This window comes from Phalacrocorax aristotelis, chromosome 6, assembly GCF_949628215.1.
Source record: "Phalacrocorax aristotelis chromosome 6, bGulAri2.1, whole genome shotgun sequence".
Lineage (NCBI taxonomy): Eukaryota > Metazoa > Chordata > Aves > Suliformes > Phalacrocoracidae > Phalacrocorax > Phalacrocorax aristotelis.
In genome coordinates, this window is record NC_134281.1 from 1316390 (window position 1) to 1387667 (window position 71278).

Below are 71278 nucleotides of genomic sequence, written 5' to 3' on the forward strand. Positions count from 1 at the left end.
GTTTATGTTTTTCTCACCTGAAGCCACTGAATTTTGAGTTGTATTAGTTATAGGTATCTGAAATCCCATTCCTTTAAGAACTGACTGCACTAATAAAACTCCTGAAAAGTTTCAGTTTGAGGCAATTGCCTTCTGCTCAGGTATCTGAATCTTACTGAGTTGTAGTAGAGATGAACAAGCTTTCTATGGCTGTTTGTTGCCACCGAGGGAAATAACAAGAATCTCATCAATTACAAGAAGTCAGGACCAAGTCAATTCATTGGAGAAATACCCAAGCAAACAGGTGTGGGGTTTTTTTGTTGTTGTTGTTGTTGAAATACATTGTAAAGGAGAATGCTGCTTAGCTTTTCTTGCAGAGAATAAAGTGAAATCCAGCTTGATGACCACCAAGCCAAACCTCCACCTCCTGGGCTGGAGCAAAACAGCCTCTCCCAGATCAAGAGGAAGGATCCCGCAGCACAGGAAAAGGTCAGGAGAGCATATTTCTCCCTCCCCCTTTAAGGATTTCCCTACCTTTTCTGCAGTCCCAGCAGTGCAGGGGGTGCAGAGGAGCCCCCAGCCCACACATCACCCATGCCCTACAGCAACCAGCTCTCACCCTGTCACCACCCATTTACTCCTGATGACAGGGCTCCTTCTTCATGGTTTCAGGGCCCATAAATAAATCACAGTGCCCAGGTGTTTTCCATGGACCTCTGAGGGAAACCCATTAAATGGCTCCAGATCTGCCTTCCCTCTGGCCCTGCCTAGAGAAACCTGTGTGCAGCAGGGGTGGGAGCAAGCCTTGCTGCGAGACGCCAACCAGCTTCCTAGTCCCTCTTCGTCACTGATGGGTTAATTGACACCTGTCATTGAAGGTGTAGCCCGTTAGCAGTAAGACACTCTTCCTGTCACAGGGTTAGCTAGTTTTCTCCTATCCATATGAGCTGAGACATTTTCTTTCAAGTTTTATTGTTTGTCTTAGACTAGATATTGCATTCACTAAGGCAAAAGGCTCCCTTCCTTCAAGCCCACCTTCCCGCTGACACGTACAAAGGCATCGCTGCACCCACTGCTCATTTCTTAATTGTTTCCCTCCCCACGCCAGCAGTGGAGGGTCCCCGTGCTCATGTGCAGGGCAGTGCACGGGACCCCCCCAGCCAGGGCCAATCCCTCCTCCGGCGGGGACAACCCTGGTGGCGAGGGGGGGTGCTGTCGGAAACCGGGGAGGATGAAGATGACCCGAATAGAGCCGCTGTCCTTGAACAGCCTCTGCCTTTCCACTGGCAAAATCCTCCCAAATCACAAACAGACGGTCCCTTTTTCTTCCTCCAGTATTTCTTAAAAAAAATAAAAAAGGGACCACAAATAAGACAGCACTGCAAATATTTGTAGATTCAGATCAGCTAAGCTCTGAAAAGCTTCAGCTCACAAAACTTCAGCTGAAATGTGGTTTTTCCCCAGTCAATGGTTATTTTCTCTGTGCCGATGGGCTCTGCCCTCCCTAGCAGCCACCCTGTGCTCCCGGCTGGGTCTGCAGTTGGGGAGTGAGTGAAGGACCCCCCGCCCCATGCCCGGCACAGCCCTTCGTGCCCCGGCCGGGTCTGGAGGCTCTCAGCTGCTGGCATGTGCCAGACCGCGGGCACCAGCCCAGGGCCAGGGCTCAGGCACGGCCACCCCTCCCTGCCAGAGCCGCCACACTCCAATATTCATTTCTCCTCCAATAGAGTTTATTTTCAAAGTGCTTCCTCTCCTAGACCTTCTCGAGGAAATACAGGGGGTAACTGCACTCACTAAGCCTGCTAAATAATTAACCTCAAGCAAGAAATGGCACTGGGCCATGAGTTAATTTTATCCCAACATTTAAGCATCCATAGATTTTCGCGGAGTCGATCAGGGAGGCTTCCCCAGGAGCCCCGCTGCCGCCCGCTCCTCGCCTCGCAGGGCCCCCTCCCAGGAGTGCCATTTCACGTGAACTGCGTCCCTCCGCACACCCTTGGCCCCTGCTCTGCTCTTCCCATCTCTCTTTGGCTGTCGCAGCCCGTTTTACCAAGGCCAGCCAGCATCTCAGACGTGGGGACAGCAGCGTGCTCCGGCCTGGGAAAGGCAGCAGCATCCCCGACCTTCCTCCTTCCCTCTTCCTCGCGGGAGCCCTCGCCCCACTGCAGCTCCTGCCCTTCCCTCAGGCAGCACACGTGCCCCGAGACCGGGAAGGGAACCGAAGCAAGACCTGGGAGACCTTCATACCCAGAAATAGTTTATTTAAAGTTTTAGGAACATTTTCATGTATTGTCAGTCATATGCAGAACAATTATACAGAACATTTGAGTTTAAATTGGAGCTGGATGTTCACGTAGAAGGCACAGAGTCCTTGTGCTCGCCGTCTTTGGCCATGGACAAGAAGAAATTAAGAGGTTTGTCCTTTGCAGATTCACAAGCTAAAACACTCATCAGTTACTGCAATAGGTGGTGCTCAATCGACCATTAGACAACGTTATGTATCCCTGTGCTTCCATGAAAGGGCTAGATTAATAAAACCCGCCAGGCGAGACCACACCGCCCGTGTGGGAGCCCTGCGCCCCGTGGCAGCTGTGAAATGAGCAGCGTCCGTGCCCGTGGAGACGTTCCGCAGCAGCAGCACCGAAACTCACGCATTGGCAGCACCAAAAACGTTACCGGCCCCATGGCGCTGCCACCCCCCGGCCTTGCCACCTCCCCGGGCAGGGCGGCGGGGCCCTCGGCACACCACGGCACCGGTCGGTGCTGCGAGAGCCGTTCCCGTACGCGGCCATTTCGAATTCCCTCACCCTGCCCCGTCTGTTCGCACTTGGCAGAGAGCAAACCTGGCGCAGGCAGGAGGAGCAGCTTCAAGCATCCAAATGCCTGGATTTTCCAGCTAAAGGAACCCAGTGCAAAGCTTGGGAGAAAACAAACACACAAACTCAGGTAGCCAGCACACCTGGCACACGGGAACAGCCGCGGACACTGGGCACATCTCTCCAAGCAAAGCCGCTCTGAAAGCTTAACCTCTGAGCAGCATCCTGAGCACGGAGAGACCCCCACGTCGTCAGGTCCTTATCACCCTAGCTGTCCGACCACAGCCGGGTGAGAGGCTTCCCCCCCCCAGGTCGTTCAGGCAAACACGAGCTGCTCGCTCAGGGCTGCGTACAAACACGGCTCTTCCTCCAGCTGCAGCACGGCAGGTCCTGGGAGATGCTGCTCAGCCAGGGTCTGAGCATCCCATCCCGCCGCGGTCCCCACTCCCCATCCTGCTGCCTGCTTCTTCGGTAGTTTTTATTTCATCTCCCTTCCTGTCTGGCCACAGCACGACGCAGGTGAGCTGAATCGGCAAGTGGGTTGTTGACACCCTCCTCCGTCGGGGACCTTTGCTGTGGGGGGGGGGGAAGGTGGTCATGCTAATGGTCTGGGGGCTCCAGTGCTGCCCCATGCACCGACCCTCTCAGCCGGGGCCCCGGAGCAGCCTGTAGCAGCTAGAGGTCATGCACACAGCCAGACAGGTCTTTGTACAGGAGCTTTTATTTGAAATGATGGACTGGACACAGGTGTGGCACAAGATGCTTTTCCAATAGTCACACAACAGTCTTTGCCCGTAGCCTGTTCCTGTTGTACAGCGTAACCTTGTGAAACACCTTGATTTTTATCAATTTTCTGGACAGACCCTCCATGTGTCGCTTGCCGATGGCTCCCTATTAGACAGGCCAAATACCCCTGTAAATTTAACTTTCTTGAAACCCGGAGCTTGTGACCTGCAGAAGGCAGCTGCAGCCGCCTCCTTCGTTCTGGACAATAAACTATAGCAAAACACAGCGAAATGTCATCACTTGGGGTGACTATCTTCTCACGCTTACACTGAATTTCAGTTTTATTATCAAAACTAAAGACTCACATATGTTTTGAGCTGTTAGATGCATTAATTTCACGCTTTTGCTCCTGACACTTGAGAGGCACAGGATTTTTGTTAAGCTGTTTAATTGCAGTAAATTTTTTAGCAGACAGTATTTTTACAAGCTGCAAAAATACGTGAAAGGCTCAAGTGGATGCCAGCAGCCCAAAAAGCCTGAAGCAAGCACGTATATGCTGAAACGGGAAACTGCAGAGAAGAATTACAATTTATAGACCACAAAATCAAAACCCACACCAGAACATGCTAGAGCGCTATCTTTTTTTCCAGGTAGCCAAATAAAGGCACTAGCGATGGAGGATGGTGTTAATGGAGATAGACTGTAAGAAGTTGGTGCTACCATGCGTGGACAGCAAAGTCCAGCAAGATAAACCCAACAAAGGTACTACTGTCGAGGAGAATCCTTGTACCCAAGGCAGACTTGACCCCTCCATCACTCGGACCGTCCCAGCGCACGGAGGGTGGTGGGGAGGACCCAACCCTGCCCTCACAGCCCCCGGGAGCGACGGCTGGGGCGAGGGGAAGGCCACGCGCTGCCACAGCGGGCAGGAACGCAGCGCTGGACACGGGGGCAGGCACCGGTTTCGGCATTATGCCTCCCTCCCTGCTGCCGTGCTGGGGTGCCAGCGCTCCTCCCGAAACCCCACCCTTGCCCAGCGCCTCTGCTCTGACATTTACCCAAGCTCCCACCACGCACATTCTTCTGCGGCAGAGAAAACACGAACCACCTCTTCCCCGCCGCCTCCCTCTGAGGCTCTAGTGGCTTTTAACCCTGGCAGTGGTGGAAGGGGGATGCCCTTTACCTACACGCCTCCCCAGGCAGGACAGAGCGAGGTGACCACCCGAGAAGGGGGCTCTGCTGGAAATCCCACCTCTGAAGGGCTTATGGGTGGGTGCTGCCCCATGGATACAGCACACGTGCCAGCCACAGGGAGCTGGGAGCAACCTCGCCCCTCTGCATGGAGGGGCAGGATGAGGGCCCCCAGCCATATGGGCTTAGCAACAGATGGTCAAGGTCCAGATGAGCATCCTCTACCCTTGGATGTGCCCTAACCCCGCCACCATTGCCTCTTCTGGACCTGATGCACACCATATGCCTCTTAAGCTAGCTTACTTGGTGTGAAATTAAAAAAAAAAGGAAAAAGTGTCACTGCACACTTTGTGGGGGCTCAGCAACATCAGTGCTGAGAGCACAGCACCCAGCTCATGGGGTCGCCCAAGCCCCCCACCCTGCAAGCCGGGCAGCAGGACCATGCTGCCTGGCACAGACACCCGCAAGCCCCTGGTTTCACGTTCAGCTGGGGAGGGCAGGGGGCCGCAGGGTGCAGGCATGGCCAGCATCCCCCACCAGACACCCACTGCTGCGGTCAGGGGTCTGGCTCACCTCCCCGGTGCTCCGTTTGTCACAGCCCCTGCAAGGACCACGCAGGCGGCCAAGGCAAAACGAACCAAACACCCATGCAGACCGCAGCACGCTGTTGAGTTTTCTGCGAGGGCAGTCATTTAGTTAATAGTCTTTCACTTTTAAAAACCTCAGTGTTTTGATTTAGCTTTTTTTCTGCAATTAATTTTCTTCCAGACGCCTGTGCAATGGCTGTGCACCCACCTCGCAGGCAGCTCACTAACAGGCAACCAGCTGCATGAGCAAACCGACACAGACTTTCCATCAGGGAATGCTGTTCAGACGTTAAAGTCTGTGCTGAAATAGGTGATTCAGAGGTGATTCACATGGCTCTGTGCTTCAAAGGTGACTCCCACTATTCCTATCACTGCTTACACTGAGCGTGTGCGCATTTGGCTGCTTTAACATCGCTGAGTTTAGAACAACGATGCAGCTTTGAAAGAAAATTTACAAAATCTAAAGACATTTCCCTTGTAGCAAAACGAAGAAGAGGCAATAAAGCTAAGCCCTGGGCTTTATTTTTCAGCCCCACTTCACTTACAACCAAAGTGCCTGTATCCAAGGCTGATCCAAGGGAGCTTTATTATTCCTTGCAGAACTTCAGGCCTACACGCCCTCTCTTGGCTCGCAGCATCAGACCGAGCTTACAGTAGTGACGCCCCCCAGGCACGCAACGCATCCATTGACCAACCCAAGATGGACAGATGAGCCCAGCAGCACATGCACTGCGATACCCTGCAACGCACATCCATCACCCCGCAGCTACGGCCGTCGCTGCCACCCTGGGACTTTCCTGCTCTGCTCCAGCTCCGGAGCAAGCATTTCATTTACTCTCTTTAAATACCCCAGCGTTTCCAGGAATATCAACCACGCAACAGCACAGGGCTGGACAAAGGGCAAGAGGCACTCACGCCCCCCACGCACAGGTCTGTCTTTACACCTCTCGCACGGTCTAACCTTGCAGCAGGTACTGTGTCCTCCACCTCTTATTTGCAAGTTATCATGAGCAAGCAAACATCTGCAGCACGGAGCACGCTTTACAGAGAAACCAGCGTCTTCTGTAGCAGAAAGAAAACCTAGCAGTTGTGAGCTCCTTGCACACTCACCTCTGCAAAAAATATTCCAGTTCTTTGGCAAATAATGTAGACATTTAATACAAGAAAAAAGACCAAGCACACAGACATCTGCCAGCCTGGACTATGTGATACTTTCAGCGACTACCAGAAGCATCGCATGACTCGGAACAACCACCACCTGCAGAGACTTGGTGCCAGACGCTGGGATGGCGGCACCCCTGTCAGATCCCCTAGGGACAGGGGAGCTGCGGGACAAGACGCGGGGCAGAGCCCAAGGCAAGGGGGCTGCTGGCTCCGGTATGGTTCCCTCGTTCTTGGAGGGCGTCACTGATGTATTACAGGGTAAAACTGGCATGGCAGTATTTCAGGCACAACCCACCCCTCCAAGACAGCTTAGGCTGGAAAGCTGTTTTCCATAAAATTCCTGGTCAAACCCAGCCAAAATAAAGGCCCATACTTTAAATGCTTAACGACCTCCAGCATCCCAGTGGGAACACAATGCTGCTCTGTGGAAACGTGCTCGCCTGGAATAACAGGCAGTCGGAGGCAGGCAAGAGGCCGGGGAGCCTGGTCGGGTGGGACCTGCCAGGAATGCTTTTGCATTCCAGTTTCAGGGCTAAAGCTCACAGGGGTTGAGCCAGTCGGCTGCCCCAGGGCAGAGCTGCACCCTTCCCATCTCGCCAGGGTTAAATCAATGGCCCTGTGTGCCAACTCCTTATTTTTACATTATTGTACACTCAGGAGGAGAAAGCTACAGCTACATCTTACTGCAATTTTATATCATTTGCTTTCAGAAAGAAATCACCCGGGTTAATCAAATTCTTCAAACCCATTGCTTTAGTACAGTTGTCAGCAGCCTGTTAGTGTAAACTTCCAGTATGGATTTCAAAAAATAAGAACAACCCTTGTTTTTGACCATGACTGTAGGTTTAGTATGCCAGAAGTTACTTTTGAGATGTGCTATTTCCAAAAGACTATTGCAAGATCTTAGTCGTAAGAAGCTTGGAGAGACTTTACAAAGACCAGCACAACACAGAACCTCCTTTTCAGTCCCTCCTAGGCAGATACGCTGTGTACCTCCCACCCGCAGGCACACGAATTTCCTTTGCTTCCGCTCCCCAAGGAAATATTCTCCTGCAAGCTGTACTGGATGCGAGGGGACACTTAATTGCTTGCAAGTAAATGGCCAGGCTCTAATTTTTAACCTTCCCCTTCTCATGTACTTGTCAAATGACCCCAGTCCTGGTGGGACCCTGGGGAGCCCCGCTTTGCCCCTGGGCTGCTCCCCACTCAGAGGCGTTTGCTTTTGCTGCAGGTCATGCACAGGAGGCTGGCGTTGTCCAGAGCAAAGGGTTTGCCGGTCAGCAGCGTCTCGCACTCCAGGCAGGCAAAGTGCTTCTTGTGCCAGGCCATCCCTTCTGCTTGCTGGTAGTCCTCCGAGAAGATGATCTACGGGACAGACAGACAATTGCTTACTTCCACCATCTCGCCAGGCTGGAGCGCAGCAGGAGCAGGGAGAACCAGCCCCGTGCCTCGCGCCAAGCCCGCTAGCAGTGGAGGCTTCAGGAAAGGGTAGGAGGCACAGAACTGCCCCTGAGCATTAAGCCAAAGTCATGGGCTGCAGTCAAGCACTATAAAGACATTAGGTTTTAAATGCAACTAGAGGTGGACTGTTGCTCTGAGATAGACACGGCACAGTAGCTGGGACTGTCATTAACATCACGCTGCTTCGCCCCATTTTCTTTAGGCACCTCCAGTTCCCCAGAGCAGCTGCAGCCCTGGGGACCAGCACCTGGAGGATGCCGCTCCCAGAGGGCACCCCAGGAGGCGTGGGTAGGCGAGCACGTCAAGACGCACGCCGGAGAAGCCGTGAATTAGCCCATGGCAGGCGGAGGGAAGGCGGCTGGTCCCTACCTCGTCGCAGCCGGCGCAGCGCGGCCGGAGGCTCTCGCAGTAGTGGCGCCCGCACCAGGCGGCCCCGCTCTTCCAGAAGTAGATGAGGTCGACGAGGGGCTCGGAGCACCGGCAGCACACGAAGCACGCTGGGTGCCACTGCCGGGAGTAGCCCGCCCTGTCGGCGTACACCACCGGGCAGTCCCCCGGCACTGCCTGCTTGCAGGTCTCGCAGCACTGCAACAGAGAGGCAGAGGGGTGAGCGCGGGGCTGGGTGCGCGTCGGCAGGCAGCAAAGCAGCGATGTTCCGAGCATGGGGTAGATATGTACTTCTCATACTGATTCACCGCATCTTTTCAACGCACTGTTATTAACCACACAGCTGGTAAGAAGCACGGTTAGCAAAACAGAACCACACAGTCTCCGTGCACGTCCTCAACGCTTCTAGTCTGAAGGACCAACTGTGTTCCTGCTCAACATCCCACAGCACCAAGCAGAGCAGGGGAAATAAAACATTTAATTCCAGGACTGCTAAGCTGCATGGCTTAGGTTGTTTTTGTTTGAGATCTTGTCCTGCAGAGGGAAACTTGAGAATAGCCAAGCCAGATTTTACAGTTGTATCAGCTTGGAAGGCCCAGCAAACCCACCAGTCTGAAATGAGGCTATAGGAACAGTGCAGTGAGATGGAAGAGCAAGGAAACTCTGAACTGAAGAGAAAGCAATGGCTACAGCTTGAGAAGAGTGCTGGGAAAATCATCTCAAGTGTGTAATAGCACTCAGACACCAGAGAGCGCTTCACAGGGCACCCACAGCCGACAAGCAGCATCTCCAAGCCTATCGCCCCACACCCTGTGCAAATATTTGGACCAGTGCTACGTATGGACAGACTGCCAAGGTGGAATATAATTGTAAGTCATTATAAATATATTTTCCAGCCTTCACCTGTTTACTTTCTTCCAGCCAGTGTCTGGCCTTTGGGACCACCCTCCCTGCCATGATAAAAACCAACCTTCACTAAATCCAAAGGTTCTCCAAGAAAGGGTTAAGACATCCTATACTGCAGAAGAGCCGCATGTCAAAGGTGTTACTTTGCATAGAGATTGGGAACTTTGGTCTTTTCTCACTTTTTATTATGTACGTCTATGCATAAGACAGATGCCACTCTATGGATTTCAGCACAGTGCTTTCAATTTATAACAGTCCAAAGAGACAGAATTAGACTTGGCTAATCTGAAGATTAATTAGCACCTATACATATTACACACAAGGCCAACTGGATTTACTCTTTCGCAGTGCAGGCAGAGTGATCCTGCGATGAGTTAAGAGCAAGCTATAAAGCTCTCCCCTCTGAAGCTGACAGCTGAGGGGCTGTTATTTAAGTTCCCATTTAAGCCTGGATAGCCTAGGTCAGGCTAATAGCTGCTGAGTCTGTGCTTTGTCACTCCCTAAAAGAAATGCTCTTAAGTAGCAGCTGGAGTCTCTTCCAGCAGAGCCCTTGGCTGCGAGGCCAGATGACTACCAGCAATCTCCACAGCAGGCTGGCTGGGGCTTTTACAAAACCAAGACGCAGTGTGAAGCGACTTGCGTGTCACACGTGTTGCAGTTTAAGCTGCTGTGTCCGACCGGAGCGTTTGCACAGCGGTGTGTCCCTCCAGCACGCTCCGAGCAGCACAGGGCCGGGAATTTCCCACCCCGTGCCCAACTTCATTTACAAACGCTCTGACTTAAGTTGACACGTTTCTGCTGGGTGGGTAGGAAACACAAAAATACATTTCTCAGCAGAAGGTAAATGAAGAGTTCCTGAGCTGCTGGAGGGCCCCAGGGATGGGGCAGGGGAAGGGGAGCTGCTGCAGGGCAGCTGCGGTCCGCGTCCCGAGGAACACCACCCTGATGCCACCACAGCCTGGGGAACCCTGCAAGCCCTGTAAAGCAGGGGCAGGAACAGCCTCTCTGGGGGCACAGAGGGAGCAGGGTTTCTCTGAGCTCTGCAAGTGTCAAACTACAGACAGGTTTCCTCACCACACCCAGCCCCTTTTGCTAGTTCATGGCAGGAGTGCTAAAAGGACTATTCCTTATATTTAAGTTCTCTGAAACTGATTTCTCCCTTTACAACGGAAGGCTAGAGGTCTACCTACATCCATCAAGTGGCTTTTCTGTGTTTTGTTACTATTATTTCTAGCACACCACGCATTTTGCTGTTGCCTCCTCCTTCATTCAGCCTGGACTTTTAGTATCAGCCCCACAGTCCTTGGAGCGGTTCCACCAAGCTGACGGGCATCTCCTATTTTACCAGCAAATCCTGTATGACGAGCGAAGGCAGCGCAAGAGGAGGCACAAGATGTTTCCTGGCCTGGCTTTCCTGTGAGTCTGAAAGGGGATACATCTGCTTACACTGCTCCTTCCACTGCAAAGGGCTTCAGACACATTTCTAAGTACTCCAAAGACCCATGCCAATGAGGGAGTGAACTCCAGCAGAAGTGAAGTGCAGAAGCCGTGCTATTTCTGGTCTCTGTGAACAATTACACAAGTAGGTGAAGCTGCTGCACTCAGTGCGGAGTGGCAGGCACAGCCCTGCTCCTGGCACTGATGAATTCTGCACCCATCACACGGGACTGAGGCTGCAATTTTCCCCATGCCCCGATGCCTCCCCAAGGCACCAGAGAGCCTGTCCCTGCAGCTGCCCTGCACTGTCACCCCCAGAGGAACCACCAGACCCATCCATCCCAGCCCTGCTTATCTTGCAAGATCTAACAGCGAGAACAAACACGAGCAGTTTCCAACTCTGAGCTCAAATTTCTTGCCAATAAGAACTGTTAAAAAAACCAACTTATTTTGCTGTTTCTTTCTACAGCAATTATTCACAGGGCTTTTCCTAAGCATCATATAACTTCCATCCCCCTGCCACTTACACACTAAATAAAAAGTGGCTCTTCCAACTTAAGATGGTATTGCAGCTTGGTACTCATTTTACATGTCTGTCGTGTAGGGACAGGATTGAAGACTATTAGCAGAGTTACCAGAGGTGTTGGCCAAAAAAGCATCCCTTTCTCCTAAGCTTTTTCCAAACTTGCTCTCTCCGCTGGCTGCTATTTCGCAATGACAGCTCCCATGGAAGGAGCTCCCCAGGCACCACGAGGCTTCCCCTGAGCACACACTGCATTGCTGGCCTCAAGCTTTGAGACAATGGCTAATTTTGATCAATTGCTTCAGGATTTGATTTGATTCCAACACAGTGACTTATGACACCAGGAGACCTTCCAGTTCTGGGAGCGTTAAAGATGATTTTGTGCTTGGTGGAGAACATTCAACTTGTAGGACAGACTTATTACAGTGATGGGGCTCCTCTCTGCAGCCGAGATGAGTTCAAAGTGCTGTTTGAGCTCAGATACCTCTCATGGTGATTTACATCGGCCCCGTATGTTTTCCTTTACACACCAGTTTCAACAGCCAGCCCAAGCGTGCAACACATGGTTTAACAACCTTAGCACAGGGACCACATGAACACCTGAGGAAATCCTTACAGCTTGTTTCTTGGTGCAGCATTGGTGCTTTCTGGGTTCACTCTCTTCTACAGCAAGAGTGGTGGGTTTTGTTTTGGTTTTTTCACACCTCATCTTCGTAAATCTATAGTTCAGACTCACACCTTGATCTGAAATAGGGTGAAGTCAAGCTGCTGGTGCTGATTAAGAGGATTGGTATTTAATAGGTTCAAATCCGTGCCCTACTTCTGATGGACTCAGTGAAGAAATATTGCACAAACCGCTTGAGAATCAGGATCTCCAAAATAAGCTATTCAGAACCTCCAAAATAAGCTGTTCGGCACTGTATTTTCCCATTATGCCCCTGAACCAAAGGCACACGTATGTTCTCAAAAAGCCACCCTCATTGCTGCAGCCCTGCAGGTCTCCAGGGCTGGGGACAAACACGCTCACGGGCAGCACGCCTGGAGCAGCCCTGGGCAGGCTGGTGGCACTGGTGGGCGTCACCTGTGGCATCCCAGACAGCAGCAGTGGAGGGAGGCTTGGGGGCCCTTCCTCAGGCTGGGGACCAGGCAGCGTGTTTAGGAGACGCCTAGGAGATGATCACGCAAGTGGAGAGGTACCTACACCTTTGTAGTGTGCTGACCTACATCCAACCCTGAACACACTGACAGCATTAAAACCTCCAGGAGAACATCATCGGTTTGGGGCACTTCATTTCTCAGTCCCTTTCCATCCATTCTCAGTCTTCATAGAGCTCATTTTGCTCACACCTACTTTCATTCAGCCTCACGCGTATTGCAAAGTAAAGTACTACATCTCTTTTTTTAAGGCAGAACTTTTCTTCCAATGCAGTTTTGTGAAAGCCAGTGGACCTCCTGGAAGTTTAGCACGTGTCAGATCTTGGGAAGCAGTCCCTATCAGGTCAGCCACATTAATTCCTGCACAGAAGATCAAATTAAAATGAGCAGTGTTTTGTTAGAGTGGGAAACAGGAGGTCTCTTCAGTACGGCAAGAAACCACGGTACTTCAAGAGTCTGCTGCGAGCTGAGCTGCATAGCGCGTCGGTCAAATGGATCTCCTGCAACTGCTTTTGAAGCTGTTCCATTTTTCAGCTAGTGCCTTTAGAAAAATTATGCTTTAAACTACAGAGACTAACATCACAGTTATGTATTTATTTGGAAGGACAAACTTGCAGGCTAAATAAACCCTCATTGCTAAGATGACTTTTATTAATATGTTTAATGGAAACATGCCTTTTTTGGCTATTTTTTTTTAAGCTTAAAATTCTTCCAATTCAGTATTTTGCTGAAATAGTGAAAAACTTTTACTGTATCACTGGACTCAAAGTCAGACACACATTAACAGAAAGGGCCATAGCAGAGGGGAGACATTACCCAATATGGAATGAAAATGAAAACTGCTCTTAACATGTTACAATCTCAGTGCAGCAATGGCTAGAAAAACCTTGCCTTAAAATACTCAGCCACCATTTTTTCCCCAGCTTTAAATCCTCTGCTGCAAGTTACCCTCAACAAGGGCTGTATAACATTTTCACTCACCATATTTTATGATAAGCATTTGTTCAGCAACCACAATGGCCACTCCAGATGCCACAGAGGGAATATAAATCTAAAAGGGTGTTAGGGAACCTCAGTCATTTCCCTGTGGAGATGTATTTTTATGCCCAGAGACATGCGTGGTCTGTTCAAAGTGCCCCGGGGTGGTTACAGCCCTGGGAGTACTACCTCCATGCTCACAGCTTTGCATTTGTTAGACCGAGCCACCACCTACTGCCACTTGCAGTCTTTCCTCCTGCATTGGTCTGGAAGCCAGGCTGCAAATACTAACTCTCAGTGAAATAATTTCTGCTCTTGAGTACCTGATTGACTCACAATCATGCGGGGACACATCATACCCAATCTTTCAGAGCTGCCAAGAATCCAAAGTTGAAATCACCGGCTCCTACAGCTAACAGAAAATTCAGTTACCTTGGAGGTTGAGCACAGCGTTTGTTGCAGAGGGAGGGAGATGGCGAACAGGAGGTAACCCGCCCCTCCTCATCCCTGTTGGATGGCTACTTGTGCTCAGCAGGGCTGGCAGGAGCACATGAGGGGTCCCACTGGGGTCCTTCAGTGCCGCACCAAAGCACGTCGCGATGCGACCGAGCATCGCAGCACTGCTCCGGCAGTTTGAAAGAGCACTGCGGCAGGCTTGGAGAAGCCCTCAGGAGCAGCATTGCTAACAAGGGACAGATAACCGGTGCAACCTTTTTTTCCCCCTCTAGTTGAGGCTGATTCTGTTCCCTGAAAGCTCTTTGAACTCAGAGCAGAGCCGGGACACCCCTGCCAGCCCGTCCTGCCGCCACGGAGCACAGCACTTACATAGTGCCCTCCTGCAGGCGCGCTCTCCAAGGCCCCGTTGGTGGACTCCGGGGGTTTGCTGGCAGCGATGCTCTTGTCCTGCGGCTTCCCCTCCTCCTTCCCGCTGCCGCCTTGGCCCGGCAGTGCCACCTCCCCAACGCCCAGCGCCTCAGCTTTGTACTTCTTCACAAAGTCTTCCATCAGCTTCAGCTCGCCCTCTGCGAGGCCACGGCACTGGGACGGGTCCTGGTCGTAGAGCGGGAGTTGTCTCATAAGCTGCCGCCGGCGATAGTACGCCCCATCTGTCCCCGCCACCGGCTGCATCTCCTTCGGGATCAGCTCCATGTACTGCATGGCCTGGGATGGAGAGACACTGACAGTTACTCGGAGCTGCCTTCAGCCCAGAAGCACGAGCTTTCTTTGTGCAGGTGCTTTGCAAGCAGACACTCTGCTCGCATTACAGAGTGGTGGCAGAAAACATACCCCTCCCCCTTTGAGCCGTTCTGACCTACACTTCAGAAATAAAAGGCTGAACTTAGATGCAAGGAGCAGCTAGGCTATTACTAATCATTTCACTCTCAGAAAACAGGTTGGGGTTTTTTTGAGGACTGCTTTTTTTTTTAAAAAAAAAAGCCGACAAACCCAGACTCCCCACGAGAGCAAAGCAGCAAATACTTGCTCCGACTAGTTCGCACCCAGATCCAAGCACACCCTCCCTCGCTGGCACATGCATGACACTATTCCAGGTAATTTGACATCAAGGCTGCTGAAAAGCCCAGAAACCCATAAACATCAAAACTGGAGACCAGCCAGCTTCGTGCCAGGACGGGGAGAGCACTGACAGCCACCAACTCTACCCAACTATTGATTTTGCAGAAAAGAGGAGGTGTTTGGTCACTGATGCCCTGCAACATGGAAAGTAAGTGCCAAGAAACTACCCAAAATAAGGTCTCCTACTCAGCTAGCCACTATCTTAAAAGCAGAATAAACCGTGATCTTGCAAGAGGTCTGTCCCACGCTGCCTTAGCGTTTGCAGGCCAGTGGGGTCTGTACAGTTAACTTCTGGCCCGGTGCTAAGGGGAAGGGAGTTTCCCACTCAAGGCATTTTTCCTATTGTAGTGTGAAGAGCTCAGGGGCAGCCAGTTGGCTCGCTGCCATTCTGTTTTAAAGACAAGCATCCAGCTGCATTAGATTTGTTTCTTACTCGGTCAGCATTTGAAAACTGAATTTTAAAAGGAAGTAGAGAAATGATTAACTGTTTACTGTGTATAGTCTGGCTCCGTATGGCCTTTTAAATACAGAAACATTTGCACAACACTGAACAACTCATCACATCTGTGAAAACGTCAAAGTCTGCTTCCGCCTCAGCTACTTTCAGCCAGATCGCAGCATTGCAGGGCAAGATTCCTGCCCAAAGACTTGCAACAGCAAGAGATAGATGATTTAATGGAGGCAGGGCTTCTTCCCCATTTCTTGCAGCACATGTTAACATCGCTGCACATTATTATATTAGACATCAACGCTCAGCATATGATGCCTCTGTGCAACGGCAGGATTGATATCCAGAAGTTTCCAGGGGGAGGGATGTTGCCCTGAGGGGAAGGCACTGCTTGGGAATAGCTGCTTAGAGAGCTGCAGGATGCTGCAGAAGTGATCTGCTGCACAGATGGCTTTCACAGAAGTGAGAAATCCTAATAGAAACTATGGAAGCAAGAGACAAGAACTCCCTGACAGCTCCTCCCGGGCCTCACACAGGCACTGCCCCACAAAATACGGCAACTGCCAGTGGTATCTGACAACCGGAGAGAGCAGCAACCAAAGCCTCAACACTGTACAACCATGAACATTAAGACAGAGTATGCTGTGTGGTCTGCACCGGCGTGGTTCAGCCGCAGCAAGAGCGCTAGGTAGGATCTTAATGGAAGAAATTCTCAATCCACTACAAATGTGCCAAGACTAACGGATGCTTATACGAGAGCTACGAGAACAGCACCGTGCCAGCACGTGCATCGGAAGCATCTCGTTCCACTCCAGCACCAGACTCTCCATTGCCCATAGAAAATGTCTGTGCTGAAAGGGGAAAAAAAAGCAAAAGCCTCAAGCCTTTCTTAAAAGTACAGCTGGACCGCTCAGTGGCAGGTTTCGGTATCTGCCCAGGCATACGGTGGGATTTCACTCCCTGATCAAGGGAATGCTTGAAGTTATAACTGCAAATGTCAAACTCTGTCCAGAGAATAGATCAGGGGAAAAAATTCAACCTGACACCAAAAGCTGACATCAAGGATAATAAAAAGTTGTTTCTTCTTCTGCTACCGTGTATTATTATGGTCAAATGCTTTAGCACAGATGATTTTGAGGACAGCATTTTAGGTTTTTGCTGTTAACTACTGGATTTTGGAGGTACTTTATGATCTGTTCCTTTCACTTTCTCCAAGGACCCTGAATATCTACTTTCTAACTTCTCCAGACACAGCTTAATGAAAACACACTCTGAACTGTCTCCTGTTACTGGACCATCCACTTCAGGACAACAATATTAAAAACAATCCCAAGTTTCCAGCCTGCCTTCAGAAGGAAATCACTGGAGCGAGTCAGTTATGCACTAAAAGCTTTTCAGCCCAGATCCCTTCCAAACTCTCCCGAGAATGGCCAACAGCCAGCATTTCTCCTAGAAGTGTGTCAAGTTGATCTTCAAGCCAAGATTTATCAAGGTTGACTTCAAAGCTCCTGCACGTTGTTTACTTCAACCAAGATATCTTCCAGTGTGTTCAGGCACTATAAAGAGCTCAAAGGCTTCCACGAAGCACATGCCAGCACTGCGGGGACAGAGTTTGCTGCTGCAGGTGGAGGAGCCGCCGGGCCCCCCCGTGCCCCCGCTGCACGGGACCACCCCAAACACACACTCGCAAGGGGGTACGGCCGGGGTCCAGGCCCCCAGAAGAAGAAAGCAGCCCAGCAGCCAGAGTTCTGCATCCTTCACAGCAAGGAGCCAGCCCAGCCCCAAGGTGCTACAGCCAGCTTGCAGGGCAGCGAAACCCAGGTTTCGGATAAATCCAGGGCTGGGCAGCGTGCTTAATGAATCTGGCCGGGTGGGAAGAGTGCCAGCATTGTTCTCCCTGGCTCCCAGATCCCCCCCGGGAACCGTGGAAGGCAAACAGTGGTTAAACAAACATTCCTGCTGGGCCAGCTCCTACCAAGAAGGAAGAGGAGGCTGCGAGCAGCAGCGCTACAGCTGAAAAGCTGGCGGTTGGATGCATGGGGGTCTCGGCCCCTCGTTAAAGCCTAGTGGTCTGCTCCAGTTAGCACCAGCAGCCTCAGCTGCATTCCCAGTATAGACTGCACGCCACCCCCAGTCAGCCTTTCCAGGGGGCTGATAGCAACTGAGTTTTAAGAAATAATCAGGCTTCCTCTCAGGTCTGCAGATGCAAGTTCACATTTGTTTCCCCAATTCTTAAAAAAAATCTGGTTGCAATTTTCAGCAGCTTTAAACTATTTGTTTAATTTGAAGAGCAAAAGCTGTCCACTAATGACAGTGTAATATGTAATGTTTTCAGTACCACAACACAGTTAAAAGCCAGTTAAATGCTTTCCCTCAAGAAGTGCACTGCTGGCTAACACTTGCACAGGCTGAAAACCACTTCCATTTGTTCCCACACAGCAATATTGCTCGCCCGGATGGAAACTGGGCACAGGAGGGGAGGAGGGGCTGGGGGCTTGTTTTCGGATCCAGCCCTCAGCATGGGACCACGCTCCCAACCTCCCCTTCTTACCCTGAGTTCTTTTTACAAAACCCAAACAAGTATTTCTATTTGGACCAGACTATGTTTACCTTAAAGGAAAAAAAAAACAGCTCCAGTGCTAAATCTGGGAGGGGTTCCTCTGGCAGCAGCGCTGGGCAGAGTTTGTGCCCACGCAGGCAGGGCGCTCCCAGCCCCACAGCTCAGCTTTGCTGTCCTCCAGGCTAGCACACCTCGGCACCATGAGCTTTCCTGCTCCTGTTCCTTGGGGAGGGGGCTCCGCAAGCCTGCTGGGGACGGGCTGCTGCTGCCTGTCGTGTGGTGGGAGGGTCCCCGGGCACAGGGGCTCTGAGCCCGCTGCTCCGCTCGGTCGCCCTGGGCTGCTGCTGGGGGACGTTTTCCAGCCGGAGGTGGGGAGCACCGAGGCACAGTGACACGGCTGCCCACCCAGCATCTCACTGCCCACCACAAGCAGAGTTTAACCCCCCCTTTCCCCCTCCTCTGCTTGCTCAGCATATCCAAGACAAAGTCCAAACCAAAAGCATTACAAAGAAGCTAAGCCACGAAGCAAGCGCTGTCAGCACACTCTTTTGGCTCCGTTTCGGTGTTCCTACGGACACTTGTCCCGGGCTGAGGTAATGTGGCATTCAACAGCAAACAAGGCTGCGTTCTGGGGAGGTTTAGGGCCGTTCTGTGATTTACAGAGGCACAAGTGAGCACTAGCTGCTCTCCTCGTTAATAAACCTGAGACGCCAGGCCTATTTTAAGTCCAGGATTTTAATGACTACCTCAGCAAGCAAAGAAAATAATTACTATATTAAAGATGACAGTTATTTTGCCATTATCATTAAAGCCCATTTCCGTAACAGAATAATTTAGAAATTCAGCACTGGATTTAGATGCAGCATTACTTCTTTCCACATTGATTTCTCTGCTTTTAAGACAGACCAAAACATAATTTCCTGAAATGTGTGCTGAAAAGCCCCTTCAGCTTAGTGGAAGCATCCCAGCTAGCTACCTCCACCTGCACTGGCTGGTTTTGGGACCGGCTCACACCCAGATTTGCAAGTGATCAGACTCAAGAAGCAAGGAAGGACCTCCCTCTCTAACAGGGAGGTCAAAGCCCAAGGCAACTCCTCCTGCCCAAATAAACCCCCCAAATAGCTTGTCTCCACTGCTTCTCCCAGAAGCCTGGTCCACACTCAGTTGCTTTAGAAGCAGGGAGACGGGGCTCTGGTGTTAACTCACTGTCCTTGCATGTGTCCCACAGCTCGCACAGCTTTCTGCCTCCTTGGTGCCCTCCCGGGGCTATTTCAGGAGAGGATCACATCCCAGCCCAGACACCCCAAGAAGGCCTGGAGGAATCACTCCCACACCCAGCCTTGGGTTTTGGGGCGTGCAAACGCCTGCGTGGGCTGCACAGGCGCTGGACGACTGGCGGGACAGCAGAGGTGGGATCTCTCCTCGGCAGTGTTTTTATTGGACATGAGCTTTACCAAAGTAGCAAGCCTTCTAGTTGTAAAACCCATGAAGTCTTCTCCTAGAAATGTAAGCAAACTTATAAAACCCAAAGGCAATCCGTTCCCCTCTCCTACCTACTCTGGTTATTCACACCATTTTCCAAAATACAAAGCATTACGTACATTTTTGCTGTGCAAGGCAAACCATATGTTTTACTATTCTTCCCAATAACTTTATTCCAGAGCCGAGTTCTGTTCTCCATTAAGCGACACAACTACCAGCCAAACGCGCCGTGGATGGTCTTACCAGCTTCTGGGTGAGCCCTGGGGGAGCCCACTCGTACATGATGGTGTCGAAGGTGGGGTCTTTCCGAGAGACGATGGGGTTGGTGATGATCATGCGGTTCCTTTTGTAAATGCGAACGCCGTCACCTCCTTTCACCCGGGCAGTGAGCGTGGCGTACTTGGAGTCCGACAGCAGGCGCCCAATTTTCCGATCGTCCTCCAGGTCCGAGCTCAGGCTGTGATCCTCCTGGCTGCATTTGCACGACTTGCAGATTTTCCTGCGGGTGACAAGCAAGATCATCCTTTCGATGGGAGGCACGCGATGGTGTGATGGCTGAGCCACGGCACACCAGCCTCCTTCAAAGGTTAAACACAGACGGGAGTTCTGGCATAAGAGAAAAGGCTCCTGTGGCCGGAGCCATGCGCAGGAATTCAGCACAATTCATCCCAGAGTTGTTGGCAGCAGCACGGAGCGGAAAGCTACAAACCCTTAAGAGCTGTCCCCGAGCAAAGTCAGCTGCAGCAGCACTGATGGGCTCCTGCCTCCCACCTGCTGCGGGGAGCTGCTTGAAAACCCTCTCAAGCACCACCAAGTCTCCCACCCTCACTAGTCTCCAACAGCTGAGCAGTAGCCTTACCTCTTACAGAGCTTTACATACCATTAAAAAATGACTGCTAAAAGAAGAATTGATACTTAAGTATCTATCATTTCAACTATAATAGCTATAAAGTCATAAAGGTAAGTCTATAAGGCCACCATCTACTGGCCGGCTTGTCCACTAAATGCTAATTGCAGAAAGACAAACTAACACTGATGCAACCCCAAGTATTTCAGCAGGATCCTGGAACAAGTAGGACCCAAACCATCCTTTAATTGAGTCAGGAAAAAAAAGTAGTAGTGATTCAACCAAATGAGTGTTTTAAAATTTGGATTTCCATGCAGCTGAGGTACTGAAACTGGGAACCGAAGGCTGCAGGACAGTTACATGCCACCACCATGAAGCCTGCTGAAGCACTTCAGCAGCACAGACAGCACAGCTGCAGACAGCTCCTGCATGCCACCATGGCAGAGCCCAGCTGCGCAGCCCACAGCAAGCAGGAGCTCTCCAGGCTCACAGAAAAGTCTAGTGTTTTGCAAGACAACCTCAGAGGGCATTAATTCTTTCTTAATTAATGACATCTGGATAGCTCCCTTCCATTTCAAAGCCCCCTTTGTTTCTCCCATTTCAAGCAGACAGGACAGGGCAGGGCTGCTGCCCAGCCCTGCGCCAAACAGGCAGTACCGGTCAGCTCCCACCAGCTACTGATGTTGGTGGCTGCTTACTTAATCAGTGTTTTTAAGAGGGAAAAATGCAAAGAAAGCATCAAACATCATGCATTTCAGCCATCAGGGTGCTCAGGACAGCCACCATGGTGTTGCTGAGCCGGACGCAGCACCAAGCCCTTGCCAACGGGGCTTTGATTCACCCCACCAGCTCTGTGCCCACGCTCGCCCTCAAGGACGAGGGTGACAGCCAGGCACTCGGCACAACTCCTTCCGGCGATGCGGGATCATCCCTTCGGTCAGCGCTCCCCTGCCTCCAAAGCAAGCAAGGACATGTTTGTTTTCACTAACTCGTTTCCACACAATCTGGCAGGCTGGGAAGGCAGCAGGCAGAGGATACGTGCTCCAGCACACATGCTGGGCAGGGCATCAGGTGGCTCGTGCCGAGCCCAGCGTGCAGCAGCTTTGGCACTGTGACCCTGTCCCAACATCCCACTGAACAGCACCAACCATGGAGGGCTGTGCCAGAGACAGCCCCATGGCAGGCGAGACCCTCCTGCAGGCTGGGCCATCTCTCACCCCAGCTTTCTCCTCTTCCCAAGCCACAGCTCGCTGCCAAGACCTGCACTCAACCTAGAGAGAGAGTCTCAACTCCCAGAGAGCAGATAATGTTAGCAAAAGCAGGAACAACCCCCCTCACCACTGCATGAGAGCCTCAGCTTTGTTTAAGCACTTGTAGATGAGATTTTAACTCAAAAATAAAAGAACAGGACCAGTGAGGGAAGGGGGATGGAAAGCAGGGAGCACGAGCCTCTTAACTCAGCACTACCCTATGCAGACAGCATGTCTGCTCTGCACCTCGCAGCACCACTCAAGCAGTTTGTCATTGCACTCCAAGCCACCGAAGTCTGAATGTCAACAGGACCAAAGGGGCAGTGTTGGGGCAGGGCCCGTCAAGGCCAAGATGTTACCTCCAGGAATGTGGCTCGAAGCCCGCACACGTCCCTCTGCAGCGTAAACAAGGCACACCTCTTCCCGACTGCGGCTGGCTCACCGACATCTGGAAAAGAACAGGACACCAGAGTTGGAAAGGCTTTTTCCTCAAAGATCACCCGAGACTAGAGCACTAATACTGTTTTATCCTTCAGACATTGATCTCTGCAGCCATGCCTTATGTCCCATGAAGCCTCAAACCTCTCAAATGCCATTTGACCACTCTCCACGCAAGCCTACCGTAAGTTTATGCAGGAATGCTTGGGATGAAGGTTTTTACCTTAAAGTGAGCAAGATGGCATGTCGCAGTGGTGTGGAGGAGAAGGCACATCGCAGTGAACATGCTCACACTGGGCAGCCACCGTAATCTCATGCCTCACAGAGGCTTTCGGTCTCATTGAAAGTTTATTTTGATTCAGTTTATTATTTCATATGAATCTGTGCGAGTCAGAAGTTTCATGCAGTGTGACATGGTGCATTGCCATGAGCTTATGCTAAACTTGCTTTACTGCAGCTCGGACCTCCCTGGTCCTTCTATGGGGGCTCTAGGGTATTTTGGGAAGGTGGCATGTTTCCACACCTCTGGTGCTGGGTTTTATGGGTAGTTTCCACAGCAAACAGGAAATACAGCAGGAAAAGGCTCCAGGGAGGAAGGTCAGCGGCAGGGAAAGGGCTGTGGTTGTGCTGTGCTTTCTGCTGCTCACTAGAAACAGAATAAAGTCACTTATATACATGGGTGCTCCCTGCTGCAGAGACAGTCCTAATAACATCCCAATGGGAGAGAGAAAAGTGCAAAAACACCACAACAGGAGCTAATAACATTGAAAACAAACCTATTTTAGTGTCTGCACTATGGATGTATCAAGCCTGGCTTTTTGAGTGTGAAGAATGCAGGAAGGTATGGTGGGACACAAACAATGTTCTGCAGGAAGCGTCAGGGAGACGTGACACCACGGGTCACAGTTTCTCTCAGCCTCATTGTTTTTACAGAAGCTTGCAGCCTCCTGTCTGAAAGACATCTGTCCCCTGTAAAAGTGGACTTAAGGAAAGCAAGGACAGTCCCACCCCCGGGACACACACACCTGGCAGAAGCAATGGCAGCATTATGGGAGCTTCGCCCCATCTCAGAGCTGACCCTGTGCAGTCAGAGAATAAACTACAGGCTGGTCACCCACCTCTGCAAAAACCCAATACTTTCAGTCCTCAAGAAGCATTATAAAGTGTAGCCTCTTGCAAGTTTCTGACCACTTTGGACCTCACAGCCAGCATTTTCTACTAAGGCTTAACACATACAGGTCTCATACCACCATGGCCTTTTTGGCACTTGCTCCCATTTATCGAGTTTTTGTAGAATATCTTTAATCCATCTTGAAATACAAACTAGTTCTAGGCACTGACTATTCATTTGTGCATACACATTTAGAGCCCGTCAGAAGAACAGTTGAGGCCGCAGAGGTTTCTAAGGCTGGAGAAGGGTGTTGCCTGCCTATGCGATCTTAATCTAGTCCATGTGTTTCTGTGTTATGACAGTCTTTCATTACAAGACTATACACTATTTAAGTCAATATTGTTACACCTCTTCCTGCCCCAGCTCGTTTTCCTCGCCCAGCTCCTCTCCCCACCCGCTACACGGTGCTCCCCAGCTCCACACAGGGATGGGCAGGGGCCATCCTTGCCAACACCTATTTTCAAATGGAGGGATCAATAGCAGCAAAAGAACAGAGAGTTGTTTTTAAAGAGTGGGTTGGGGAGAATGTACTCAGCTCCTTCACCCTGCAGGGCTGTGGGTGGATCAAACCCCCAAATCCCCCTTTGAGGGGGCTCTGCAGGGACTCTGCAGAGGTGGCCAGGCACCACAGGCTGTGGCTTAGCTGGTGACCAGCCCTAAACTGTGCCCAGCAGCACTCGGCTCTGCAGCTCCGCAAAGCTGGCAATTAGGCTGGCAGCCGCTCCTCCCTCCTGCTCCCTCCCGGATCCACCCTTCCAGCACCAGCCTGAGGCTCCTCAAAGCTCCCGCACGGGCCTGGGGCGCCCAGGGGTCCCCGCCAACGTTCAAACGCTTATTCTGCAGCTTTCAAGAGGAAAGGGTTATTTGATGGCACTCGGTTAGGCAAAACATTTAATTTACTTGGAAAAGCTAGCGCTGCTAATAAGGACAAAGCTTTTATGAATGGATGGTTCTAGAAGCACTGGTTTGCCAATTTTAAGGTAGACTATGAGCCTTTACACGCTTCTTTGTGTGGAACTATTAAGTGCCCATATAAGGCTGCTGATCCTTGAGACACAGCCCAAAGGGTACGAAATGGCCCATTTCAGCTCGCTTTGCCCAGGGGACTGCCATTTCATTTCTGCCTCAGCTTTCACCTCTAGTTTTCACCTCATTTTTCACCTGCAGTCTTTCCAGATACTCTGAAGCCAGTGAAAACACTCTCCCACCCCGGGAATTCATAATACATCTTAAAACATGGTTTTAACATGCACACACACACACACCCCCAACAACCAGAAAAATAGGACACTTTTGATTCTTCAGCTCTGTGCCAGCTCTCCAGAACAGATAAAGACCTTTAAGTTTCCAGCATAGATCACTTACAATCTTGCCAGTTTTTTATTGACTCTGATCTTAATGAGTCAGAAAGATGCTGAGCATAGGCAAGGGACTATGAGTGGTTGTTTATTTAAATACAAACCTCTGGATTAAATAAATTGGAGAAGTTTAATTACAAACAAAGGGGAAAAAATTGTCAGTAGCAAGAACCTGTATGTGAACCCCACGAGACAACCTGATGCTTCAGAGCCCAAGTGTCAGAGCAGGAACTCTGTCATTTGCATTTGGCCACCAGCCTGCGACCTCCACACCGATACATAAACCCAGCGTTGCACGTTATTACTTCAGCATTAACAGGACCCTTCCTTGGTAATTTATTCAACCTGGTAATTTGTTCTACTAGTCCAAATATGACTTTCACTTAATGTCCCAGGTCCAAGTTTAATTGGGGTTACCTGCTCTTTATTCCTTATGAACCCCGTGGGAGTGGCCCGCTGCATCAGTGCTCTGCAGAGCACCCCCGTAGCCGCTCTCCAGCGTGGGCTGCCACTGCCCATCACCCCAGTTAGCTGGAGGATGTGTCCCGGTGCTGGATCTGGTTTAGACGCCCACCCGACTCCAAACGCTGCACACAACAGCTTGGCCGTGACTGTCCATTGCCGAGGGCAGGGCATCCTGAAGCCCAACAGCTGTCAGTGCTGGGACCAAACGGGTGGTGCCCCACGCCACCGTGGACAGAACAGTCAGCTCACAGGCGGGTGGGATGGACAAGCCCCCCAAGTGCTTCTGACTCAAGGGGCACCCTGGGGCACAGGCAAAGCAGGCTACACCTTTCCACCTGCAGACCCGGCGCTGCACCTCTGCCAGCACCCCAGGAATTGCTTTTGAACTTCTACTGTTGTCTCACCACAGGTACATGTTTACTCGGCCCAAACAAATACAGTAAAACAGATCACATTTCATACAGCGAAGTCCCAGCTCTTAAACTGCCATTACTGTTTCACTTGGACAAACCCACTGGCATCAGCGGGCGATCCTTGCTTTTGGGTTATACAAAAGCTGATCATCCATTTCCTTAAGACAAAAGGAAACAAGTCCTAGCCCAGATCTGTGGCCACATACAGCTTCAGCCATGCGCAGAACACCTAGTCATGGGCCCTCCCATCTGTGCAGGACCAGACCACATGTCTTTGCAACCAGGAGCTCCAGATCTCCTTGGAGACTATTTTGCAGGTGTCAGTGGCATGACTCACAGCTCCTCGCCATGCAAGCCAGCTGTGAGTCTGAAGCTATAGGAAAACATATGGGGGAAACAATGCAAAAATTGAGAGGCTCCTCACAGCAACACATGACTCCCAAGATGGCTCAGGTTTCCTGGCCCTTGGAGGTGTAGATCCTCAGGAGGGGAAGGTGCTGGGTGGGCAGCTCATCCCCACCACCTGCAGGGCAGCGCAGGTGGCCCCAGGAAGCCTCAGGGACATCCCTGCGGCACCAGCAGACCTCACCAGGGCAGCAGGAGCAGCCTGGATGAACGGACCTGAGCCCCTTCCGCCTGGGGATGGGGCACTCACCCACCAACTGCTGCATCGCCTTCCCCTGCGAGCTCAGACCCCTCGGGCAGCATCTCCTCGTGATGAATGGAAGCACAGCCACATCCCTCTATTCAGAGGGCAGCGTTATTCCTCGCTCCCTCACAAGTGGAGGGAGGTTTGAGCCACTCATTTCCATCTCTGTGCAGGGGCCAAGCATAACAGGCGCTGCTGCCTGTTTTTTGGGCTGCCTGGTCAGCAGGACTTCCTGCCCAGATATGGAGCTTCTCCTCGCAGCTCCACTCTGTCTCCTCAAATATGCATAAAAGGAGATTTCTTTAAAAAAAGAGACACATAAGACACTGCAAAAAAAACCCCAACACCCAAACCCAGTAAGATAATGTGAAACAAATGCTCCCCAACCATCTTAGACTCCACCTATACTCAAGGCCATTTGGGAACAGCAGTGTTAAATGAGGAGATACTGAAGTTTAAGATAAAGAGTTTGAAGACACTCGTAATGCTTTTAAAAAAAGCCTGTGTCAAACTGCTTGGAAGAAAAGCAAATTCTGCTCACCATGACTAGATATACAACGCATTTTAAGATTTCTGTTTTGGCTTTTTTGTCTTATAGCATTCTTGCTATTAAAAGAGAGAAAGCAAGTCAGTGCAAAGGAAATTCTTAGGTAGTGAAATGATAGGAAATTGAGGCCATTCTACCCACAAAAACATCTCTGAACAATCTCAGGAATACGCCAGTAATACCATGGTTCACTACTTTACTGGCCAGAGGCAGGGCCATTCTAAACACTGGTAAGTTTGCTCAATGGTTGGAAAATAGAAAGCCTATAATGACAAATGACAAGGTAAAACAAACATGGCTCCACCTTGGTTTAGAGTTTAAGGACTCCTTTGGAGAGGAACACTGAACCTCCAAGGCAGGTCTGGTGAGATGGACCCCTGATTAGAAGTTATGAGCAGTCAGAGTCCCACTCCAGCAGCCTGCTCCATTCACAGCTCAGCTGAGATTCAGAAGGTTCTTCTGGTACATCATCACCCTCTGACCAGCCCAGCACACCATGGCCAATGACCCTTTGCCAAAGGGTCTACTGAAGCTAGTTTGACAATTGAGCTTGCTGCGAGGGGACTGTCCTCAATGGCACATGGAGCAAACGCTGCTTTCACATCCACACAACTTATAAATCCTTCCAAGAAGTGGAACCTTCTTTCCACACTCCTCACAACCAGTTCAGCACCACAGATTTAGTATGTCCAAAGAGGAGACTTCACACTAAACTTGAAGTGTTTCCCAGTGAATGCTCCTCTAGGAAAAACCATGCCACGCCGACTAATGCTACAGGCAAATGGGCCAAGCTTCTAGAGCACAAGTGGGCTGAACTCAGACCTGCCAGTGCTCAGTCACACCAGCTATCATAAGCACAGGCCCTCAAAAATGTCTCTTCCCTTTTAGAGTTGTGGCTACACAAGTACTTTCCATCTTATGTTTAATTGGATATATATGGACATAGAATCCCATTAGCTGTCATGGTTTTGTGGTCTCCGCACATCCAGACTCAAGATGTAGCAACAACCAGCTCTCTGCCAAAAGCATCAGTAGCAGGTTGGCCACTGGGATCCTCCTGCAGACAGTGATGAGGAGGCTGATGTATTGCACTGTAAGGAAAAAAGTGCCTTGGGATGTGTTTAGCATCTCTGCTTGGCACAGCCACAGAAGTGCGGGGTGGCTCCACACCCTGCTCCTGGGACACTCATTCCATGAGACCCAACTGTTCTACGAAATACTGAGTAGAAGACATTTAATGTTGATATAAAAATTTCAGAGCTTACAAAAAGGCCAGTCAGGGAAAGCTAGGATCCTAACACCCTCTGCTAAGAGCTGCTTTTGCAGAGAGGCTGGCTTATCTCGGGTCCTTGCAGAATCAGGAAGTCCCACTGAACATCTGTAACACACATTAACCCACCGAGTGACACAAGAACCCATAGCAACTATCTGCTTTCCTTTAGGAACCTTAATGAGTTTGATACATGAAAGGAATCAAGCACAGCAACAGCAGAGCAATCCCTAATGCAGCCAAGCACGTGCCTGAGGGGCTGCTTCACTGCCTGCAGCCTGGTCCCCCCCGGCCAGAGGCACCTGCCTTTGCTGAAGAATTTGCTACCGCACAAGGGATATGTGGTCGTGAGTCTGGCACTTGTTTTTCAGTGATGCTTTTTGTCCTTTTCTTTTGCTACTAGACCGCTCAGACCAGGCTGCTTCCTTCACCATCTGCCTTTGCCTATGCACAAGGCACAAAGTCAAGGCAGACTTGATAAATTAGTTTTGACCTCCAGAAGAAGCATGCTACAGGTCACAGGACCACAGCACAGATAAGGGACTTGGTTAAGTGACAAACAAGGTAGAAACAGGAAAGTGGAGCCAGCTCCAGCTGCTAAATTGGTCACTGTAACAAAAGGATAGTAGCTAAGTAAGGAGATCCTTATCTGAGCAGGGATGCTTAGACCATACTCCCTTGGAAGACCTTTAGTCCTTTTTTCCTGCATATCCACAGGGACCTTGGTCTAATCACATCTGTAACAGTCCTGCAGATGGGAAACAAACACCCTGAAAGGCCAAGGTGTCTCCTAGCAGGACAGTCTCACCACTAGCAGCACATATGCCACGTACCACAAGAAAATGCAGGTCAGCTTCAGCCAGAAGAGATCTCCTCTTTGGTCAGCAGCAGCGCTGCTGGGGGGTGGACCTGTAGTAGGGTCACAAGCCCACCTGGCAGATTAATCTGGAGTTGCATCCTCAGAGGAACTCAGGCCTGAAATAAGGTTCCAAGTTTTGGCAAGTTTGGCCAATGTGGTTATTAATCAAAGACTGCTGAAGACCTGTAAAGCTTCTAAGAATATACGCCCTCCTGCAAGAGTTAGTGTCGCACAGCAACGGGATGCAAGGCAGGACTTGCCTCGTTTGCTTTGACTCGCTGTGCTAGATGCCAGCGGAAAGCACAGGTACTATCAGCAGTTTCACAAGGGGGCCGAAGGGTAACCCCAGGGGAGCGTTATTCCTCCCCAGCACTGCTGCATGACTCACCCACTGCTCTCCAGCCCCTGAGAGGCTCTCGGGACCGGCTCCCGCAGCCACTGCTCCAGAAGGGTCTGGTGAAGCAGGGCCCTCCTTCTGCAAAGAGGTTTCTGGATCCTGAAAACTCTTATTGCACAACACCTTATTTGGAGACTAAAAACGGCAATTGAGACACGTAACTACCTCAAGTATGTTTTCTCCTCCTTTTTAGGAAGGGAAGAGGAAAAGCTGGTTTCCAAAAAGTTACTACAAGTTCACAACAGCCCTTTGGAGCAGAGGTCCTCATTTCACCTCTCCTCACAGTCAGACCGCTCCCCAGCGCCCACAGCAAGTTCAATATAAGCCCCTCTGTGCAGCCTCTGGAAGACCCTCATGCAATCTTGGCACTTGATACCATACCCTGATAAATCACAGCCTGGGCAGAAGAGAGCTTAAGAGAAGCTGAGGGACCACAGGAGCACTTTGGGTGGGGTTCCTCCAGCTGCAACAAATTTTGGAGATTAACAGCTCTAACATTGAGAAAGGCCCTTGAACAAGGAAAAAGGGAAAAGTCATATGATATACACATGGGTGGGACCAGTTTGCTCAGCACAATTGTTGAGGAGTTTAGGGATAGGGATGGATAGCAATTAATTTGTTGTCATTATTTGACTATAATAGAGCTACACTTGCATAATAATAGGGAGCTAACTCAAGCTTCCCTAAGGATTTCAAATAACTGGAGGGTGTAAGTGTTTACAACTAACAGAAGAGGTATCTATATCACAGTGCAGGGAATGCTGCAAGCTCTGGAAAAGTACACCACCATAAGTTAAAGCTAAGAAGTATTTACATGGGCTGCGGGAGAAAAATCAGCCAAGCCCGACAGCAAAATATTAACACATCCAAGAGGCTGTGTTTTAGTTAAAAGCAGGAATAAAGCCAGACTCAGTACGTACAAAAAGCCTGTTTGGTTACATTTCCCTTCCTATTGTGGATCCAGAAGGACAGATTTACCATTATTGTTTTATTTTACACAACCGTGTCGCACCCGACTGTCGCTTCTCAGCATACATGCAGTAGCCTCCCCTCCAGGAAGGGTGGGCTGCCTAGCATCCTCTTTGACCAAAGCTAGGGACTTCAGAACTCTTTCCTTTCAGAAGCACCAGCAGCATGGAAAACATAAGCTACTGGTCAGAAAAAGCTTCTTCTGGCATGCCCAGGGACACGGTGGCATGAGCCTCCCTGGCACGGAGAGCTGGCAAGCCCACCCGCTGCCAGATGACCTGGGGCTGGTCAACCCAAGCAGCCCCCAGCCCCATGGAGACCCTGGGCTCAAGTGGGGCACTGGCCTGGCTGCATCCAGAGCTTCCTTCAGAGCACTTCACTTGGGCAGCAAGGCCAAGCGCTTGGGTCAGTGACCTCTGCAAATCCATAGGGCACCAGCTGCAGGGACAGAGCCACCACAGAGACCAAGCCTGGGGTGTTAGTGTTGTTATGAGATTGCCTTAAATTTAAGGCAAGGCAGGACACAGCTGTGGAGTGAAACAGATCCTCTGCTGCTCCCCTCAACTTTTGAGTAACTAGAACTACTCCATTTCTGAGCCCATACTGTTCTGTACACTACTGGGAATCCTTAAGGTATTCCCTTAAAAAATGTTTCAGGGAACATTATTTAAATAGCTATATATAGTAAAGGTAGTGTCCAGGTAATATGCCCTCTGAACTAACAAGAAACCCATGTCAGGTAGTCTCACACCTATTTTAATTTCCTAATTCAAGCTGAAAAGCAGATGCACTAGAAGAAATAAGATTCTCAGTTACTCAGTCAAACTGCCAAGATTGTTTTTCCCTTCAGTGGTTCCTATGCTGGCAGAACGTTCACATCAGTCTAACAAATCTGAACTCAGAGGTGACTGCTTCAACGAGGCCCTTTGATTTTCACCATTTGACTCAATTTTGTATATACAGTTAAGGGCAAGGGCAGTTATTGCTAGCACTCCTGAGGGTATCACTACCTGCATTTCAGCACAGCAATGCTGAAGGCTGAGCTATCCACTAAAGCTCTGCCTTCACCAGGTGCAATGGAAGTGCATCTCAAAAAATACAACCATGTTTTTGATGTAGCCTAAAAGGATGGTCTAGAATTTCAGGTAAACACCAAGCACTGAAAACTTGGCCTAAATGTCCCAGTAGGAAAAGCTGTATGTGTCTGAAAAACACAGCTATGTTTGTATATTTGAAGTAGTAATTACTTTTAACCCAAAGATACCGAGTTAAGGTCCTTTTACCATGGAGAAGAGCCCCAGTCAACCCTCTTCTGGGTGGCAGAAACCTCTTTTCAAGAGCTTGGCCTCAAGCACCTTAATTCAACAGTTTGGATGGGCAATCTGTCTCACTCAGCATTTTCCCTGGTAGTTTTCCCATCTTGGAAAACCTCTTCATATCTGGCTTGAGGAAGGGGAATCACCTGCTTCTCATTAAACCTGCCTCAAACTTTTTGGGGAAAATTACCCCCAGAAGACATCATTGGAGAGCTGAGAAGTTCCAGAAAGCTCTTTTGTGGAGTTGTTCCTCAGGTTCCAGTGCTGAGCACGGCCCGGGGCAAGAGGAACAGCCACTCATCCGACACCAAGTGCTGGCAGAGCCCAGAGGTGCCGATGACCTGACCTCAGCTTGCTGCAGGTACCAGTGGCAGAGCCAGTGCCACCCCAGGCTTCTCGGGAGGGCACAACAGCCAGCGATGCCGCCCCACTTAACTCATCTTAAATGCGCACTGAGATACTGAAGGAACCCAACACACAAGCCCTGGGTGGCATGAAATACCCGTGTTGAGCTGGAGGACAGCCTGAGCCACCTCAGGGTTTGATTTGGCTCATCTTCTCATCTGGAGCAGATACTCCAGAAGTCCCACATGCAAGAGCCCTGTCTGGTTTCACTGCTCCACTGTTCATTACGGAAGATGTTTGCTGCTTCTGCTCATCAAGCAGAGCCAAGGTATGACATCAGTCCGACAACTTGGGTCTGACACATGTCAGCTCTGCTCCCAGCCCCTGGCAGCATCGCTCACCCCAGACATACACAGCCTGGGAGCTTGCATGCAACGAGGAGGGGGAAGTCACAGCTAAAGCATTTGGGCCAATTAAAGCACAAAAAAATGCGAGTTCTAGCGGGATGTGGATTTTTCCTTCCGCTTTGTCAGCATCAGTGCTAAAGACACCAGAGCAGGAAAGCCACAGCAGCAGAACTGCCACTCCCAAAACACACTGACCTTGTCCAACAGCTTTACATATTGGGTATTACACTAACCCTGTCCCTCCTGCTAATGGTCAAACATCCTCCTTGATTACCGCTAACATCCAGTGAGGTTTGGTTTCAGGTGTGCTCGGGAGTCAGCTCCTAGTACCAGCACAAAGGAAAGCTGTCCAAAACAGCTTGGACCAGCTGAAGGCCAGGCACAAGGGCTTACCTCCAGAGTGGGGAACTTGGGGCTGTGCCAGACAAACTTTCCTGGGTTTTAAAAGGGCCTCCTTGACAGTGTCTGCAAGTAGAACAGACTTGTGCAAGGGCAAACAACTACATTTGACATCCATTAATCAATACACATACTTGCTACTATAATTTTGACTGAGAACAGCAAAGGATTGTTTTAATTTGTTTTCTTCTCATTTCCATAGACAGAAACATCTATTGTAATCCTGACCTGAAAGCAATTTATTTCCCTGCCAGATTCTGAGCAAGCACAGTTATCCAAATTACCCCACTCACAGGGAAAAAAAAATCACTTAAAGACTGCCTTCCATCTCAAATTCCCTCTGTAGGATTTAGGTCACCTGTGAATGAGTTGGTATCATCTGGAATACACTTTACAGAGTAAGAAGTTTGTTGCCTTTTTTTTTAAAAAAAAAAAACAACAGTAAAGACCAGGGAAAGGCATCGATATCTGAGAAAACTATTTCAATGGAGCTGCCAGATCTCACCCTCCAGGATGACAGAGATGCAACAGAACCAGAGCCTCTGCAAATATCTCGCTCTTCCAAGAGCGCATAGTTGGCAGCATTCCTTTCTCCACTAACAATGTGTGAATTAATGATAAGAGAAGGGCAAACTTTGAAAAAATAAGATGAATCGATTTTTCCACAAGCAAGACTTAATTAAGACCCAGTGTCTGAAGCACCAAAACCAAACCAAGCTGTGAGTAGGTGTATAGAATGGGAAGAACCCACCCAAATTTAATTAAACAGCAGCTGTGCTGAGTTCCAGAGTGCTCAGGAAAGTATCTCATTGTAGTCACCGATCACCTTCACTGAGCCAGCTTTGTCCTTCCACCTCCAGCACTGGGAGAAGGTGCTGAGCTGCCACAGGGAACAGGGTCCCTCAGTACAGTGACGTGCTGCACTCCAGGAGCTGCTTCCGACAGATTTCGGTGGTGGTACACCACCTCTGCTTTAGCCCTCCTAAGTATCTTCTCAGCTCTACTATTTGTGTTTGACAGGTGAGGAGATGAAGACACAAGAAAGCTGAAGATGTGCCCAAGGGCACAAAGGCATTTCACAGCGGAGCAGACTAGGGGCAGAGGCACACCTGGGCCACCCATCCCTCTCCTTCACCCTGTCCTTCCTGCACTGTACCTTCACCGTATCAGCTCCGAGTTTTCCATAGGATCTGGCCACTGTCACAAACCCCTCTGGAACCTCAAGAGGCCCATCCAGCTGTGCAAGAATGCAAAAAGCACGGCTTAGGCATGAAGTGTTTAAGAGGAAAGGTGTAGTAGATTAGCAGCCTTCTGACAGCTACTGAGTTGTCACACCAGCCACTGGGGCCATAGGTCTGTGCTCCCACCCTAAATGCCCAGATCCACAACAGGTACTTTAAACTAGGAGAAATACTGCTCAGTTACTATATCCTGCTGCTCAGGATTAAGACATTTGGCTGCCGGGAGCCAGCTGGCTGTCCTCCTGCAGGCTGCCTGTTGTAGCTGGCACTCGTGGATGCTCTTTGGTAGTCCAAGCAGACTTGGCAGCACGTGTGATAGGACACAGGGGATTTTTTTTTTCCACTGGAGCTTCATAATCTTGACACAAGTTACCCTCTAATACAGAGAGAACATAAGGTGAGGTGCTTTTGAGTGACATATTTCCAGGTCTTCAGAAAGAGCAAATGAATGAGTTTTGTAGCTGGTGATGCCCTGAGCCCTAAGGCAGAGCCTGAAGGGCTGTGACACCTCAAATACTGGTAGGGCACTGGAACCCCCAACAATGCTTTTGGGTAAATTTGCTTTCCTATGTTCCTCTGATAAGACAACAATAGATTTTTCTTCCTATGATTCTACGTTCCTTACTAATGAAACGCCATCTGGAATAATTTGCTGAAGACTATGTAAAATCTAATCCTGACAGAATTTAGCCCGTTGTCTGAGTAGGTAAAGCAGTGGGGCCCCAGCACTTAAACCTTCCAGACACATACAACTGTGCTAGGAATTACTGATATTTGCACAGTAGTTTGTATACAACAGCCATGCAGCTGCTTCAGTGCTCCTCTTAACCAAGGCTTCAACAGGCAAAAGTTCCTTTCCTAAAAGCGTGTGTTTCTGCATGTCTGCAAGATACAGCTAACAGCATCCACAATTAAATGTTAGCAAAAAAACCTTTTCTATTTTCCTTATTTCCTACTACTCAGCCATCCCCCTCCATTTCCCTAGTATTTTTATTCACACCGTTTGACTTTCAAGCGAGCCAGCCAGCACGCACTCCTGTTCACCAGTGCCTGTTCCGTTCACTGGGAGCCCCACTCTCTCGGGACGAGGAAGAACAGGCTTTCCTTTCCCTTGCCCGTGATCAGTTGGGAAGAGCTGTGCCTTATCTGTCAGTAATCACGTCAAAGCTGATGCAAGTGAGATGAACAGCAACTGCTTTTAATGCCCTTTGCATTTGACTCATGAAAGCACACCAACGTGCAGGGGAGTGCAAAACCAGCACACCCAGCAAGAGGAAAGAGCCCCCCACTGCAAAGGGGGATAACGGCTTGGGAGCAGTTCAGAGACCTTCAGGAACTGAAGGGATGGAGTCAAAGGGTTTGGAGTAGGTGAGATAGTAAAAGTATGAGGAACCAGGCTGGCAATTACCATAAGGAAACTCACTCTTCCAAAAATTGAAAATAGCTGCCCTGAAATCTTTCCCTTTCTCTGAGCCCCATCTTTAAATGGAGCAGTAGCGTCAAGCTAGGTCATCTGAATACCTCTTTTCCTGAATGGCTGAAATACAATATTTCCTTTTCAAAAAGAGGAAAAAACCCTCAGCCTAAACAAATACTCCAGACACGGCCTCCCTGCAGGACAAGAGGGATTTTGTAACTTGTGAATTGTATTTTATGGGACTTGATTCAGCTCTGAGCCCAAGTCCCAAAATAAGCCTTTAACCCTTGTGCTGCTTTATGGTTTCATATCTATAAATACCTGCTCAGAGATAAGCAGGTTTCTGCATTAAGATCAACATCTGTTTCCCCGTGACAGCTGCAGCAGCGCTTCCTCCCTTGGGCTCCAACACAGTGACGCTGTTCTTGGAGCAGAGGTTTCAGTCCCTCAAGTACACATCACCTTCCGAACAGGGGCACATGGGACGAGAGCCATCTCCTGGGCCATCAGCCGTGTCTCACCTGTCACCAACACAGACCAAACCCCTCATCCATCGAGGGGAGGCTTTAGAGGAGGAACCAGCTTTTCAGAATGAAACTCTGAACTGCTAGTCGAGACTATAACCAGCAATTGCAACCATGAAAGAAGTCTGCAGGAGATAAATAACTTTCTGTGGTCTAATAATTAAAAATCGAGGCCCAACTTTCAACAGCAGAGACGGAATTGCTTGTACAGCTCCTGACAGCGTTTACTCCAGCAAGCCCTAGCACACTACCCGACTGAGGCGGGGGCTTTGCAGGCACACTCGCTGCAGTTACAGTGCTTGCCATCCATACCCCTGCGTGCCCAAATTGCTTGTAAGTGGTTTTGGACAGAACAGAGATCTCACAGATGTGTCCTGCAGAAAACTAGCTCTGGGTGTAACCCCCATTATTTGGGGGCTTGGATCTTCCCCCATGAGGCCAGCCCTCTGCCCAAGCACTGCAGGGGATCGCCAAGCACTCATCGTGCCGAAGGGGATACACAGCTAGGGGTTCAGCCCCAGCATGCTGTACACCTTGATCAAGGGATGCAGTTTATGGAAAAACGAATGAAAAAGCCAAGTCTCCAATGAATTCCTCAAGTTTTTTAAAAAGCTCTAAGTTTTTAGACTTTACAAAGGGCAAGTTCCCAATCCTTAATAGCGTTCCCATCCACATTTGCAGATATATGCAGAGGAGTCTTCAAGTGTCCAAATACTTTGCTGATGGAGAAGGGAGGCTTCTGCCTATCCCCAGGACTCCGAGTCACCCTGACCCCTGCATACACCGGGGCTGATTTATCACAGCAGCAGTGATGCTTTTTTCCTGTCCTACAGTCTAGCATGGGCTTTTGCAAACATCTGAAGCAAAGAACTGAAGAAAGTTAAAGAACCAAAATTTTTATTAACCAAGTAAACTTTACCTTGGCTTTGAACGGTGCTTTTAGCTTAGTAGGTTATTTTCTTCTCCTGACAAAAATGGGCTGAATTTAGTGAGAACAGTACACAAATCCTGCTGCCTGCACAGTCCAGCTGAACCAGCTCCAGTAATGCACGAAATGCCAGCCATCACGCTTTATCTTTGTTTCGGGTTTTAACTCTCCATTTAGAATTTAATCTAAACAACCCATTTGCCAAACAGAATGCCGTCCCACTCATGCTGTTTTAATTTCCTCAGAAAGAATCCCATAATACGCTAGGCAAGACATCAACAATAATTAAACCCAACAGTGATTGAAAATCAAATTTGCAGGGCCTTGCAAGAAGCCCTAATGAGTTCCAGACTTGCCTTCCCCGACTTGCTCAAACTGGTTGTGCGGCACTGCCAAGCCAAATTAAAAATTGACAGTATTCCACCCCATGCCCAGAAAAAGTGCCCTTCTCCTGATTCAGGAAATTAAACAGCCGTCTTCTGTGAAGACGCCCATTTGTCTTTGGATGTATATTATTCAGACAGTGATCCAAGGTCTGGATGGTTTTTTTTGTTGTTGTTTTTATGTAATTTCATACACCTTTTGAAGTGCAAACTAGCTGGGACCTTTCCTTTTTTATACTACCATGCCCAGTTCCAGTCCAGGTGACAGGCAGCTTGTCAGAAGCTTTTTGCAGACACAGGGCATTGCACCCCCCTCACCCCACACGGGGGTCTTATGCTTCAGTGCTGCCAGCCCACGAGCAGCCACAGGAAGATCTCACAGCAGAACTGCACCCCTCCGCTGCAGGGATCTTGTGCTATTCCCTTCAGATTTTTGTGAAATTACAGTTAAGGACAACACCTTGTCCTTCACCCTCCCACCGAGGGGAGCCAGGTATCCAGCCACGTGGTTTGGAAAGGCTCCGAGGGTTTCGCAAGTCTCAAGTGCCTTAAGCCCTCTGACATCCCACTGTGCGGCCACACCGCTCCATCCATCGTGGACGATGCTCGAGAAACTCCTGGGAGATGGGTCTAGTGCAGAGACGGTTTGCTGGGATGCATTTCTGCTCCACGGCACACCCTTGCTCAGCCCTCCCCACTGTCCAGGTCTAGCCCTGCTTCTCCACCCCCTCCCACACAGGACCCCCAGCACAGGGCTGCTGGCAGGGGCCTTGCCCTGCTCAGGCCCCCCAAGCGCTCTGGGCTGGGCAGGAATTGAGCTGGTCTCTGACAAAACGAGACTGACCACAAGCCAGACAGCACAAAACTGCAGTCACCCGTGAAAAAGGGTGGGTTTTCACTCTGGCAGGGGCTTCCCAGCTGGCACCCAAAGGTGCCCTCCCCACAGAAGCTGCTGCAACCAGGACCCTGTGGACATGCCCGAGGGTTATCAGCAACAGGGACCTGCTGGCAGAGGACATGCTGCTCTGAGCCTCTGGGGATGCTGCACCAGAGAAGGCCTTCCCAGCAGGTCCTCGGTGAGCCCTGGCCACCCCCGGCTGCCTGCCAGGACAGGGTCACCCCGCAGTGCCGTGCTGGGGGAGCCAGTCCCTGACGGCAAGCACAGACCGGGGCCCTGTGGTGGGCAGCCCCCGGGTCAGCAGGGACAGAGAAGGTGGGCAGAGCTGGAAGGAGGAGGGAAGGGAAGGAGGAGCCCCTCACTCCCACCCAAAAATCCAGTATTTCAGGCAGGACACAGAGAGCAGGAGCATTGCACAGCAGAGGGGAGCACAGTGCAGGGCACACCCCTGGCCACCCAGACTGCACCCCAGGCAGCAAGCCCTGCTGCCAGGCACCAGCAAGGAGCACCCAGCTTTCCACAAAACCCAGCAAACAGTTTTCCTTGGGATCCAGCAGCGCCACAGTTCAAACCTAATGGGACAGAGACCGGCTGACCTTCCCATCCTGACATCAGGGAGGGGTTTTCAAGGGCAGTGTTGGCAAGAAACGTTTCTCAGGGGTTCATGGCAGAGGGTGCAGCCCCCCAGGAAGGCACGGAGGTGCCCCGTGCCCTGGCAGCCCCACAGGGCCAGTCCCAGGGCACAGCGCTCTGTACTGCCCAGCTGGGGCCGTCTGGCATCAAGGGATGGGATTACAACAATGTGGAAACCGAGAAGTGCTGACATGAGGTGTTTAACTCATCTCCTAATTATGCAGTGACAAAGGTACAGCCAGGAAGGTCATAAGAGCAGCTGCTCCCTGACAACCCATTCCACATTTTTTTTATTTAGCAATTAAAATCCCTTCTATTCAGCTTAATGCCATGCCAAGAGGGCATTTCAGTTATCCTGGTCCTTTTACTCACAAAAGCCACTGTGGCAGATTTCCTGGGGAAATCAAGCCTTTGACAGCCTGAGCACGGGGAGCAAACACTTCCCAAAGGGTCTAAGGGGAGACAAGTAACCCCCCCCCCCCCGCAAGGACACAGGCTCAGAGGAGCAGTGGTCAGTCTTATGCAAGTTAATTTAGGCAACAAATGGTTGCTTTTCCAGGAAAAGCTTTGCTGAAGTGGATTTCTCATAGAGAAATAAGAGCAAGCCCCAACACACTGCCAGACGCTGTGGCTGGGCAGACCCAGCGTGTGCCCGCAAGGCCACCCACACAGCTACATCTGCCCTACGGAGAGAGAGGGAAATTTAAGTATTGCAGAGATTCCTTAAATCCACTCTTAACCCCGCGCATTTAACGGCTCGCGCAGTACTCGCGCCCTGTGACACCCCTCCTCTCTGCACATGCCGCTTCAGCTCCCCGCTCAAAGCCAGGGCAGGGGCAGCCGCGGGGTGAGTGTTGCTCCAGCGATTGTTCCTCAGGGCACAAATAAACGGGAGCGAACGGCCGCGGCGCAGCCGGTGCCGGGCGAGCCCTCCCCTCTCGGACGCGGGGCTCCGCGCCTCCCCCGGCGCAGGGCAGGCCGCCGCGGGGCGGGAGAAGGCGGGAGGTGAGCGGATAACGGCGCGGGGAAGGTACAATAAGAATTTTACAGCCCCGCAGGTGGCGGCGGGTCCAGGTGCGCGCCCGCTCCTCCTCCTCCGCACGCAGCCCCGCCGCCGGGCTCCCCCGGCCGGACACAGGGCGCCGGGCTCCGTCCGTCCGTCGTTCGGTCCGTCCCGTCCCACCCCACCCCCCAGGACCCACCTTCTGCACGCCGGGACTCAGCTCCATCCCGCCGCTCCGCTCCCGCCGCTCGGCCGGGGCCAGGGTCAGCGCGCGCCGCCCGGCCGGCGCCTTTCATTGGCGGCCGCGGCTGCCCCGGCCCGCCCTCAGCCAATCCGACGCCGGCAACAAACTTTCCTGCCCAATGGCGTGCGGCGGGGCGGGGCGTCCCAGCTAACGCGCGCACGTGTGCGCGGGCGCGGTGCTCAATCCCTCAACGCCCTTCACCGCCCCTCGCCGCCCCACACCGCCCCACACCGCCCCACACCGCCCCACACCGCCCCACACCGCCCCACACCGCCCCTCGCCGCCCCTCGCCGCCCCTCGCCGCCCCTCACCGCCCCACACCGCCCCTCACCGCCCCTCACCGCCCCTCGCCGCCCCTCACCGCCCCTCGCCGCCCCTCGCCGCCCCACACCGCCCCTCAGCGCCCATCACCGCGCAGCGCGGGGCAGCCCAGCCCAGGCCAGCCCCCGCCGCAGAGCCCGGGGCTTAAAAAAAGAGAGGGCAAAGAAAAAGCAAAATAGTGTTTTTAGACGCTCCCGCCCCAAAGCGCCCCAAAGGCGGGTGCGGGCCTGGCTGGGGTGAGGGGAGCTGGCAGCTCGCAAGCCAAGTCGCGTTTCTTGGCTAGGCTGGGGGCTGTCCCGCCGTCCCCTTGTCCCCATGTCCTGCTGTCCCCTTGTCCCCACGTCCCGCTGTCCCCTTGTCCCCATGTCCTGCTGTCCCCTTGTCCCCACGTCCCGCTGTACCCTTGCCCCCATGTCCTGCTGTCCCCTTGTCCCCATGTCCCGCTGTCCTGCTGCCCCAGGCTCTGACACCAAGCCTGGAGAAAAGGATTTCCTGAATGGGAGAGGAATGCGCTGGGGCAGTTTATCCCAGGAGACAGACATGGAATGCTTTTAGCAGAAGAAATGGTCCGAAACCACGTTTCTCTTGCTATTCCAGTGCATGTTAAGCGTTGGATGATCACCTATCGCCTGGTGGCGTTTTTTATATGAAATGGCAACGCCTTCCTTACAGCCTCCAGCAATCGTTCCTGCCTCGGCGGGAGGCGCCACACAAAGCCCCTTTGGGGGTGAGGGTCAGAGGGTTCCCCGTGCTCCTGCTCCCAGCCCTCACCCCGCTCCCCCCTTTCCACTGTCCCCGCCGTTCTCCCCTCCTCACGGTGCCTGGGTCCGGGAAAATCCCGTGCTGGAATAACAGGCACCAGGATCCCCCTGCCTCCTTACCATCTGCGACAAACGCAGAGCTACAGGGAGCAGGGAACACAACCACAGCTCAGGGCTGAACTGCCTCTTTACTACTGTAATTTGAAAAAAAAACCCACCTCCTAAGCTCTTGTGTGGTTTTACTGTCTCACACGTTGGTACGTTTTCCTGAGATTTCATGCATACACAGAGAAAGGAAGCAGATACCCCAGGCTCATTTTGACCTGTATTGAATTTCTGAGGGTGCTTCACAATTAATTACGCCCCTTTTGCTGACCTGCTTCCACATGTGACCCCGGCAGGCTTTATCAGACTCACATTGCGTTTTGTCCCCAGCACCCAGATATGCTTTTCCAAAATGAAGGAATACGATTTACAGCGGCCGCGTGGAAAGGCTAACGAGTGAGTGGCGGCAAAGGCTGGCACCTCACTGGGGGGAGACTGGGAACACAACACAGGCGCCTGTATCTCCTGGCTCGTGCTCCAGCCACGCTCTGCTTTGCTTCCTACGTGGTTCCTCGGTCTGCAGAAGAAGCGAAGGACTTTCTGCTGCTTCCAGCTATGGGGTGGACTGCTGGGGTCCATGGCGAGAGGGGTGAATCTGCACAGCGGCTCAGGGGGAGCTGGCTCACTGAATTCTCCAGTTGTGCCTCAGAATCACCCAGGGACAGGGATGGCATCATTCCACAGCTGGTGAACGCCGGGCTCCCCTCTGCACCTCTGCGTAATGCTGGGTGCTCTCCCTCTCCGCACAGGATCGGGTGGTCGATGCCCGCAGGATCCAGCCCAGGGAGAAGGGATTCACTCCGTTCAAGAGAAACAGCCAGGGTGGAGCCATGGAGGTTACACCGGCCTGATGCAGCAAACGGGGCAAAGGCAGCAGGGGCTGGTGACCCCCGGCGAGTGGGAGTGTGCCCTGACATGCAGGGCGAATGTCCGAGTTTTTAGAAGAGGTATTTAAACAGCCTCAGAAAAAAAACTGGGTTCAAAAGCAAAGGCAGAAGAGAAATTCTGTAGCCATAAAGTCCCTCTGGGGAGGGTGTTTGAACCTGACCTTCCCGAGGCATTTTGGGAGCAAGCAGAGGGAATGGCACAGGGATATTGTTTTTCAAACCCATGCCGTGTCGGGCTTGGCAGCCCCAGGGAATGTTTGAAATGGCAATGGGGTGACATTATCTCACTTTCCCGGTGCACACATGCACATGGCAACGTGGGACGTAGGAAAGAACTTACAAAGGGATTTCTGGGAGCCATGAGGAAGGGTGATGGGCCAGCACCCAGCGGGGGGCTGCCCCTGGCCCCTGGCACAGCTGCGGCAGGTCCCCCCACAGCTCCCGCGCTCGCCTGGAGCCGAAAGACATGCTTTGGACAAGCATGGAGAGAAAGCGATCTGTTTGTGGGTGATGAATCCATGTTGCAGGGAGACGTTACACGTAAAAGTGCTGGGTTTCGGTTCTTTTGTTTCTTGTTTCCAGTTTTAACTAGCAGCACGCTCCGGATGCCAGGGCAGTGACCAGGCTCTCCCTGTGTAGTGAGGGCTTTTCATCAGCGTGGAAACAATGCTGGTGGGCACAGTGCAGAATTAGGCTCCTTGGTTTCCTTCTATTGGAAGATAATAAAACCAAGATTAGAATAATAATTTAAAACATCCTAGATCCTTATATTTACAATAAAATACATCTGGAATTGTAATTAATGACAGAATAAATAAATCAGGACAAGCGATAGCTAAGCGTAGCCAGAGTGAGATGGATTATTTCTGATGTTCAGAAACCCCTTGAGAAGCATCTGATAGTGGCTGCTCTCAGGGATGGGAAACTCCGCCAAGCTGGATGGAGACTGTTTAAGTTTGTAGGTGTCTGAACGATTCAGCCTGTCATCAGGAATAAACAACCATAAATGCTGTCTTTGAGGGCGAGATCCACTCCGGCGTCGCGGCAGGTTGCGAAGCAGAGCGAAGCATCGTCAGGGCAAGGCGAAGGCAAGTCAACGCCGGCTCCGAGGAGGACCCGACCACTCAAACCATGCCTCGGGAAGGATGCCAACGCCAGTTATCACTGACGGCCTCTGAATAATGAGTCTGCGCTATACTTAGCTCTTTGCTAGGAAGAGACAAAATCATCCTATGACTAAACACAGCTAAATCTCTGCAGTAGTCATTCCCCATAAATTGCCGACAAACGGACAAAGGGGAAAGATGCTCAATTATGAGAAACAAAGATTTCGGCTTCCTGTTGATTCACCAGCAGCTTTTATCAGGACAAAACTATCCCTGTAGAGGTATCACCAGACTATTGCTTCCTGAGCTGCACTCGGCGGTCAGCTGAGCTCTGAAGGCAGGAAACCTGTACCATGGCCAAAAAACCTAGCTGCTAGCTGACATAACGGCAGTAAGAAGTTGGCATTAGCGATCATTTCTCAACCAAGCAGAGCTCCACTCTTCTTCTGACAAGATGCTGAAAGTGAAGCCAGACTTCCCGTCTCCTTTGAGTTCGTCTTTATTGGTCTGCGAGGTCAGAAGTTTGTTGGAGTCACTGAGGACAGGGGAGGAAAAGACATATTAGGTCATCTGTGGAGGGCCGTCTCTCCTAGTGCATCATTCTCTGTGATTTAAAGTGTCTTAAGCAATACCCATTTCTCAGGTCAGAACCTGTACTTTCTAAGATGGATTTTGCAAGGTCTAACTCAATTGAGTTTGCAGCTTTATTCCTCATTTATATTCCTGCCACTCGTATTGTTTCAGCTGTGGCTTTGAAGGATGGAGCAAGCTGCTTTCCAGCCCTTCTGACTTTTGAACCTGGAGAATGAAGGCCACGTCCTCCCTGCCCCTTTCCAAGCCCTGCACGCTCTCACCAGACACGAGAGGGAGCAGCTCACCAAGACCGGCTTGCTGCCACCCGCACCAGGGCCGCGGCTGGAGCTGGCAAGCCTAGCTCAGCTTTACTTCTTGCAGTGGAGTCCTACCAAAAGGTGTGAAGAAGAGGATGAAAAAGGAGAGGAGCCCATCAGGTGCTGAGGTGTGGACCGGTCCGTCTGAATTAAGACAAGCTCCCAGGGTTGTTGCAGCTGGCTGATGATTTACCAGCTCAGCTCGCTGGGCTGGACCTTCCCATCCCCTTGTTCACCACCACCCTCATGCCATCCCGCTGGGGCACACGGTGCTGCTGGTGCAGCACAGACCTTGGCAGGATCCGGCCCTGGCGTGAGCGGGGTTGCAGCGTGCTTGGTGCAGCCCTGAGTGCCAGGCCTCCGATCTGGAGTGCCATCGCGGCCGGCACAGCCCCACGTGCTCCTGCCTGTGTGCCCACCTGCGGGGGGGTCCACGCTCCACGGGGCTCCGTGGGCACGCGATGCATGTCAGCCATGAGGACTGAAGGGGGACTGGTCCCTGAGCCACAGCTTCGTTTTCGCTGCTCTTGCCTGTGTGCAGGGATGAGTGCTGGCCCTGCTCTTATCCCAGCCCCTCGCCCCAATCCGGCTTCTCAGGGGAAGGGGATGAGCCCCAGGGGAGGTGGAGAGGTGACACGGAGCAAGGTCTGCTTGAAGCTGGGGAATAGGGGTCAGGCTGTGCGGTGGGGGCTTAAGAGACCAGATGTGTAAGGAGCAGACTAGCAATGTTAAGTTCTGCTGGAGGAGAGAGGCAGTGCTGGGGGAGCAGAAGGATTTTCTAAAGAACTTCTTGATTTCTTCAGTAATCCCATGTAGAGGGAAAGGCCAAATTTCTGCCTGGAATTGACGCTGACCTGCTTCGTTGTGAAGAAATAAAAGGCATCGCTGCAGAAACCTTGGAGCTGAAAATGAATTTTCCTGTTAATGAGAAGGCTGATGGCGTTGGACTGGCGGAGCTAACCTGAGCCTCACGGAGCAGCCGATGCCACGCTGTCCCCAGGGTAGAGTCACGCTGATACTGTTAATTTAAAAGAGCTGCTTGACTTGCTCCCTGACTGATGCAAGTGAAAATTTGGCCCAGAGACAACAGAAACAGCCAACAGCTAGAAATATTTATCGTGCCGTGGGCTAGCTGAAGTCACCGACAGCACACCCCGACGTGCTGGGGTGGACCACCGCAGCCTCAGCGGGCGGGGGGTCTGCGGGAGCTGCTGAAGCCTTCTGCCGCTTTGCGAGCAGAGTTTCTGCGCCGCAAATCAAGAAGCTAATGCCATGGTTAAAGGGATTACTGCAAACTATGCTGTGTTTTCTAGTGAGAGAATTTGTGGTATTACATTCTTGGCTAATTTTCAATTTTTCTCTTTTGTACGAACATAAAGGGATAAATAAAGTAGAAAATACTGCTTTGCAGCTGCTTTTGGTTAAGATTTTGCCCATATTCCATGAACATAGTAGTAAAAATACGTATTTGGTTGGAATATTTTTGAAGAAATTTTCATCTGCCCGACTGTCAGTAAGAACAGAGCAAATTAAAATAACAGGAAAATAGACGGAAGAAACTAATCAAAAAGGCAGACAAATTAAATCCAGGCAGCTCCTTGGTTATTGAATAAAACAAGCCAAATTGCCATATGTGCTAATTTTGCCCATGGTTGTTTGTAAAGAGATATATGATTGCAGTGGAAAGAAAAAAAAATACTGCATCAACTCTAGGAAGTATTTTGTGGCAACATATTATGTTTTTTTCACTGGTTGTGATCAAATGAGTCATCTAGTTTGTAGTCAAAAATAGATCCAGTCATGTAGATTAAAAAATAAGAGCAATACATGTGGTTATGAACACAGCTGTTACGATATGGGTTTCCTAATTTGGCTATATCCATGCAAGGTTTTTCTTCCAAAGCTTTACGCAGTTAATTTCATCATCAAAAGATTATCTGTAGTGAGTAAAGCTCTTAAAATCACGCATCAGTCTGGGTCTCTGAGTTCTGTAAGCCTATCTATAAAGCAAGAAATGACATATAGCGTTTATGAAGAAAATTCGTCATCCTTTTTGCTCTTTTATTTTGAATCAAGGACCTGTTTTACTTTTGCCTTGGCCATGCTGCTCAGAGGAAGTTGTTCCAGCGCAGAAGGGCCCGTCGGGAAGGGGCTGCCCGGCACAACCGGCTTCCGCTGCTGAGGGACCCGCGCTGTGACGGGCGAAGCTCCGTGGTTGGCATTAGCTTCGCGCAGCGCCGGGAGCCGAGGGCGTTGCGGGGCTGCCACACCACGGCTCCATCACCCGGCTGGGCGGGAGCGCGTGGCTCAGCCCAGCAAGCCTGAAACGGGAACACCCCGCGTGCCGCACTGCTGGCGCAGCCACGGCCGACCGCATCCTTCGCCCGGCCGGCCACGCTGCCGAGGGAGGAGTGGCTTCGTCCCACCTGGTAGGGAAGCAAATCTGGGAAGGGAGGGAATTGAGTCTGGATGAGGCAAAAGCTCTTGAGAAAGCCGTGGGCGTATGGAAAGGAACTAAGAAATGTCCCAGAAATGATCCCAGGGCGAAGGGCTGTATTTAGCTGACGTATGTGGCTGTAAAAGGTCAGCAGCCAGATCCGGAGGGCACCGGCCCATCATGCGGTTGGAAAGGTGGCGGAGACGATGCGGGTGGCAGGGCGGACAAAGCCCAGCCGTGAGAGGTGATGGCCGTGGGAGCCAGCGTGGTACCTGCGCCACAGCACAGCCATCCTGGAGCAGGAGCGGTTTGGCTCTGGGCTGTAAATCTGGTAGCCTACAAACGGCAGGGACCTACCAATCTAGCAGCCCTGGTTCCTTATGGTGCATGGTAAGTACATGCAAATAAAGCAGTGGCCTGCTGTTCAGTCCTGCATCAAGTGCCTGTGTCACCCTCTCTGTCTGCGTCTGTACCAGGCTGTCTGAGTTGTCTGTATTTGAGGACTGAGGTGTTACAGCATTTGGACCTTTACTACCACAGGGAGAAATCTTAGAAGTGCAAGAATGCAAACGTAGCAAAAGCAATTTTACAGATCGTTGTAGTTAAAATATAGAACCATTAACAACGCAGAACGAACCTTACCTGATGCTACTCTTTAGTGTCTGGTATGTTGTTTTATGGATTAAATGGTTTTTCATTTTGTCACTAAGAGCCCTCCTTTAATGTTCCAAAAAGCACATCTGAAAACAACTCAGGAAAAATAATTGAAGACAAAGATTCCCCCTTTGCAAAGTATCTTCTTAATTGAAACACCGCTGCAAAAATCTCTTTCCCATCTCCAACTTCAAACCCTCTTTTAGAAGAATTTAAGAGCAGCCGTTTACAAAATGTGCAGCAGTGCCTGCCAGCCCCGCCGAACGCACCCCTGCACCCCTAGGGTGGGCAAGGGATGAAGGGCTTCCCTCAGTATCCTTTACGAGGAGAACACTAATTTTCATGTTCAGGTTGTGGCTGTTTTCCCACTTTCTTATTTTTGTGTTGCCGCTCGCAGTGCGTAACCTAAGGTGCTTCTTGATGGCCCATGTAATCGCACGTACTGGCTGGAAAGATCTGCTGCTGCACGGCAATGTGTTGCCATTTAAATTGGTACCACGATGCTCCAGTCATGCCTTTTAAAAGGTTGCCATATCACTGCTATTATTCACTGTAGAAGGACCCATTGTAGTTTGGTAGTAGGTGTCCTGTTTTCTTAAATTAATGATATACTGCAGAACTGCTAGCATATATTTAAGTTGCCATTTACTATAGTAATAAATATTAATCAGCCTTTAAAAGAAGAAATGTGCCATTGTTGGAAGGTAGTAAAAGAAAATTTAATGTTACCCTAAGCTGTCTTGTTTCTGCAGGGACACAAGAAAAATGGTGTTTATCATTTGGTATTTCAACAGAAAAACACTGTAGGGCCTTTCTAAATCCATCTAGCTTAACCGGTTGCCCACGAGTTCAAAAAACAACTATGGATTTAAAAGAAAGTATTTATTTCCCTATAGTTTAGCTACAGTTTAGCAAATGTTCTTGCAAGTTGAAACCACGCACCGCTTAAGAATGAAAGGCATCTCTGTGCCACGCGGGCTGTTTCGTAGCAGCAACAGACAAAATCACAAATGCAATAGTTTCCATTATTTGCTGAAATGGTTGTAAGGGCACCAAACAGCACCAAAGGATTTCAATCCAAGTATGAGCTTACACGCCCAAAATGTGAGCCCAGCGCCACGTGACGAGCTCTGCCTTGCAAGGAGGCTTTGGCAAGCCCGTTCGCTAGGATGGCTCCTGCGTAACCGGCTCTGCGTCCGTCTCTGCCCTCATGTTGCTACTCCCTGTGTCTGTGCCGGTGGTGTAAGCTCAGGAAAGCTCTGGTAGCTTTCCGGGTCTCAGGCAGAGCTCAGGGCACTGCATGACAGGCTTTCCTCCACTTCGCAGCCCTTTGAGCCCCTTCATGTCTCCTCTTTAATTGTTCTGCAGGTGCGGACGCTAATAAAACCATACGTGACAAGTGCCGGGCTGTAACCAGGTGCTTGCACAGTCACGCTCAATAGCTCCAGAGGAGCAGGCACATAATCCTCCTGTTACACTTTGATGGTCTGAGGACAGAAGGCAGCAGCGTTTGCAGAGAGAAGGTAAACCTCTTCAGAGCCACTGCTACAGCTGGAGCCTGTGGAGTGGATAGAGCTAGGGTCTGATGAAGTCTGTCCATTCAAGAGCTTGGCTCCTGTTTCCAAGTGTATCAGGTCACATAATAAAAGATATTGTCACTTACCTTACCCAGATTTTGTCCAAATATGAAGGACAAGGAACTTCACCAGACCTGCTTACAGTAACGGGGAGATTCTGCGTCAGAGCTTCAGTCTTGTGCTGGTGCCACAACACCATCTTTTCCTTTGGAGGGGCTTGTGTGCTTCTGTTAGTAATAAGTCTACCCCTTAATCAATAAACTCCGTTGTCCAATTAATGTTTCACCAAAGTGACTAAGGCTTCAGCCCGCACCCGGAGCTCTGACACACCGGAATCTCTCTGTGAACCCGCCATGCAGGGTCACGGGCTGCCGTAGGCTCTCAGCTTTTGAAAGGGACCTGCTCTGACTGGAAGGGAAGGAATGGGCTATTTTCACCTCCCTTTCGTCTTGGTATGTAATTTGGAATCAACTCATGGGTATAAATGCCTTCTTTTTTTCAAGACAACAGCTCTGGGAGCCATTTTTGTGGCACCCACAGCATACAGACTTCTTCAGGGGGGCACCTTTATGAAGCTGGGCGGCTGAATGCCATGTGCACACCTATATGCATCATCAGGCAGCTGAAGAGCCTTTCCAAACCTGCTCGAACGAAAAGCAGCAGCTTAGGTTAGCAGCTCTTTTTATCATGAACAGTGAATTCCCTTTCTTCTTCCCATTCATTTCAGCACAGATCATTCGTGTTCCGTTAACACAGCGCAGGATTTATGTCTGTGATTTAGTAGGTACGAGTTACCTACTCCTGTCTCAAACACGTTGCCAGAAGTCTGGCATGCAACCCGCGCTGACATTACATGGGCATTCCCTGTATTTATCTTCATTCCTCCATTAGTTTTGTGTTAATCTTGTTTATTACCTCGTTGTTACTCTTTAAAAACTGCCAGCTCATTCATCTCACAGAGGCTCCCACTCAGATGCTGTCTACTAATTTGATTTAAGGGGCTGTAACTCTTCCGACCTGTCACTGGAAAATATGCTCTCCTTTGGCTCAGGGCTGCTTTAAGGAGCTCACGGTCTGGATCAACGTCGGGATGGAGGGGCTGTTAAAACACATCTCTGTCCAAAGAGTCAGGATGGGAGAGAAGCCTGTCTGAAAATGACATTTCCCAACAAGAGCCCTCATGTTTTTAGTCAAGTTTGGTCAACATACAGACACCAGGGTCAGATGCTCCTCCCCTGCTCTCATGGCAATGGTCACGAAGACTCAGCAGGCTGCAGGGGGGGAAAAGTACACCTGAGACTTCCCCATCCCCAGTCGCGATGTAGGGACCCTGTGAAACCGTTACTTCCCATCGACACACTCCTTTCCCTCCGTCTAGATTGTCTCAGAGACTTGCTGGGTGGTTATGCCTCTGTGGCCAGAGCGTACGCGCACACTGAAGTGCTGCCTGGGAGCCAGCGAAGGCTCACTGAGACGGCCCAACAGTTTCATGTATTCTGGGAGATATAAACTACTTTTTGAGATCTCTGTTAATCACCTTTGGGGCTCTCCCAGCTGAGCTTTTCCTAACTAACACGCTTGGACAAGCCTGCACCCTAACTCCCAAGCACCCTGCCTCCTTCACCCGCCAGAGCACTGGGAAGGCGATGATAAAACAGCCCAGGAACATGGAAAGGCGGGAGTGCTGAACTGGGACGACTAGAAATGGAGCCGAGAGAAAGGCCAGAGGTGCCAAACAGATGACATGGGATGACTGGCACGTGCTGAGCATATTGTTGGTGTCACTGAAACCTGTAATTGCCAAGAAGGGAGAAGATGTTTCATGATTTTAAAAGGTGAAGTTATTTCTGTTCTCTGACTGGGTCTTTGAAACATCTCCCTCCTGGGAAACATATAAGTGACTGAAATACTCAAGTTACTGTCTGAATAACACCAATATAGTACCATTTTAATTCTGCAATGTAGGCTCAGTAAAATAAACAATGCCAGAATGTAGAACCCAGTGATGTGCAAAATAGAAAGTATCTTCTCATTTCCTTGAAGCAGAAACGATCATGTTTCGTTGAAGCTGGATAGCTCACTCTCAGAATGGCGGAGCGGAACACACCTCTGCGTATGCATCATGAACGGAGCTGAAATAATCTTGAATAATAGCAGTTGATCAGAATATAATAGGAAAGCTGAGAGAATGATGTCACAGCTTGCAGCATGTCTAGACCCTACGCAAACAGACTTAATCTGCTCTTCAGGCAGGGGCTCCTTGACGATTAAGACAAAGTCTGTGCCCTTTCATAGGACCCAACGTATAGATTTGACATACAGCAAGGATGAACACCCAGTTAAACTCCAGGAATCCTAGCCAGCATGCGAAGCTGATGCCGATGTTGACTCACGCTTTTCTTCTGGATGTGAGATACCAGGCAGTACCTGATCCGTTATAAAGCTGGCGTGGCATGGAGGCGATACACGACCTGGCATAAAGCGAGGGGCACAGCCTTCGCAACAACTTTGAATCTGCCGAATGCCTTTGTATTCGATGAGCGTATCATGTGTCCAAGGCGTTCGCGTTAGGGCCTAGGAACTCTAAAGCTGTTTTTACGGAAGCATCACAGGATGGCCTGAGTTATAACCTGGATATTAAACTTGTACATGAAGTACTGGGAAAATTTGGGAAGGAAAGAAAGAGAGTGAATTGCTGGCGATGGTTGATTGTGCCCGTTGTGTGTGTATCCGCCCATCACAGCCTGACACGCACACGCATTCACAACACGGGTTTGGAATGTGGCGATCGGCCACAGACGAAGCCAGATTTATGGCTCCTAGTTGCATAGCGGCATGTGGAAGTAAATCTGGGCAAAGGAATTTCCTTGTACCTGTCATTGTAGGGATTTTATACAGCACGGTTCCAGCAGAAGTTGTTATCTGTATAATCACATCAACAACAGAGGAAGCCAAGTGCTACATAAGCATTATGAAGAGGGATGGTTTCGCCTCTGATATTCATGTGACTAAGAATATGATAATGCAGCTCCCAATCCGTGTGACTGGACACCGGCATAAAAGAGCACAGAGCCAGATTCAATTGCTGCAGTCCCCAACAGGCGACAAAACCTGATTAGCTCGGTAGAAACATGCTGGTAGGAAGGCAAGAGTGAAAGCCAGAAGGAGGGATGTTGAACAGACCAGTACACAGGTAAATGGAGTCTGCCATTTCTAGGTAGACAACTTTATTTTTTATAAGTGATAAAGTAATAAAATAAATTACTTCTAACCTCATCATGACAGCTTGAGCTAGTGCCTGGTCATTATTCTAATGGCTTTAAAGAACAAATCATCCTTTTAGTGAATACTGGTCTTCTGGGTTGAATTAGGTACCCAGTAAATGATGATTAAATTTACGGATATTCTTATATTACTAAATAAAATAAAATGTGACTAGGGAGCACATTAATGCAGCACACACACGCTCCGTAAGTAATATTCTTCTCTGCAAAGAAAGCGACAACATAGCTCTGCGTATAAATATTGGGGAAGAAAAGTTAGGAATGACCCAGCGGAAGAGGGAGCCTGAGCTGGAGTCCCTGTCCTCGTGCATGCAAAAGAGGCCACGCGCGAGAGAAACCCAAGCGTATATTCCCGAAGCTTTAACCGGTGCAAACTCTGGCTCTGTTCTCACGGCCAGAGTCGTATCCGTAACGGAGGTGGTCTCTGGGGATCTCGGTGCGGCTCCGCACCGCCGCCCTCCTCCCGCGGCGGCAGGGATCCCCGCCGGCCCCGTGCTGCTCTCCGTGCCGAGAGACGATGGCTTTTCACAACTCGGAAGAAACGGGCAAATAGGTTAAAAAACAACTGCTGGGAGAAGGGACGAGGAACTGGCAGGCACGGTCACACACGCAGGCACGGGCAGGTTTGTTGTTCCTGTTGGACCGAATCCTAAGGCGCTTGAAGGGAAAGGCGCTGCTGCTCACCTGCGGCACGTTAAAGGCTGAGCAGAAAGCCTGGGGACATCGGGTCTGGGGACGTGGGGCCCCTCCAGCCTGCGAGAAGGCAGGGCTTCACCTGAGCCTTTGAGGGCTGCTGTAATGGGTCACTGGCCTCTGTCATGTTTGTAATTGCTATTTTATGAGGAGTAGAGAACCGTGCAGGGAAAAAAAATTAAAAAAGGCAAGCAAGCAAGCTTGAGTATAAGTTAGGGCTACCCAGGGACTTTTCTAATTCATTTTCTGGCCTCAGTTACAGTTTTATGTGTCTCTTTCCTTTAAGCAGTCAATAAAAACAGTCCTTGCTATGGCAACTACCTCCTTCATCATTTAGACAGAGATAACGCGCCATTCTAAGGACTCTCACACCAGTTAGCGCTGAAAACTTTTATAGGCAAAATATTTTAAAGGAGCTACTCAGTTACATTAGCATTTTCCATTAACATCTTCATTTTTAATCATTCAAAACGTGTATTAGTGGCCTGATTCCAACTCTGTGGGGATAATGAACAACTGAAACTTTGCAGGGATGGTTCTTCCCTGAGAGATACACAGTGGGAGGGAGCGCCCCGGCCTTTGATGCACACACAAAGCACGTCCGTGAGCTCTCGCGCTCGGAAGTCCCAGCAGTCCCAGCACAATCCTGAATCAAAAGACAAACCCGCTTTTTTCATTTGCAGCTGCAGCATGGTACATACCATATTTGCAAAACGGAGCTTGGCGCGTCTGCATAACTCATTGCTGTGGAAAGAGTCATCAGGATGATGTATTGAAGCACAGCCATCTCCATTATGGAATGCCATGTATGTTTTTAAAAGCTATTTTTAAAATTAATAGTACTCTGTAATGCTGATAAAGTAGAAAGCATTTATAATTTGTTGCACTCCCAACCTCTTTCTAAATCCACATTAGTCTGCTTTCCACTTGACTAAAGTACATTTTTTTTAAAGATATGATGGTTTGAAATTTATTAATAGTGTATTAAGGGAACAAAACCTTTATTATTTAATGGGTGCATCATTTTAAAGTGTTATATAAAGGCTGTTATGCTTACTTTCCACCATTAATTTACCTCTCAATATTTTAGGTCAATGCTGCTAGTGCTCGCTGCCGCACGAGCGTCCGTGCTTACCTGACAGGCTTCTTGATCAAGGGACTGAGCAAGGTGTGGCTACACTGCGCAAGGAGACACCTTCAAAAGTTCTAGCTGGTTCATGCACCAGAAAGAGTCCACGTACATTAATGTGAATTTCAAGGCAAGGTATTTAATTCCCCTGTGAAGGCTCCAGCAAACAGCACTTTGTGCTACCTTGAACTTTATGCACATGGCTTTGATTATTTTAACCATCAGGTTTGAAAGACTTGGGTTTCCAAGAAACTGAGATTGAAATTGTATGAATTACATGAAACAGAGAGCTTAATGATACGAATTAGATGAAATAGAGAATTTAATGAAATAGAGAGCTGGCTGAAGGGCAGAGCTCAGAGGGTCATGATCAACGGGGCAGAGTCTGGCTGGAGGCCCATAACTAGCGGGATTCCCTAGGGGTCTGTGCTGGGTCCAGCCTTGGTCAACATATCCATCAATGGCCTGGGCAAAGGGACAGAGCGTCCCCTCAGCGAGTTCGCTGGTGACACCGAGCTGGGAGGAGCGGCTGATGCACCAGAGGCCATGCTGGCATCCAGCGAGCCCTGGGCAGGCTGGAGAGCTGGGCCCGGGGGAGCCTCACGGGATTCAGCCAGAGCCAGTGCAGGGTCCTGCCCCTGGGGAGGAACAACCCCCCGCACCAGCACAGGCTGGGGGGGACCTGCTGGAGAGCAGCTCTGCTGAGAGGCCCTGGGGGTGCTGGGGGGCAGCGGGGTGACCCTGAGCCCGCACCGGGCCCTTGGGGCCAAGGGGGCCAGCGGTGCCCTGGGGGGCATGGAAAGGCGTGTGGCCAGCAGGGCGAGGGAGGTTCTCCTCCCCCTCTGCCCCAGTGAGGCCACACCTGCAGGGCTGTGGCCAGTTCTGGGCCCCCCAGTTCAAGAAGGACAGGGAACTGCTGGAGCAAGGCCAGCGCAGAACTGCCAAGGGGATCAGGGGCTGGAGCATCTCCCTTGTGAGGAAAGGCTGAGAGACCTGGGTCTGTTCAGCCTGGAGAAGAGAAGCCTGAGGGGGGATCTCATCAGTGCCTATAAATATCTGAAGGGAGGGTGTCAGGGGGATGGGGCCGGGCTCTTTTCAGCGGTGCCCAACGCCAGGCCAAGGGGCCACGGGCACAAGCTGGAACACGGGAAGTTCCACCTGAACATGAGGACAAACCCCTTCCCTGTGCGGGTGCCAGAGCAGGGGCACAGGCTGCCCAGAGAGGCTGTGGGGTCCCTTCCCTGGAGACATTCACCCCCCGCCTGGACGCGGCCCTGTGCCCCTGCTCTGGGGGTGCCTGCTCACGCAGGGGGTGGGACGGGATGAGCTCCAGAGGGCCCTTCCAACCCCCGCCATTCTGGCATCCTGTGAATTATTCTTTAGCATATTATTCTTAAATTATCCTTTAAACAGGCATCTGTCTTTCCAAGCCAGGGACCAACACAAGGAATGGAACCTTCTGGCAATTTACCTCTTCTCTAACTTATGAAGCCAGGACCTGCGGGAACCGATCTGACCCCAGCAGAGCCACTCGCTCCCCGCCAGTCCCCCTGCGCTGCTTCCTCACGCCTTTGCCGTGCACCTTGTACCTCCCCGCTCTCTCTCTGTCCCCGAAGGCTCTGCAACCAACGAGCACTGAGAATTAGCAATTATTTTTCTACCAGGTGCTAATAAAGAGCTGGGCCAAGCAGAAACGTGTCTGCCCAGGACACACCTTGATGTGAGAGTATTGTTCCCAGGAGGGTTTCGCTGCGGGTCTTCGGTTGCAAGATCTGTCCCTCTGCGGGGAGCCCCCACCGTCCTGCCGCAGAGCGGGCGCTGCTGGCAGCTCACCTCCTGGCAGGGTGAACGTAGGGCTGACGGGGGGCAAAGCTCATCCCCAAGGACGCGGCACCTGAGACCGCCTGCCACGGGGACACGGTTAAACTCTGATCGATGCAGTCTGCTGCCAGAATCGCACCATGCAGAATACTTGATGCTGTTGGACAAAGACTAGGGCATAAATATGCCTGCAAGAATCTATCAAAATTATTAATGGTGTTTTTCTAACCTTTTTAATGAGGAGATACTCACTTCCAACTGCACTGCCAGCGTTGGCATCCTTGATTTTTTCTTTTTTTTCCAAAGTGGTTTAATTGAGCTAGGTATAAATAGCATATCAGTAAACAAGACCTTTTGGCTCTGTGAATCATGTCTAAAATATTTGCAAGCCCTCCACAGCCTCGCTGATGGTGAAGAATGTGCTCATTAGGCTGGTCCAGATGCATTCTGCAATCCAGCGAGAACCTCACTTCTCCAGTAGATAAATCACTGCAATATTAATGTACTTGTTTGCAGACAACAAGCACTGCAAGTCGAAGGCAGCCGCTCGAAGGACCTTGGCGCGTGTGTCTGTTAGGACTACCCAGATTTTCAGAGTTCCACCCAAAAGGGGTTTTGACACAAGAATCACAGGAACCTGTTTTTACTTCATTCCATTTAATTTACCCCCTGCCTCTGAATATTCCAGAACGACTCTAAAAATCCCATAAACAAACCTGTACTGAAAGCAAAATGGACACTGGAAAAAACAGCAATTTTTACTCTGAGTTTACTTACTTGGGAATTTCTCAGCTGACCGTTTATATGACAAACATCTCTATTTAATCTTGCTTTGGTAATGCAAGTGAATGGTCCCCATCGTCTTCAGGAATGCATTTTGTTTTCCTCCAGTAATCTCCATGGCATTAATTACGTATGTCTAAGTGCATGTGGAAGTGTTTGCAGCATTGGAAAGTCTTTATTTCTAAAGTCAGACTAGACATAAACCCACGTATACAGGGGGATACAAACCTGCACGCTACCCAACTAATTACCTAAATTATGAAACAGACTTGTAAAGCTGGGGTCAAAAAGTAGAGACAAAATACCTTAAAGTTGAAGGGTGCATAGAGTGTTGTCTTGACCTGAATAATAAAAGTGAAATGCCTAGATCTAAAAATATTCTAGAATATACTTAGGCCCCAGATTCTTCAAATAGCCTTAAAATGTAAATATGGGGATTGGAACTTTTCTCATCTTGCCTATCTCCTCTTGGAAATTTAATTTGTTGTGTTTACAGACTGCCTTTTATCTGAGGATTTCAAATTCACTGCTGGTCTTAATGAAAACGATTGTACGTAGGGTTGCATAAGGTTTAAAACTCTTGATCAAGGTAAGGAAAGCGAGTTGGCTTGAAAAAAAAAAAAGAAAAAGCAAGAAGCCCAACGGTCGGTAGCACGCAGGAGAGCCCAAGCCACCTGCTGGCAATTGCTTTCGTACCCCGACGGCACCCTTCCTGTCCAGTTCCACTTTGAGCTGAACACTGGGCTATAAAAAGACAAAACCGAGCGCTACGCTAGTTGTGATCTCTATCGATAATGCGCACGCTGACGTGTGCTTTTCTGGCTGCTGCTTCTAAGTCCCCTGTCCCGAGAACAACACACACAGTAACAGCAGTAGATATGTTTTATAAAGCTGCCCAGCTCTGTTTCAGAGCAATTGCATTAATATATCTGACATTTCACCGCTTCTGGTGGGGATTTAATAGGTTAAAACTGAAGTCATGCATGGTTTGGAGCACGGCACCTGTCAGGGACAGGTGTTCGGAGGGTGATTTCGTTGCGGGCATGTCTCACCTGCGCATCTCCCCGTCACGTGGCGCGTGGGGGTGGCTGTCTCGTCTCACAGCGTGCAGAGGCATTTTGCTCCCTGGGGAGGTGGATACGCACCGGTCGTGAGCGCTGCTGAGAGTCTTCAGAGCAGCAGCGCTGGACACTGAGGAACCTCTGCACAGCTCTGTGGAAAGGGGCTCCTGGGTCACGAAGTTTACCACTCTTTTCAAGCTATTGCCTATTGGTTTTATTCCAAAATCTAAAAGGGAAGTGTTCTGGCCGTATTCAGGAGCCCCCACGGCCGTCCAGTGTCCCGCGCCTCACCCCAGTGCAGCTCAGCACACTTGCAGATCCCCCTGCTTGAAGTAATCTCCCATTGCTTTTGTCACCTCTTAGATTAAGAGCTAATAAAAACTTTCAAACATAATGGATTATTTTATTTTGGTAGTCTCAGTGCCGGGTAAACTCAGAGATAAGAAATACGAAGACAGTCCATAATCTTAAGCTACGTATTAAAAAATTATTTCTCCAGAATTTTATAGGCTAAGAGGAGGAGAGCAGCCGCTCCCAGATTTGGATCCCTCGGAGAAAACCAAAGCACGGGCTGTGCTCAGAACAACATGGAACGGCCATGTGTGAACTCAGGCCTGTTTCAGATTTGCCCGTTCATAAATCTCGGTTTATATCTGCAGTCGGAAAACCCCGGGCTGAGATTCTTTTTTGGGTAAAGTGGAAGGGTTGGAAAAAAGTCTTTGTGCCAGTTTCACACTCCCCCATTGCCTAATTGCCTGTAACGCTTTCCGCAGCTCTTCAGCGTACCCAAGCACGCAGCCCCCTTGGCCCACGCTCCGGCAGCCTGCAGCTGGCCGGCTTTCAGGGGCTGGGTGACCCACCCTGGGCCGGGGGCGCGAGGGGCAGCCCCCCGCACCCCTCACGCGGCGGCGCTCGACCTGGTCCCCGCAGCCGAGCTGCAAGGCTGGGTGCGCTCCCAAAGCCGTTCGCGGGGCTTGATCTCAGAGCTCAAGCCGAGCCCTGCAGGGAGGCTGGCTGACCTTCGTTAAGGCACAGAAAGGTAAATTGGTACGTATAATGACTTAGAAGGCCAATATATTGCAATATATTATGATTATCCTTCTCCAAAGTTACTAGCAATAAAACTAGAGGAAACGGCCCCAAGCTGCGTCAGGGGAGGTTTAGGTTGGGTGTGAGGGAAAATGCCTTCCCTGCCAGAGCGGTCAGGCCCTGGCACAGGCTGCCCAGAGAGGTGGGGGAGTCACCGTCCCTGGGGGTATTTAAAAGACGTGCAGACGTGGCCCTTGGGGACATGGTTTAAGAGGCCTGGGGGTGTTGGGTTGGGGGTTGGCCTTGATGATCCGAGAGGTCTTTTCCAACCTTAATGATTCTGTGATTCTATGAAAATTTCTGAGGGCATGGAACAAGGTAGGTATAAGTTTGTTAATGCTGTGATCTTTGAGTCCATCTAATCGGGTAGCCTCAAACATGCATTATTATATACCACTTTAAAAAATATTTTAAAAGTATTTTAGTTCTATTGCCCATTTCCAGGCACTGCACTTTCATGTGCTGGGAAAGCTCATATCTTCCAATGAATTACACGCTTTTTCTTATACAATCACCAGATCCCTGAACTGGCACGGCAGTAACAATTCACTTAAACTATTTGTAATCGTAGGACAAGCTCTTCAGTGTCTGTAAATCAGCTTCTCTCTGCTGACTCTACTGAAGCTACACTGATTTACTCCAGATCCGAAACTACTCTATTCATTTTTTAAACGGAACCTTATTCTTCGTTGATGTGACATCTGCGAAGGTCACAGATACATCTGTGTGATGCCATATGAAAGGAGACAGTACAACGAGACAGTCTTCAGTGAAAAAACCAGACAGTTCATTCCAGTTGATTCAGACAAAGCCCCAGGAACCCTGTGCACGTCCCCGTACTCCTCCATCACTTGAAGGCATTGGCTGTAAATCCGTGAGTCCAGCCAGGGATGTACAGTTCATTCTCCCCTCAACAATTCTGCTGAGATTGTCAAAAAAGTGGGCTTTTAGTACAAACCATGGCAATGCTTTCTGTGCCTTGGTCGCAAGTCTGTTAAGAGCCATTTATCAGATATTTTTCAGTATTTCAGAAGTACTGGTTTTCTACAGACCTTGAGAAAACAGAACTCGGACTAATGCTCATAATATGCAAATTGTGTTTTACTGAAATCCATGAAATGACTCGTAGGCTGGAGAACTCTTCTGAGTAAAGCAGGGTCCTTGCTAACTTTAACTAGGTCTATTATTCACCATTTTCTTTACTGAACAACAAGAGCTTCTTTTCTGAAAATTAAAAGGACAACATCTAGTTACTTATTCATAGCGCGAAGAATTCCCCAGACAGAGAAGACTAAACTTGACAGTGGTGTGAAATAATCCTACGGTCAGGAACTCCTTCAGTGGCCGAGGATGATCCCGCAGACCCACCCAGGCTCCGCAGTGTCCCGGAGGGCCCGCGGGCCTGGACACCACCCGTGGACCTGGCTCTGCTCCCCATACTGGGGCTTGGGGAGTGCCTCTTCCCTCGGGGACACCTCTCGAAGGGAGAGGAAACATTGGACGGTGATGTACTGCTCTTCGTGGATTAAGGGACAAAGTCTGGCCATATGCTCATACTCAACCGTTAAGTGCACCTTAGGATCACGAAGCACGCACCCGAAGATTAAGAAAATATTGATTGAATAATAACCCCATTAAGTAAGGTAGCATCTGCCACCTAGGGAGTCACACAAGAAATGCAGGGCAACACCTAGGTGATTAGAATTGTAAATAAAGTTTCCTCCTAAGTGTAGCCAGTCCCTATTCCCCTTCACCTGCAGCTGCCGTGAGGAGACCCGATCTCCGTGCTGAGGGCCCGCCACTGAGGAAGCGATGCCACCCTTCCGCCCGCCAAAAACTCACCAAAACGGGGCAGCAGAGCGGGCTCATGAGCACAATTTTGTCTTCACGGCAAATATTGCTGTTTTAACATTGAAAGAGAACAAAAGGGCACTAGTGAGTACTACTGCAGGGGCGCGCGCTCTCGCCTTGCCCATGACGGCCAAGCAGCAGGTCACGGTGCGTGGGGAGCAGCGTGTCGGACGCCGCCAGCGACCCCTGCTTTGGTACTGGCTCCCGGCCCTAATGGAGCAATGCCCACGTCCTCTTGGTTTTCAGTCGTTTCACTGAAAAATTCCTTACCTGCTCATAGAGCAAAGCACTGAAGACGCAGGCTCTCTATCACATGCGGTCTCTGAACGAGGAACGGGTCGAGCCCAGACCAGGGGCCCTGCATGGGCTGGGGCAGGCGGGGGAACCCGCGGCTGGCACGGCAGGGACTGTCCCACCGCACCCGAGCAAGGTGCACCTCTGAGGTTATAAAAACCACAGCCCTGGGTCTCTTTTTTGGGTGCTTAATCTTTGCTTTTGCTAGCTGTTTTTAACCTGATGTTGCCCTTTTTTCCCCCATCTGTCTCTGTCCATTTCTTACCTTCTTGAAGAATGAACCAGTCATCACTGAAAATGCCAGGTCAAGAAATGAAACCAAAGAGTTTATTCCTACAGTAGGAGCACAAGTCCTGATGGTGGACTGAGCCCAGCCACCTCTCAGCCACCACTACAGGAAAAACACAAGTAATTTATTCAATAAATTCTGCCTCATTTTCTTGTCACAAATTGCCAGAATTCACTATTCAGTCCATCACAAAGTAATTTCTGCAGACAATTCTTCATCTGAAGTTCATTTGTAGTTCATCTTCAGAATTAATTTCTTTTTGTTGGACACATTAATGGCGTATTACTTGTAATTCTTCTAATGAGGCTTCCAGCATGAACACTTGCATTTGCAAGTTCAAAATAGGTTTTATGAAAATATACCCCACTTGGTTAAAGTTGATTTGCAAAAATGTCCAAGTAAATCGCTAAATATTCATGAGAAGTGGATATAAAATACCCCAGAGCAAGTAGGAAATCAGCTAGCCAAATAATTTGGGTAGCTGTTTCTGGCTGGGAGAAGAGGGAAGCTGGGGGGGGCTCTAGGGTCCCCCCGTTAGTTGTCCTGCCCGGGGGACCCCACGGGGGGTGCACTGCTGTGTCAGGTCACAGCTGACTCCAGCCTGGTACCTGCCAGTTCCGAGGTCTTTCCTCAATTGTTGTTATGGTTCCTCCAGCCTAACTCCGGCACGGTGGCGGTTCACTGGGTCAAACATGTACGCGCTCAGGATCGCGACACTGATTTACCTCGTGTCGCCTTGCTCCGGGCCTGGCTTCGGTTCCGTGGCATAACAAGGGCGAAGCGGGCTACCTAGAGACCTTGTGCGTGAGGGGGCAGGTACGTTCTGTTGTTCTCTGGATAGAAGAGAAGTGCCTAAGCTTCGGGAGACGCCAGCTGGGGCTGGGTCTTTCTTCTCACTGCTTTCTCGCCGCCTGACGCCCGGGGTGGGAGTGTGGAGGCAGAGATGGTGGCTGAGAGGTCCCTGTGCACCCGCCCGCGGGTCCTGCTGTCAGGGGCCTCCCCCGGCTTTCCACGGAAGAATTCCAGGGCTTTGCATAAACCTAAGATGATGTGGTTTCTGGAATATTGTTTCTTTTTGTGGGTTTCCTTTTCCTCCTCTGTGACTCATGCCATGCCGGCGCTGTGCTCAGCCCAGGGTATCTGCTCCCGCCCGCGGCAGCTGAGCTCTGCGACCGGCAGCTCCTGACGAGCCTGCGCAGCTCCTGGCCCACAGATTGATTTCTCTAATGCGTCTGGTGAGCGCTCTTCCCTGCCTCTCTTTTCCCAATAACATTCTAAGATACATGTTGCCCCTTAGCAGACTGATTTTTAAATGCTTTTAATCTTTATCTACAACTTCTTGTAAAAATTTTCCTACATTGACTTTTTTAAGCCATTCTGTCGGAGATGTTGACTTCTCTGTGTTAAATGAATAGTGAGTTAATGAGCGGCTCTACTTCTGTATTGGATGTTCCTGGCTTTTTTTTAAGTTCAAAATCAGAATCAATAATCCCTTGATCGAGAACATGGAGATGTTAGACAATAATATTTCATGGCTCTATTGAGAACAAATGTGTTTGATGCTTCTGTAGGGATGCCAGAAACAAAAGAGGGGTTATTTTTGTCGCAGCCTTTGCCAGATTTCTCTGAGCTCTTTGTCTACTGGAAAATAAAAGGCCTTATTTAAAAGATATAGCCTCTACCACTGTCTCCCGCAGGTGAAAACCCCGTCCCCTGAAGACAAAGGCAGAGCTCTCGCTAAGATCTGAGTCAATGCGCTGGCTCTGGGCGATGGGGGGTGACTGACTGCACCTGCACCTCTTTGGGAGCGGCCCAGAAGCTGGCCCTCTGGTCAAACGCCAGCGCCCTTTTCCCTGTTTCAGTAGAAATGCTTCTGCGATGGCTTCGGCACCTGACGTCTCCTCTTGTAAAAGCCGGTGGGAGCTCAGCCCGGGTGCAGGCCGCCGGCAGGAGCTCCCGTGGGCAGAGCTGGGGCTGCGAGGAGCAAACGCCCGTGAAACAGCCGCGCTGAGCAGGGCTGTGCGGTCGGGGCTGTGGGGGGACCTGCGCTGCCGATGCCGGAGCTTCCCTCCTCCGCTCCGACACGCCGGTGCAGTCCTTACCCAGCAGCATCGCCTGCGCAGCCAGGAATAAATACCATCTGGCTCATTAAGATTTTGTGCTGCAATATCATAGATCTGTCCCTGTGGAAGACTGTATATGTAAATGCGATGTGCGCTTCCCCAGCTGCCGGCAGCCAGCGGGGAACTTTGCTCCAGTAAAAATAAAATCAGCTGAGCAAGTCTCTCCCTAATCCTCTCTTGTTCTTTGAAACAGCCAGGGCTCAAAGGGATTTGCGGCATGTTTCTGAGGATGAAATACTGGTGATTAACATTCATGCCAGGGCTACTCCTCGTACATCTTTAATTTCAGTTACACAAAACAGCGGCCAGGTTAAGGGGAAGCGCCAGGATCACAGGTGGACAGGTAACGTGTCTGGAGGACGTGGGTCCTGCAGCCCGGACATGCATCCATCGAGTTGTGCTTGCAGCAGAATAGCTTACAGGAGATCTGTTACTATTTGGGGTACATATGTTAAAATAAACTGCGTAGAAATAATCACAGGTCGAAGAGAGCTGACAGCTCTGTGGGGAGGTTCAGGCTTTATACACTACCCTGCCATGCCGCAGGTGTCAAAACAAATTACGTTTTCTGGAGCAGAACTTGTGTGAGCTTGTATTGCCCTAATTTTTGAAAGAATCAAAGAATATGGAGAAGGCTAGAAAAGTGCCGAGGCTCGTACCAGAGCACACTGGGGATTCAGGGAGTGGTGACATTGCTGGGAGGCGGTGGGCACAGCCCCCATGTCCTGAGCGCCTGTGCATCCCCATGGGAACGGCAGCCCACCAGCCTGGGGCCGGGGGCCTTAAATCGCCTCTTCCCCCTTGGTAAAGCACTTTGGGGGGGCAAGTTTGGCAAACTGGGCGCCCCCAAGAAATGCCGCGTTCATCACGTGGTTACGCCACGGGTGTTCGGAAAGCGCATTTGCCTCGAAGCAAGGACATTCCTTCAGTAGAACCTGGGCAGCAGTTTTTCATGTTATAGCTCATCCTCCAAAGAGCTTTTATTCATATTTTAAACTCAGCCTTAATCCTACTGTATCTACTTAGTTAAAATGAGTAATGACAGATCAATTGGAATGTTGATTGAGAAATTACTGAAAGGTTTGGCTCCAAAAATGGAAAATCTGACTATCTAACAGCATAATACAGAGACCTCTCCTTAGATAGTAATGAAAAAATATCCCCTAAGTGAGCCCGGGTGATTCTTTACATATTTCTTGTTCACTCCTTAGAGAACAATCTCTGTCCCTTAAAAAGAGAAGACAGAGGAGAAATGGGATGAATGTTCTCAGAGCGGAGCGCCAGCTGGAAGCAGACCTCCACCCCTGCCTGACCTCCGCCTTGCACGTCAGGATCGAGAGCGGTTTCAGTGTAATTGCTTCAATTTTACACTGGTTTGTGCTGTTCCGGGTGCGCACGAGTTACCGCCTATGCTGAAACTGGGATTTCACTTGGTCCAGCGAAGGCTGCAGTAATCCCACTGATTTCAGTGGGTAAAGTGCCCACTGACTTCAGCAGCTCAAGCCATAAGCCTGGCCATGTCAAAACATGGGCACATGTATTATTAATTTTACAGATTTATAGAGTTATAGAGTTATTTTGCATATTTTATAGCAATGATTAGGTATAAAGGGTGTTTGGTTTTAAGGAAGAAACAAAATAAATCAGGCGTCTCGACAAAAGTCAGCGACGCCTGCCTATCCGTGATTAATTGCATGCTACTTTTAAAGTAAATAAAAACCCCAAATCAAAACCAGAAGAGCCTGTTTGTGTTATGGAGAACAAAAATGTAACTGTTTTCTTTTAACATCGATTCAGAGACACTTCTGTAGTTGTTAAAAAAGACTTATGTCTGGAATTAAAGGGATTTTGGATTTTGTAATGAAAAATAAATTATTTGAAAAGGAAAATCATGACCGTACGAGAAACTTCTTGTCCTGATACAAACTTGTTGCCTATATAGTTTCTCTAATGATATTTTTCATGTCTATGTTCTCCATTCACAGATCTTTTTGACATCCGCAGTGACTAGCGCTCACGGACCTGCCGTTCCACCTGAAATACCCACCGACTGGCATCGGCAGTTCAAAGATCGGGAAAATACAGACTGTCCCCAGACCACGGGCACCTGCGGCTCCTTGAGAAGCAGATGCGGACCTTCCGCAGCACCTGCGCTGTGGGACCAGCAGCAGAGTTACCTCCTGGAAGTCGAAGCTCTTCAACCCGGGGCATCTCCTAATCTCCGCTGGAAAGCAGAGGCTGCCAGGCAGGACCCGTCAGCAAGGAGCCCTCCCGGCGGCCGGGCTGGGGGCTGCCGGGCTGATGCACAAGGGACTGATGAGGCAGAGAGACGGCTGGGGAAATAAATACAGCTGATGTGTTTTGTTCTGGCCTCCTCTGAGCAATGACCCCCGTCAGGGTGGCTTGTGCCAAGCGCAGGCTCGGCTCAGCCGTGATGCAGCGCCCACGTCCTGACGTGAAGGCACGAGAGGGCAATGTAAATATCACACCGCGACTTTGTGACCTGCCACGGCAGCCGTGAAAAATGAGGTAGTGCCAGCCACAGGAAAACCCACCAGCACCCTACGATTGCGGTGGTGCCGGCACAACCAGGAGCTTCTCCGTTCACAAATCTCTTTACACAAATATCAAGAAACAACATTAGGGGCAATAAATGATAAAACTGACATTAATTTCTGAGGCATTATACTGCTGATACATGCCGCGAACGGGTGTTCCCAGCTGCTGCTGCCACACCATACCTTGGGGATCAAACCTCGCCCTTGTTTCTACTCAGCAGGTCCTCTGATATCATCACCTAAAACTATCTTTTGATCCCAAAAGTCAATATGTAAATCCACAGCACCACGGGTGAGAAGCTTAACATTTCCTTGCGCTACAGACCCCAGGGCATCGAAGATGAGGCTACCGGATGGGAAGCGACGGAGGGACCAGAGGCGGCTGGAAGGGCAGTGACGGGCCGAGGGGCCGCAGAGCTGGAGGGGCAGCCAGAGTTCTTACGCTAAAATGCATTTTAGACAGGAGCCAAGTGTTTCTGAAGAGAACAGGAAGGAAATGCAGCATATGGGTTTGAATACGATGGAAGCTTTATTGGTGTAAGGTAGTCCTGAAAAGGTTTGTGCGATGTGTCTGGGGGGACAGCGGGATTGCCTTGGTGAGGGCTGTGACCCAGTGCTGAAGCGGCGTGAACAGAAACTTCTACTTCTGCCACAGGCAGTAGCGGGAGGTTATGACCTTCTTGCACCCCAGCTCCGCGGTGTCCACTGCAGCACCGCTTCCCCTCCAGCTAACTCTGGCCTGCTTCATGCGGGTTCCACCTCTCTGGGGCGGGAGGCTGTGGGCAGACGTGCAGCCCTGAGCAGACTGTCAAATGGGGTGAAAAATTCATTTTCCTCGCCACACCGGATGATAGACATTGAGTAGAAGCTCAGCGGGAGCTGCTCGGGGGAGCATGATGCTCCCTCAGCAGGCGGGAAGGGGGCTCTTGGCGCTCCCTGGGGTCAGTGGCCATCAGGGCTGGCCCCCATGCGGGCGCTGGGGCTCCCGGCTGGGGCTGGCACCGGTCCTGCCACGTGCCACGTGCCCGTCGCTCCCGCCGGTGCCCTCCAGCATCCCCGCACAGGCTGCGCTGGGCAGTCAGGGGCAGGGGGTGCTCGCCTGGGCAGGGCATGCGACCGCTGCTGCCGTGACAGCGAAAGCAGAGGGGACAAGGGTGGAACTCCTGGGTGCGAGTCCCTTGCCAGCCATTCTCCTCAGCACACCAGACCGACATCGGAAACCTTCTCTGGTCATCGTGAGGGAAACCTTCTGCTCCTTTATCAGTTTACTCTGATGCGATCGGAAAAGCTGACCAAGAGGAGATACAGGAGCTTCACAAGTGATTCATCTTTATTTCAGCTTCCCAGAGTGATGTAACTCACTGTGACGGGCTCCGGGAAATATGAAGCATGAGGCACCCGCTGGGAAATGTAAACGGAAGTTGCTATTCCTGCCACTAAACATCTGTAAATATTAAATGGGCTTTACAAGTATTTTCCTAGTTGCTGAGCAAATTTAGAGCTTGAGACATTTAAAGGAAGGAACAAGAGAAGGGAAGAAGGGAGGATGGTACTGACACTGGACGTGTTTTTTCTCTATTTCCTTGAAAAGCAAACACATTTACTTCAGACTTTTTAGATGTCACCTGTAAAAGTAAAGTGGCACGAGCCGTTCAAGGATTTTTGGCTTATTTGGCCTTTCACTCACTAGTTATATGGTTGTTAACATCTTTGTGTCACTTTATTTTTATTAGTAGCGTTAATTATGTGTTCTTGGCATGTGAATGTGCAGGTCAAGTCAAGAAGTGGCCAATAATACTTTCAGTAACAGAATTGGCTCCTCTGTACAGCAATGGCATAAAAAGAGTAACTACAATAAAAAAGGGGGAAAAGGAGTGACTATAAAATCTTTCTGATCTGTTTACAATATTTTGCTTTGGCTAGCGGGCTCCACTGATTCAGTTTTGAAAAGTTGTTACGAGGTACAAGCAATGGTTAAAGGATTCAAACTGAAAGCTCCCTGTTACCACACGTAGATAAACTGGACCGAAATCTAGCTCCTATGAAAAAAGAAGTTTCCCGGTGTTTGAACCCCCACAGCTAGGCATCGGCTCTGTAGGACAGGGAATGTCTTTTTTCTGTCTCCAGCATCCCCCGTGCCAGGGCCGGTGATAACGTGACCTGACGTTACTCCCCAAAATCAGTGGTGGAAGTTTTCCTGGTGTAAATTCCTTTCCTTACAGGGCATGTGAATCCGACCCTGGTGCTGCAACTCAGAATATCCTCAGAGAAGCGTGCAAGTGTAAAAGCAGGGATATAGAAAAGCATTGGTGTCCCCAAAGCTGTGACTTTCTAAAAAAGTTAACGTCCAGATAATAGGGGGAGGAATGCGGGAGCAAAGACATGATGGATTGTTCAGATATAGAGCAACAGGCGTGAAAGAGATGCTTAAAGAGCCAGACTAACGTAGAGATGATATCTATGTTTGGAATACCCAAACTGAGTTAATCTTATCTTTTATTAAAATCCTCTATTGATTTTATCTATTAATAATTAACGCTTGACAAGAGCGATCTCTCTCCATGAGTAGGTTCTGACTAATGTGAGACACGTTACGGGCTGAATGAGAAGATCAGAGCCCATTCCTGCAAGGCAGCGAGTGGTGACGGCTCAGCGCTCGCGTCCTGTGGATGATCTTACACACGAAAGCCAGGCCTAACTTTGGGGAATTAGCTCTCACAGCAAAAGCACGTCCATACAGACATTCTGCTGCATGCCCAGGGGTATGGCAAATCTATAAAGTGAGGCCCCAGGATATCTACGCAAGCATTTCAGCTCTTTATCCCATACCCCATTATAGCGAAGGGCTGGCGAAGGGCGACCCCATTTGAGCAGCACGGGCCAGACGAACGGCCGCCACGCGTCAGCAGAGGCAGAGGAGGTTTTCGCTGGCTCTAAAAGCTTGCTGCCGTGCAGTAAGGCCTTGGGGTATAGGCTTGAGCAGCAAGAGTCACTGGGAGGGGTCACACACCTTTATACCAACTTTTCTGGAAATGCTGCATTGGTCCTACGTGTGCTGGTTTTGGCCAGGGTAGAGCTAATTTTCCCCACAGAAGCTGGTACGGGGCTGGGGTTTGGGTTTGTGCTGGAGCAGTGCTGGTAACCCCGGGGTGTTTCCGTTCCTGCTGAGCGGGGCTTGCACAGAGCCAAGGCCTCTCCTGCCCCTCACCCACCCCAGCAGCGAGGGGCTGGGGGGCACGAGGGGCTGGGAGGGGACACGGCCGGGACAGTGGCCCCCACTGCCCCCAGGGCTGCCCCACACCACGCGGCGTCACGCTCAGCACACGGAGCCGGGGGAGGAGGAGGAAGGGGGGACGCTGGCAGGGACGGCGTTTGCCTTCCCCAGGCACCGTTGGGCGCGGTGGAGCCCTGCTGCCCTGGGGGTGGCTGAGCACCCCCTGCCCGTGGGGAGGAGGGGGTGGGTTCCTTGGGTTGCTCTGCTTGTGTGCGCGGCGTTTGCTCTCCCCGATAAACTGTCCTGATCTCAACCCGCGAGTTTTCTCACTTTTACCCTTCCCATTCTCTCCCCCGTCCCGCCGGGGGCAGGTGGGCGAGCGGCTGCGTGGGGCTGAGCTGTGGCCGGGGTTAAACCGTGACACTGTGCTAAGCCCAGAATCAAACACTGCACGCTCCAAAAGGAGACAGCGAATGCCCAGGGTGAGCATCCAGACCTAGCTCTTGGTTGCTGCTTGGTCTTACCTTCAGGGCACCATTAAATGAAGGTATTATCTCCAGGGCAGCTCTGAGATGCTGAGCTTCTACTTTAGTGAGCTCCCACCTTCTATCCTTTACATTTCTTCCATTTTTACATCAGTCAAAACTTTAAAAGGAGGGGTTGGGGGCACAGACAGAGCCTGCAGCACTTATAGAGGATTTGCATCCTCTCCAAGGGGGGAACCGCAGTTCTGCTTCTGCGCTCGGTCGGCAATAAGCTGTCACCTCTGGGATTCCAGCTTGGCCCTGCCATACAGCTTTTATTCGTTGCTTCTCTCTTAATTAATGGGAGCCCCTTACAGGCAGGACTTATTTATAATGTTATATTTTGTAGTTATTTATTCTCACTACATGTTAAATGATAATAACAGGCAGGTTAAGGACTGACTGTTGGTTCCTATTCCTTGCTCCCACTTCAATGCCTTCTCTGAGGCATTACCTAAATTAATCCTTTGTTCTTTACCCAGCAATGATCAAACACAGATGTTTCAGAGAGGAAACCCTGGAGCAGGCAGCTACAGCTCGACCGTAGTCCATTTTAAATCAATAGGAAAACTCCCCGAGAACTGAGCATACAGTAACCTCTACGTAAACTCCTTCCTTAGTCTTCAACAATTAGAGGCCGATTTACAGCCTGAAGGCTGAGCTGTTTCACCCGGTAGAGTGGCTGCTTGGAACACCTGCTTCCTCCTTAGGCACGAGTGCCTGATAGAGATGCAACGTATGATTTTTTAAAAATCCGTGTTTGTGCAATTAGATTCTTTTCTTTCATGCTTACCACTTACCTCCTCTTACAGTTCACAAATGCTTTTAACACTCAGATACTCAGATTTTTTAAGTAAATTGCACAAGTGCGAATATTTTTATGACTCCACTGGAACGTGTGGATTTGACCAAGCCTAATTCAATTTAGTGTGTCTTTAATGACCGTTATGAGCAAGCATAGCCGTATTCAGATGAGGAATCCTCAGCAGGATAATATTTGTTAGACTGCATCAATATAAGTCCAGGCTGACTTTGCTGTCTAGACCAACTATTAACATTGTCTCAGGGAACAGGGCGGTTGATCCCGGTTTCTTTGCTTACGACAGTAAGTAGCGGCACTGAAAATTGAGCGGGCAGGTATGTTCAAAGCGAGTGGGTCTCACATTATTTAGGCTGCCCTCAGATCTTCAACAAAATTGTGAAGCACAGTTTTGCAGGCGGCTCCCAGGCCGGGTATGTGAGAATTCAGCTAGGTCTCGGAGTCTATATTCAAGATGAGAATTTCCCTTTCATTTTGGGTGGCAGAGGAAGCTAAGGAAGTCACACACCATGTGCTCAGATGCACCTCCTGGTAAGTCTGAGTTCCACGGAAAAGAAACAGAAATTATGCTAATCCACAAAATCAAGAAGGCGCTCCAGCTGAACGCAGGGTCTTGGCTTGCTCCTTTTATCCAAAAGGTCTTTGGAAGGACCAAGTGACCTCCCAGGCCAGCTGCAGGTGTGCTTCCGACACCTCAGTCACGGACAGATTCATTCATGGCAGCTCGACACGTACTGACCTGAGGCAGACGCTGACATATTTGGGCAAAGGCACACAAGGCACCTGTAACAGGATTGTAAAGCGAAGCACGACATCCTCAATATTAGACTAATGTTTTCATTCTTAGGCAATCCCTCTCGGTATGATTTCTACAGAAAGGAGTGGCAGTAAATGGCAGAAAACCTTCTACGAACTGACGTCTGTTGTGGTGTGGCCCAGCGCTGCACAAAAACAATTGAATGTATCTGTTTGACGGATGATTTTTCATAGCAGAGATGAGCAGAACAATAATGTCATGTGAGGTGGGACAGATATATGGAGTCTCCATTATTGAATATGTGACAAAATAATTCTTGTTCCCTCAAAAGCATAGCTGAGGAAATGCAGGCAGTGGGCATTGGCATGCTACGGATGTCCGTGTAATGAGCCAAGTGTCTTTTGTGATTCACAAAAAAAAGTGGTGCTATTTGTTCATCGTGATGCAATACCGGAGTTTGGAAATACAAAAAGAAGCATCGTTATCGAGATTATTCCTACATTA

The 71278-nt window shown here is 50.2% G+C and overlaps 1 protein-coding gene across 1 annotated transcript; it reads right to left on the minus strand.

Annotated features, from left to right (window-relative positions):
- Positions 1–7198: 7198 nt before the first annotated feature.
- LMCD1 (LIM and cysteine rich domains 1) lies at positions 7199–39790 on the minus strand. The gene is made up of 6 exons (XM_075095591.1): positions 39702–39790; positions 21832–21920; positions 19619–19874; positions 14136–14471; positions 8294–8509; positions 7199–7828 (listed from the first exon to the last, which is right to left on the minus strand). The coding sequence occupies exons 1-6, from the start codon at positions 39726–39728 to the stop codon at positions 7670–7672; spliced, it is 1083 nt and encodes a 360-aa protein (XP_074951692.1). The 5' UTR covers positions 39729–39790; the 3' UTR covers positions 7199–7669.
- Between the last annotated feature and the right edge of the window lie 31488 nt (positions 39791–71278).

Excerpts from the sequence above, each read along its gene's own strand:
- LMCD1 (XM_075095591.1), bottom strand. The coding sequence starts at position 39,728 with ATGGAGCTGAGTCCCGGCGTGCAGAAG. Across the intron at positions 8,510-14,135 it reads CGCCTGCAGGAGGGCACTAT|TGCTGCGAGACCTGCAAGCA; the intron begins GTAAGTGCTGTG and ends TCTCTGTTGCAG. Across the intron at positions 7,829-8,293 it reads GCTGCGCCGGCTGCGACGAG|ATCATCTTCTCGGAGGACTA; the intron begins GTAGGGACCAGC and ends TCTGTCCCGTAG.